The sequence below is a fragment of the Micrasema longulum genome, unplaced genomic scaffold (assembly GCF_059751315.1).
Source record: "Micrasema longulum isolate JH-2025_06_02 unplaced genomic scaffold, ASM5975131v1 h1tg001123l, whole genome shotgun sequence".
Lineage (NCBI taxonomy): Eukaryota > Metazoa > Arthropoda > Insecta > Trichoptera > Brachycentridae > Micrasema > Micrasema longulum.
In genome coordinates, this window is record NW_028278311.1 from 377,318 (window position 1) to 449,406 (window position 72,089).

A 72,089-nucleotide genomic window follows, 5' to 3' on the forward strand; every position below is an offset into this window, starting at 1 on the left:
AAAAAGAAGAAGCACGAGACTGATCAAGATTTTATATGATATGTAAATGATCATAAGTTACACTGCATTTGGTGTACCGATACAGTGCACTATGCACGATGGCAATTATCTACCTAAGAGCCCCATTAATGTCAATAAATAAATAAATTAGTGTAACTATCGCAACAACCGATTATCGTAACGTATTTTCGTCTTTAAATCGAATAAATAATTTGCAGTTAGTTGTCCGCGAGGACCGAAATAAAGTTGGAGGTAGTTTGTAGCTCCGGCCTTCACTTTTTGCCGCGGTTTTTACAGCATAATTAACAGCGAATGATTTACTGTTCTTGACTTTTTTGCTGCCATGAAATAAAGTCCTAAATGGAGAAATAGACTGAACTTGAAAACGGCATAGACAGTATTTAATAATATTTTAGCAACAATATTTTCAGTTTGCCCAAATTTTTGTAGACAAGGACTGGATTCAGCTCCCCGGGGAGCTGTCAATATAAACATATAACAACAGATATGAAGAACATTTAAGAGAAGGTAATACAGAAGTCTAGGCATCTACTCTACAGGGCTTATGACCTGTCAATTAATCGGGTTGTGGTCCTGTGGCTAGTGTCTCGGACTCACGGATTAAAGGTTTGTGGTTCGAATCCCACTCTACCCAAACTTGATTCACATTTTCTAATAGTGAGTTATTTACAACACGTTGAAAATGGCCCTCGAAATTAAATATTTGCTCAAATTATAATGACGAAAATATTTATTTTTATAAAAAAAGGCTTTTACACACTGTAACATTCACCATTCTGTCCATATTTCTACATATCTTTCATCTTTTGATGTTTGTGAAGTTAAAAAGTTGAAACCTCTATTTATGCGGGTGAGATTCATCTAATTGAATTATTTCACCTGCGAGTACATACTAGGCAACGCCTGAAAATGTTTTTTTTTTTTAATTTCCATACTTCTTCATGGACCAGGTGGATTTATCAATAATATTTTGAGTTTTTCCAAATTTTGACAAGGACTGGATTCAATTCCCCGGGGAGCTGTCAATATAAACATATAACAACAATGATAAAGAACATTTACGATTCTTTGAATTCTCTGTTGTTACAATGAATGGTGAATGTTACACAATGTATAAAGTAGGCACTTAAACCGGCCATTGACAGGTCATAAGCCCTGCCTAGACTTCTGTATTACCTTCTCTTAAAGGTTTTTCATCTCTGTTGTTGTATGTTTATAATTTTTAAACTAATGATTTTCGACTTGGCATTGCCTATTACTTCATTAAATATTCAATAATTTCTAAAAAATTAAACAACCATCGCAATGGAAAAAATACTTAGTTTTCAAAACAAATAATTTTTGTAAGTAATTTTTACAAAATAACTTTAAAATTACCAAATGATTACCTACATTCATAATTAATAATAACAGTTAAACCAATAAAAGGTTTTATCGATAAATACAACCGGTTGTTCGCTGTCGAATTGCGAAAACTTTTTTTAAATTAAGTTGTAATTTTTTTAATTTATTAATATTGATTCCATAGATAAAAAAATTCAATTTAAGCTTTTAAATTTGTAACCTAATTAAAACAATTTATTTTGTTATCACCTACTACAGATTTATTCAAATAATTTTTCGAAACATCACTTCACTCTCTCAGCCTCGCACCTCTGCTGGGAGAGCATTCAATGCCATAGGGCCTGCGACCGCAAATGAGCGTTCACTGAATTTAGTGCGCTGTTTGCGTAGGGGTATAATAGCTTTTTCTTTCACCGTAGACGTAGCTGATCTAGGCGTAAGTCGCCTGTCAGCTAGTTCAACTGGAATGCCTAGTTCCCTTAGATACTCTGGAACAGAGTTGTGGAGTGACTTAAAAATAAGCCAACAGAGTTTGTATTTCACCCTCTGTGGAAAACGTAGCCAGTGTAATTCCCGAAATAGTGGAGTAATACGACTGAACTTAGAGATTCCGAAAATAAGTCTTGCTGGAGCATTGGTAGACCTGCGTAGATACCATTACAATAATCGACTCTAGATACTATAAACGCATTTATCAACTGACGGGCGGCATCACACGGTAAATGTTTGCGTATGTAACCATGTACGATAAATGTACAAAGGCCGTGATCTGCATATTTTGTAAGGCAGAGGTACGCATTATAAACAAAATCAAGAAAGGAGCTCTGCGTCGGTTCCGACATGTAGAGCGAATGGCCAGCAAAAGGACAGCTAAGAATATTTACGATGCGAATGTTAATGGATGTAGAAATGGAGGAAGACCAAGAAAATGGTATGACCAAATTCAACACATATGTAATGATGGACATGTCAAAAGTCGAAATAATCGGCGAGCGTGCATGAGAAGAAGCGAGATCTGTATGCAAAGCGAGAGTGATATAGCGTTCTATTCTCTCTGTCTACCCTTACGAAGAAAAGGCGTGATGGTTTGTTCGTTTTTAATATACGCAAAACATCATCGTAATTCCAAAATAAAATTTTGTTGTCTTGAAATATTCAGCTACTTGAAAAAAATAAATTATTTTGCTAACAATTGAAAACCGGTTTTATCACTTCAGCGGTTTCATCAGACAAGTTTAATTTTCCGGAAGTTTAGACTCTTTTTACAGGTGGAGAAAGTTGAATTTTATCTTTTATTGATGGAATCACATTATCGACAGATAATCGATAACATGAGTCTACTTATATTTTTTATGAGTTATAATAAGGCATTTGCAGTATATGTGCCAGCCAACCGAATCCCTTGATGCCAATTGTCAGCGAAAGTTGCTGCGCCCGTTCTTTTATTTGTTCTTTCTTTACAAACTCAAAGCCCAACCATCCAAATTAAGAATATTTTTTAACTAATGAGATTTTCAAAATAAAAAAATTATGATTACACTAGCGGTCCTGACAGACGTCCTGCTCGAACGCGGTACCAAGGTACTTGTTAATGATTGAATTGCAAATCTAAAAATTATTAATTTTCAAATATTGAATTTCAGTAGATATCTAGGTACCTAGGTACTTGTTTATGGTTGAATTCTAAAACATAAAAGAATTCATTTTCAAATTAAGTATTCTTTTTGCAAATGTCAAACTCAGTTCTTCTCACCAACAGGGGTGCATTTTATTCATGAATGCGATTTTCAAAAATATATTAAATGTTAGTCAATATTATTTAAGTATTACCAAAAATCCAGTAAAAATAAATAAATGAGAAGAACTTATAAGGAATATATGGAAATAATCTGCTTGGGATCCATAAAAAGCGAATGTTTTTTATAGCATTCAAAAACAAACTTTTTTAAACACAAAAAAAACATCTTTAATTTTTTTCTCATATGTATTTTTGTCGAATGCAACCCTGGTAGGTCGATGAAAAAAAGATTTATGCTTCTAACTTTAAAAAAAAAAACAGTGCAGTGACATCATACGTACAGAAGAATTATATTATATATAATTATACGATATGAATTGTTTCAACCAGCAAACCGTCTCGACTCTGCTTGATTACAGTTGTCACCGGAAGTTTTAGCGTCCGTTCTCTTAATTTTTACACCAAAAAAAAAACTAAATTACATCAAAGAAAAAATTTGTAAGGGTCATCAAAAAAAAAATGAGAATAATGAAACGCCTATATGCGAATTAAATGATAGAGAATCTTATTTTGCGATGAAAGAAATTGACAATATCATGCCTACTAAAAAAAATATTTTAAAGAAAATTACCCAATAATGGTCAACAACAACCCTTGCGTGAACTTCAGAAACAAAAAGATGACGCGTGTAAAGTTGCTTAGAGAATTCAGTAAAACGAAGAATGGAAAATACAAAAAAAATAGGAAACAAAATGCGTCATAACTTGTAATATAGTAACTGAAATTATTTTTGTACATATTCATTACAATGTATTTTATAACTATCTTAAGTTTTTTACAACTATCTTATTAAATAAATTACATTAAAATTCTTCGTACTTTACAGAGTTAAAGTCATCCAAATCAGGAACACGCATTTTATAAATTAACGCAGGGGTAGGTTTCCACGTAGGGGAAGGCTAAGAAGATAGAACGCCATATCACTCTATATTTCTATACAGATCTCGCCTCGTCTACATTTATTCATCGTCTCATGCACACGCGTCGATATTCCGACTTTTGACATGCCCAAAAATATTTTCCGGTAGTATTTATATTATTTTAGTATTTATTTTCCATTTTTTTATTTATATATGATACATTTTTTATTAGATAATATGTAGGTATATCACTTTATTCATTAAAACATAAAAACTCTCAGAAAGGCAAAGCCTGTGCATGGGTATACCAAATATAAAAGACATTATGCATTCTATGATGTAGATGAGTATACATATAAACAAAAATGTTTGAGTATGTCCAAATGCTTGCAGACTGGCTGGATTTCCTCCCTAGGGAGTTATTCATATTCAAATTTACTTCAACAGAGAGGGAAAACATTTTTGAGAAGGGAATATGGGAGTCTAGGTATTTACAGGGCAAGTGGCCACTAAAACCAGCCAATGACAGGTCATAAGCCCTGTAAATCCCATATTCCCTTCTCTAAAATGTTTTCCCTCTCTGTTGAAATAAATCTAAATACGTATAACATCAAAAAAATATATGAAATTAAAATTAAAAATTACATTCAGTGAAAAATAAGAACTAGAAAAAAGAAAAAATAGGTGGTGTATAGCAAAAAAAATATTTTAAAAAAAGTAGATAATTAAATTAGGAAAAAATGCGAAAGTAAATAAAAAGTAGGCCTGGAAAAAAAAACATTGACATTTATATTTTTGACCCAGTTTATAAACGAATTAGTAGAAGAAGAAAGGCTTAAATCATCATTTTCCGTTGTCTTTAAAGCAGGAGTTATACAGTTTAGGGGTAAGGACATTTTTTGCATGCCTCTGTCCTAGTGTTGATTTACAAAATGGAATCTCCAACACTCCAATATTGATATGCGCACGCACATTAAACGTGTGCTCTCATTAATTAAAACTCAGTGGACAGGTAAGGAAGCGAAACAACGGATAAATATGATTGAGCAAAGAAAAACAGGAAAGAGTGAAGGCGAGAGAAGAATTGATGAAATAAAAAATTTCTTTTAAGGTTATTTTTGGTTTTATTAAATTGAAGCACCCGTTAATCGGCCTTCTTTTATTTATCAAAAAAACGTCACATATTGTTAGTTGAATCTCTTTGCTAATTGTTTTTATTTGTTTTTAAACATTGCGCAATTTTTTTTATCAGAATACATTTATTAACAGTGACGGGCATTTATATAATGGAACTTAGTCTTATTGTTGAATCAAGACCTGAATATTTTAGTACGCAAGAAAAAAGCAACTTTCATCACACCAGAAATAAAAGAAAATTTTAATGACGAAATGATCATTTATACAAAGAGGGCCCATATGCATGTAAGTCAAAATTTAAAACAAGCTAGCCTAAAAATTAAAGAAACAAATTTTGATTAAAAAAATCAAGAGTGTTAAAAATCGTGATAATAAATAAGCGTTTCTTTAGTATGAATAAATATTTGGAAGATGCAATTAAATAAATTAAAATGTATTAAATGTAAATAACGTATTAATTTTAATACATTTTTTTTTGTTTTTGGTCTGACTGTAAGAAATTGTTTTTGGCAATAGGTCCGCCATTAAACCCTGTATAATTTTGTTATATTTAAGAATGCATATGATTTTTTTTCCTATTAATCACATTGTATGTAATAAGGTAATTATGGTAATCTTATTAACCGTAATATAATCATGGTTAATAAAGATTTTTTATTATTATTATTATATTCACAAAAAAGCGATATTTTTTATGAAATTTGTTTTTTTTTGGGAGGGGGGGGTATTCCCGTCGGCGGTCCGACAATTGAAAAAATCAGCCCCAAACAAAATGGATATTGATATGTTTTCTTAACCGCGGTAAAAATTAGAACATTCAATTTTAAAGCGAGGTTTTTTGAAAACGTAGAAAAAAAATAATCAAAATGAACTAATTAGCATGACGTCACTAGTTCTTTCGAATTAACCAATGATAAGCAAAGTTTGCGCATGAAATAAAGTTCCTCTCTCCAATGTTAAAAAAATCATTTTGTTAGTGTTTATGAATAGTTAATATGTCGTTGATTTTTTTTTCGTTTTTAAAATATCACTTAAACTTTAAACTTCATTGTCAAATAAAAAAATAAATGAAGGCTAGTTTTCTTACTGTCCATGCGCTCTGTAGCTGCAGGGCGTGCTAAGATAATTATTTATTGTGGCGCTATATAAACTATCCAAACAGAATAAAAATAAAGAGAGTTGTGGAAGATTTCCGGTTTAAAATAAGTCAACTGACGAAACAACGGAAAATCATAGCGATAATACGATATACAAGAATAAAAAATAAAAAAATGCTTACTTTCATTGTCCATCAACAAACATTTTTTTATAAAAAATCCACTGAACTTCTTTATTATGGTCTGCCCACTCTAGAGCCATAATCTAGGGTGAAAATATGGGACAATGTTTGTATGAAGAAAAGTAAGACGGCAATTTTTTATTTTTTTATTTTTTTATTTATTATAATTTTGTCTTTGCATTTTACAATAGTATACATGAGTTACAAATCCAAAAAAAACTAAATCATAAACACCAAAAAAAATCTCTAAAGTTGTTTCCTCTCAAAGAGTTGAATGGGCTGTACCTAGTTAGACAGAATACACATAATATGGAGAAATCTGTTACCACAAAAATGTAAGAGATTTTAAGAATTGTTATGTTAATAAACCATTATGTATTATTATTGTTATTATTATTATTTATTATACGCCAGTGGTTTAAAGGCCTCTTGATTTCTATTATGAATTTGTTTGGCAAATATTTCAAATGAACGTAAATATTCCGAGCGTTATGAATACTTTTGCTATTTTGTATTTCACAACCAAACTCACCTTGCTAAATGAGTGAGCGGAAGCAAGGACGCTAGAAGGTTAACACTCTAGTAAATGTATGGTGACCATGCCTGTAATATGAAAACAAAGTGTAAAAAAATATATCGAAACGATCAGATAAATTATCACACCACTGTTGCAGAAAACACGCTTTTACGAATTGCCTTTTCTTAGAATGCACATCTCGTTATTGCAGTTTGATCGGTACAGCTGCTTGTATGACGAGTTTGTCAGAGGTCGATTTTGTGAAAAGTCGTAATAGCGCGCAGTAAAAAAGTTTAATTAAAATGATTACATGTTGTTGTTATGCCAATCGATGGAATACTTCTTTTGTAGGCAGAATTGTTTTTGCTTGTTCGACATTGCGTGTCATGTGCTGTGAAATCTTTCATTGTTTTGAGGCGTTTAGAATGAGGAAATTCAGCCCTACGGGAAATTAGGTACAATTAATGTTTTCTTGGGCGCGGTAAAAATTGGAGCATTAAATTATAATGCAAAGTTTCCTGAAAATGTACGAACAAATATTTTAATAAAAAAGAACTACTTTGAACGACGTCCCTGGTTCATACAAATCAACCAATGATAAAAGAGGTATAGAAGATTTCCGGTTTGCTTGCCGTCAATGTACTAATGGGCAGAACTTATCGAGAATAAGCGGAAGAGAACCTGTGACGTCACACACGGAGTTATTTCAGAAATACAAAACTTTATTAATTTTCAAAAGTTTTTTCAGAGGCATGAAAATGATTACGGTGCATCTTTTATTGATTTTAATCAATATTGGTTTCCGTTGTCCTCTTCGCTATATCAGATTAAATTCCCCATTTTATGTACCAACTTGTGAAAACAATTATACCTCAAATTCATTTATTAGACGTACCTGTAAAAATATAATGGACTCAATATTGATGTAGACATTTTTAACTGCACGTTGCATTTATACAGAAAATATCTTCAATGAGTTGATTATTTAGGATAGTTGCTGAATGTACATTTTGAGTGGTTTATGCTTTGTATATGTAGCGCATGTGATGTATATGTTTGTGAATGTTTTATATGTGCGTTCATGTGTGTGTGCGTGGATGGCTCAGGGTGTGCCTTCGGTATTTTTTATTTATTACCATGGAAAACGCAAATGTTACAATTATTCATTTCTCACTTGAGTTTCTTATTTATGTAATATATAATTTAATTTATGAAAACTTAATTGGTCTTTCTTTGTATTTTTTTGTTTGTTTTCAATACTTATTATGCAGGGCTATGTTTTCTGAATAAAATAAAATAAAAATAAATAAAATAGCGCTGATAATACGATATATACAAAAAAGTTATCTCTGTCTATTAACAAACAATTTTTTTTAAATCACTGAACTTCATTATTAGGGAATAAATTAACATTTTTGAAAATGGTCATAGATTAGGGGTGGGCATTTATGAGGTCGACGAGAGCCACATTTTGGATTTTCATATACATAAAGAGTATAGTCACGTTTTCTAGTAGTATCTAATACACTTATTATATTAAAATGGAAAACATTTCAAAGAAGAAAATATAAACGTCGAGGCATTTATAGGGCTTATGACCTGTCATTAGCTTGTTTGGCTTGCCACTTTCAACACTATGTAACAATGGTATATGAACATATTGTAGGTGCATAATAATATTTTCATTATAAAACGAAAAATTGAAATATATACCTACACGCATATATTAAAAATAAACAAAAATTGACTAAATATGTGCACTATACTATGAAGAGAGGAGGGAGTAAAGAAAGAAGGAAAATGTTTAAGAACTGAAACGGTTATTGATGTGGGTTAGATTCGTCTGACTGAGTTATTTCACCCGCTAGGCAACGACTGAAAACATTTTTAATTTGGATACTTCTTTTTAGACCAGTTAGTTAAATTAACTACATTATGAGTTTGTCCAAATTTTTGTTGACAAAAGCTGGATTTTACCCCCGAGTGAATTATTAAGATTTACGTATTACAATGGAGAAAATATGAAAGTCTAGACATTTACAGGGCTTATGACCTGTTATTAGCTAGTTTGACTGGTCACTTTCAACACTGTGTAACATTTACCACATTTTGCCAATCGATATTTTTTCACATATCCTATACAAATCCAAATACTTGTATATATAATTCCTCCGTACGTGTGATGTCACTGAACTCCTCCTAAACGGCTTAACCGATTTACGTGCGGTTTTCAGAGAAATTTAGATCTTTGCGCTGTGCGTGTTCGTAGATATTAAAATCTTCGATCTAATGTGTAAATAAGAAGTATGGAGCATAAACGTTTTAATTATCGATCTACCAGAGTTGCATTCGAGGAGAATGCATTGACAAATAAATGGAAAGATGTTGTTTTTCCCTGTTTTAAAAAAAAAAAGTTTTTGACTGTTTACAAGCAGCATTTGTTTTTGTGGATCTTAATCAGATCATTTCCTTAAATTCCTTTTAATTTCTACCCATTTATTTCTTTTTATTGAGTTTTTGGTTATACTAATGTTATATTAAATTATTAAATTATTTTTGGTTATACTAATGTTATATTATTAAAAAAAATCGTATTCCTACATAAGTATACCTCTCTGTTGGTGAAAAGACCGGAGTGTGACGTTTACAAAAAGAATGCCATATTTATTTATTTTTTTATATTTTTTAATTCAACCATAAACAAGTACCTACGTACTATCTACCTAATATTATCAATTTTTAGTTTTGGAATTTAATCACAAACAAGTACCTAGGTAAGTACCTACTTATCAAAGAAAAGTATTTTTCCAAGCTAATATCAGGCAAGCCAATGTTCTGGCAGGACAACGTCTGTCGGGTCCGCTAGTAACTATATATAAAGTATAAACCATACACATAAAATAAAAAATAAAAATGAGAATACTGTCAACAAGTGCGCAGAATACGGTTTACTTGGTTTGCGCACATAAAGGCCTTAGCACTCGAGAGTTTTCCACTGGCGGATATCTTTGGGTGGTTCTATAAACATTATCTAAAAATATCTGTTTATTTGTTTCAAACAGTATATGAAAAATATACTTTATAACAACATTCAGAAATAAAAACTTGCGAAAATACCTATATATTGGCGAATGAAAGTGGATTTATTTATTCAGCTGGCGTTTATTATAAAGAACTTCGTATTATAATTTTAAAATTAGAATCAAACTCTGATTTAGAATCAAAAACAGTTGTCGACGAATTTTTTTTATTTTTTAAACTCGATAACTGTTTACAATAATGGATTTTCAAACGAATGTATATGCATTAGGGTTTGGCATATAATATATCGCTAGCCCAAAGCAACAGCGAGATATCTTTGAAGAAAATATTTTGCGGTAATCGGACTTTGAGGCGTGCAAAGGATCTGACTAAATCAAATTATTAAGTTAATTATCTAACTTCAATATCTTATAATTTAAAAACATCCACAAATACAACACTTTTGCACGCAGTAACTTAGAGTTAGCATCCGTTGTGTGGAGCCCACAATACATAACAATCATTGAAAGGATTGAAAATTTTCAACGAAAATGTTTAAAATACTAAGATTATAAAAACAATAAAACGCTTTATATTTAATTATTTTAATTGTTAATCAATTTTTTTTAAAATTGTTTTTAATATCGCTTTTATAAACACCTCTCTCCCGCTTCTACCCCCACCAAGTATATTATATACCACTGTGTCCCTTTACTTTATTTTATAATAATTTTCTATGTATACATATATGTCCCTAAAAATGTCCATTGGGTGTATATTTATTTATTTATACTTTTACAATTTTTGTATTTTTTTTCATACATAATACTGTTCCCTCACTGGGGTGGAGTGTCCTGTGCGAAAGAAAATTTTTACAATAAGTCAAATGAAACATTCCTTAAATTAGTTATTTCACATAATAGGAAAATAAAAACATAATTAATCTAATTAACCTAATTATGATCGTAAACAAAATAAGCAATATAAACTCAAATAATTATAAAAAAACATAATAAATTCATATAGACTAAATTTCATAATCAGGACACAAATTTTTACCGATTTGGCTGGATCCACTCATCGATCCGTGCGCAACCCACCTACACTATCCATTTCTTAATCAATATCAAATTTAAATACTGTTTGATAAATATTTAATAAAATGTTTTTTTTCCTACCGGCTAGTATATCTTGAAATCCGTTTTAGATTTAGATGTATAAAAATCTGAACGTTTTAATAACAGACGTGCTACTAAACATTTGTAAAAGAATTCCCAATTTTCTATTTCAATAACATATTTTTATTTGACAAGCAACTAAGACCTTATTTTATTGATTTTTAAATAACTTAAGTCTGACATGATGTGAAACAGATATACGAAATAAATATGTGTTCGATCACATTCCATGTCTTTTAAAAGTGATATAAAAACGGCATTAAGATCTAATACAGTTATGTTGTTTGATGTTGGTTTTATGTGCGTGGGTACCACGTTTTATTTTAAGTATTTACTTAATTTGAAAAATACGAAAGGCAGATTTTTATAATCTGACTAGTCCAAAAATTAGTTTTCCAAAGAAAAAAATACAAATAATTTATTTAGAGATCATTTGTTTACTTATTAATAGAATACAACAGAGTTGAAGAACATTTTAGAGAATGTAATATAGAAGTTTAGGCATTTACAGGGGTTGTGCTTTGTCATTGGCTGGTTTACCTGGCCACTTTACACACTGTGTAATATTCACCATAATATTTGAAAATCTATATTCTATTAAATTCTTTCACCTGTTGATGTTTGTTAAAGAGTTAAGTTGAAACCTTTATTTATGCAGGTGAGATTCATCTAATTAAATTATTTCACCTACATACTAGGCAAGTTTGCTTAACCGAAAACCATTTTATACATTTTGTTTTTTTAAATTAAAACACATAAAAAAAATGAGAACCCCGATTAGAATGGAAAGTTCTACAATTTAATTAGGAAGATACTTCAAATTTTTAAACAAAGTTACAAAGTTTGTAAACCAAATAAATAAATTATAACATTGTCTGTTTAAAATACGAGTTTATTTGTGAGAATCTGAATTTCAAATTATTGAGTTTTGTTGCAAATTTGGCAACCTCTATTTGAGTCTTGCAAGGTTGGCAATCTACAAAATTTAATAAATTATCTCAATATTGTTTCATATATTATTTCATCACAAGTTATATGCAAAATACTAACTGGTTATAAAAAAATTAAAAATACAAAAACTTTGTTAAAGCAATTATTCTTTGAGTTTTTTGTGATTTTTTCAAAATAAAGAATGATCTGAGATTTCGCCAGGTTTGCAAATAATATCAATTGAAGATAAATTTGTTACCATCCCATCGGATTGGAACTCAGGGTAGGTATTCTGATAGGGAGCTAAAATTTAATAATTTATCTTCTATTTTATCTACAGAGTAAAATTAAGTTTTCTGTATGAAAAAAAGAATATGTTTAAATTTTTTTTTCTAAACATGTTCAATTACCGGATACCGACGAAGGTACTTCGATATTTGATACAAATATACACACCTTCATACATAAATATCAATATTAGTTTATACCGTCTCAGCATATACCGATAGATAGCCGTTCATAATCGCGGCCCAGGGCATACTATTGGACTTATAAATTATTTAAACATTGGCTCGTATTACAATGAGGAAGTTTAGTTGTTTTTTATTTGTTTATCAAACGAAGTCAATGTTTGTTTTATTTTGTTTTTATCTGACATATTATCATAACTACGATTTTTTAAACTTTTGTAATTTTTTAATTACTCCGCGCGCGACCTCACTAATTGATTTTGGTGAGTTGTCCTGATTTGTGAGCTGGCTTCCCGGAAACCTGAAATCGATCACAAAATTCTATTGATGATAGGTAATAAAGAACTCACACGAGAGGTAGTATCATACATGGCCAAAATAGTGCAGGCAATTGGTAAAATAAACCAAAGTAGGGAACAAAATGCCGAACCCTCCTCTATGGAACGAAAGGCTGGCTTCTCATGAAGAGTTTTAAGTGGTTTCCTTTCTACATGAGTAAATGCTGAGAAGTTCCTGATTGGCCCACATTTGTTTATCCCTCCTGATCCCTAAAGTTTAGATATTTTTTTTTTTTAATATTGCAGATAAATCCACTATTTGAAATAAAAACCATGTATATTATAAGCTAGGTAAAAAATAATGCTCCCATATAAAAAGTTCTTGTCTACATAAATTTGGTAAAACTCAAAACATTGAATTACGCTGTTGAAAAATTAAAAATTACACTTAAAATCACTGTAAAAAGGACCAGATGTTATCGCAGAAGGCAAAACTAGCAGTTCACAATGGAGTTCTAGTGCCAACGCCAATGTATCGGAGTGACGTACGGAATCGGAAAAATGTTGATGAAAGTAGGTCAAATCAAAATATGATCCCTCAGGCAAATGTGTGGTAAAACGATGTATGATAGGTGCACAAATGTCGAAATACGTGAATTGTGTAAGGGCTGAGACATGCATTATCGACAGAATCAAGAAAGGGGTGCTGCGTTGGTTTGGACATGAAGAGCAAATGGACAGCGAAAGAATTACGATGCGAATGTTGTTGGATGCAGAAAACTAGGAAGACCGAGAAAGACATGGCACGATCAAGTCCATCAAATACTTGAAGATGGACATGTCAAAAATAGGAATAATCGGCATGCGTACATGAGCGAGGTCTGTATGCAAAGATAGAGTGATATAGCATTCTATCTTCTCTGCCTACCCCTTCAGGGAAAAGGCTTGATGGTTTGTTGTTGTTGTTGTAGAAAAAAAAATTATGCATTGTTCAATGGAATCGCATATTGTTTAGTTTACTACTATCATAAATTTTCAGATTCCTTACTTCTAATGTCGTCAACCAAGTCTAATTTGAATAATAAAATATTCTAATAATTTTTTTTTTTTTTTTTAATACTACTATATTTTACTTTTATTTTGTTGATTTTAATGATACCACTATTTTGTTTATTTGATTATGTGTGATTCTTAATTTGAATAATTTAGATTTTTAAAATTATTTCTGATTATCTTTTTTGCATTGTATTCTTTGGAATTTGATTATTTATTACATTTACCTTTTTTTCTAGATTGTTATTCTATGTCATTATAATTTGATCTAATTAATTTTACTATGTATTTTTATTGTTATTTATTGTGGCTTGACACGGGCATAGCCTAAAAAGCCCTAATAAGTTCATAAATATTTAATTTTGTAATTAATTAATTATGGATAACTTATATAGCGCCATTTTCATAATAAAATACCTCAAGGGCGCTTTACATGGTGATTCTATTGTTAAGTTAGTTTAATTGAAGCTTTTAAATTTGTAATTTAATTAAAATAATTTATTTTGTTGTCACGTGCTACGGATTTATTCAAATGATTTAGAGAACAAGTGGGTTTTAAGTTTTTTCCGAAACATCACTTCACTTTCACAGCCTCGCACCTCTGCTGGGAGAGCATTTCATGCCATAGGGCCTGCGACCGCAAATGCGCGTTCACCAAATTTAGTGCGCTGTTTGCGTAGAGGTATAATAACTTTTCCTCTCGCCGTAGACGTAGCTGATCTAAGCGTGAGACGCCTGTCAGCTAGTTTATCTAGAATGCATAGTTCCCTTAGATATTCCGGAGCCGAGTTGTGCAGTGACTTATACATAAGCCAACAGTGTAATTTTGAATGAATAAATAAATAAATAAATAAATGTGCCTATTGCCTACTAACACAAACGAAATTTGTATGTTTACTTGGTTCACCGACATGCACACACACAAACATAGCCTGACTAGACACTCGTACGCACTTACACGTACTTCCCTTTAAAGTTTTTATTTAATTATGTTTGTATTTCACCAATTGAGTGGAGATTCCGTTATGAATCTGAAATAAATTGCCTGTTATATTCACAATTCACAATGCATTAAAAGAAATTTCACTTCCATAAAACTCGATACAGACTTCCATTCGTTATTCCGCTTCGTTGGGTTTCATTTTCTTTTTTCCACAGTTAATAATTTCATAATGCACTCATTCCGCACATACCTACAGTTTTCTCACCCGATTGGATCAAATATCCATCTAAAATCGATACATAAATTGTATTTTTTATTACAACATAAATATCAAAGTAATAATTATCTTAGATCGATATAAGATACTTATCTATGAGAAAAAATTAGAAAATCGAATGATAGAATACGAATTAAATGATTAAATTGATGAAGAAAAATATCATATGTTAAAAATGCTTTTTTTCGTAAGACTTTTTCAGTGTACGATCGAAAATTTAAAATTTACACTAAAATGCATTATGTTACTTAAGCTAGGGTTTCCTAGGACAGCGGCGCCCGTATTTTAACGGCCGTAGTGAACGGTGATGCGGTGGACAGCCGTCGTACCGTTATTAACCAACGATATAATTTCTAATTTGTATTTATGCTTCAATTTTTATTATTATCGGTATGTTTTCGAATTTATATTTTTGTTTAATTTCTTAATTACGAATGTTATATTTTATTATGTGTATTTGTGGTTCAATTTTTATTATTATCAGTATGTTTTCTAATTTATAATAATCATGTCTCATTTATTTACTATTAGTGGCATGTTTTCTAATTTATTTTTATGATCCAATTTTTATAATTATTAATTACATGTTTTCTAATTTATATTTATATTATTTTTTCTAATGCTATCATTATTCTTTGAATTTATTAAGCATCATTTCATGAAATTAAAAATTTAAAAAACACATGTAAAAAATAATGTCCTGCCTAAACACAGGAATATCCTAGCGAGTCGGGACCTGAAACAAATAAACCCTGTACATTTTAAAACTATGAATACATAAATAAATAAATAAAATTATAACAAATGTTATCAACATCGTTTTCTAGGAAACCACTCTCTAGTCACCGTTACGACGGCTGTCCACCGCATCACCGTTCACTACGGCCGTTAGGACACGGACACCGCCGTCCTAGGAAACCCTAGCTTAAGTAGAAATTATAACAATAAATAAGTACATCTCCCTTCTCCTGCTTGATATTAGCAAAAATTTACAAATCTGCTTTCCTTCCATAATTTTACTTTTATTTGCTTTTTATATATCTTGATAATTTTATGTTTTTTTTATTATGTATTTTTGTATAATTTAATTTAGTACGTACTATTATTTGGCAAATGATTTATTGCTCCTAATTCTTATATTTCTTACTATAGTATTACGTAAGTTTCTAGAAAACATATCTCAATTATCATTTCAATTATGTTTATATATATATATATTCATATATTCTCTTTCTGTTGATTTCATTGATACTCTTATTTAGTTTTTTTTTAATACAACTATATTTTGCTATTATTTTGTTGATTTTAATGAAACCATTATTTTGTATATTTGATTATGTGTGATTCTTAATTTGTATAATTAATTTATGGAACTGGCAGAGGAAGGATGAAAGCCGAGTGAACGCGGTTGAAATGCGATCTCTTAGACGAATGTGTGGGAAATCAATGTATGACAGGGACAATGATGAAATCAGGCGAGAGTGTAAATCTGAGTCAAGTATAATTGATAAGATTAAGAAAGGGTCTCTGAGATGGTTTGGTCACGTAGAACGAATGGACGACGAAAGAATGGTAAAACAAGTATATACGGCGAAAATTAACGGCAACGTTAGACGAGGACGACCAAGGAAGACGTGGCATGATCAGATAAACCAAAATCTTAAGTCTGGTCATGTCAAAAGCAGACAGAACCGAAGGGCATGTATGACAAGATGTATGAATGTGGAAGAGGCTAGGATTGTATGCTAGGATAGACGTGTGTGGCGGTCCATTCTCTCTGCCTATCCCTACGGGGAAATGGCGTGATGGTAGTTGTAGTAGTAGTAATAGTATATTTAAAAAAATATTTCTGATTATCTTTTTAGCATTGTATTCTTTGGAATTTTATTATTTATTATATTTATCTTTTTTTTCTAGATTGTTATTCTATGTCATTATAATTTGATTTAATTAGTTTTACTATGTATTTTTATTGTTATTTATTGTGGCTTGACACGGGCATAGCCTAAAAAGCCATAATAAGTTCATTAATATTTAAACTAGTGTAATTTTGAATGAATAAATAAATGAATTCTCTCTTCATGCCTCTTTTTCCTAATCCCACCCAATTTAAAATAGCTTACTGTTCTTAAAAAAAAAAAAATTGATTAATAAAAACTACCTACATAAAAATAACATTGTTAAATGTATAAACTTATTTGTGTATTTTCTTTACTAACTTTGTATACTTTGTGGAAGTCTGTTATTGGTTTTGGGTTTATACACTATATCTGTTTGTTTATTATAAATATGTATGTAAAGCTGTTGGTTTCTCAAAAAAAATCAAATAAATAAATAAAAAGTTTTTCAATATTCTGAGTTTGTCCTAATGTTTGTAGACAATAGACTGGATTTTACCTCCCAGGGAGTCATTAAGATTAGAAAATTTAATTGTAATTATGTTTTATTAAAAATTCTGACTTTTCAAAGATTTCAACAGTGTATTATATTATTGTAAAAATGATTTGTTTTTTGGACTGTCCATTGTTTCAAATGGGATCAACATTCGCATACCAAATTGCAACACTAGAAACACCCAATGATTTAGACCTCATTTAAAAAGTATCAATATCGCATTTTTTTATAATCTGGAACGCATAAAAAACCGGTTATTTAATATGCAATTATGTTAACCTGTTATCTGATCATTTATCTAGCCGCACCAAGCGGTGTATAGGGCACTGAATTGGTACGCCAATTGCAGCGCATCTTGATATTTAAAAAATATTTTGATATATATCAAGTGAGGGTTATCACTAGAACCCTTACAGGGCACTGCAGATTAAACAAACATCTTGCTAGAATGAACCTTTCCGAAACTTCTAGATGTTCTGCAGTGCAGATGAGGAAACACCTTTTGTAAATGTGATGCTTTGCACCTTAAAAGGAGCCTCATCCTCTTTATTTAAGAGCTCGCCCCTTACCTAATAGTCCAAAACTTTACGAATCCTGTCTTGGAGGGGGAGATTTAGCAAAATGTAAACTCTTGCCTCCCAGACAGTACCCAGGCTCTTTTTAGATCTGGGCTTAGAGGGAGAGATTTGGCAAAATTTAAACTCTCGCCTTCCACACAGTAGCCAGGCTCTTTATAGACCTGGGCTTAGGGGGCGAAAACTATTCACGGGGACCCGTCACATTAGATCTTCACGGGTCGCAGGAGCTTGAATAGCACTGACCCCACCTCTAAGAATAAGAATAAGCACACACACACCCCACCATCATTTTCACATACACACACAAACTCTTATTCTATACCTAATTACTACTACTACTACTACCATCACGCCAATTGATTATGCATAATGTATTATTGGTTTCATTTTCCGAATAAATAAAATAAAATAATTTTGAAAAAATTCCCACATCTTCCAGCTACAGCGCGCATCCAAAAAATGTGCACTGGGTCTATGTACCTAAGACATTGCCGGTACAGTTTCGAGTACAATGTGTATCACCGACGGTCACAGACCTCTAGCGGTGTTCGTCGGGAGAAAGTGTTCGTCATCAACTATTATTCTATAAAAGAGGATTTCTGATTCCAACGAAAGTGAATTTTCGCTTCATTCAACTGTTTATGTAAATTTTAACATTTCTCGCGGCTTCCCGCTGTCGAAAATTTTACCTCATTTTGTAAGAAAATCGGGGACAATTATTTCTTGTAAATGGAAACTTTGAAATTTTACCAAGGCAATAGACACCTGCTTGAAATATATCTAAAACCGTGGCAGATTTTGCGAGAAAATCACGTTTTCAAACCTAAATAATGTTGTATAAGATTATATTTTTAAACGTATTTTTAAAGCGGCTGCCTGTTTTCAAAACTAAAGAAAATAAAATCTGAAATTTTTCGCATTTATAAACATTTGGTAACGTGATATCAAGGTAAAATGTTTTTTATTATTATCTACTTTTTACTAACGGCTTTTGGACCAGATGGAATGGAGTGCTAAAGTCTTATGATTCGTTTGAACCTACAGTTACGTCTACGTACTTGTACGGGCGTTTTTTTTGTCGTCATAGATCTTTTATTGGTACTACGATAATAGTTTACTCAGGGTTCGAAAGATTTATTATATCGACGATGTTTAAATGTCTAGTCATCAAAGATTCCCCGGACACCATAAAGCCGCGTTTGTTGCGTGTCGTAAACCGGAAGGGAGATCCACCTTGAGCAAGGAAATAATATGCAGCAACAGTGGCTCTAGAAAATTACTGTTCATCCTTTAGTTTGGTTCAGTGTAGACCTTAGAGTATAAAGAAGGTATAAATATTGAAATTGGTTGGGTAATGAAAATGGCGCCAAACTGTTCTTCTTTAAATATTTCAACCAACACCCTGAAGCCAGACATACGGATTTAAATTGGGTTTGAGAGGCATTGGTCACAGATGCTTATAAAAATCGTCAGGTGATATTCCAACAGTTAACTTGATAAGATATTATTACTACGATGTTTGCTCGGAGACACTATTTGTATATAGCTCCAAGAGTGTTTAACGTCTACGATGAACATATTTAGTTCTCCAAAACAATGTCCATTTTTAAAATGAAGACCCATAACTTGATTTTGTCAAAGGGAAAAGACCGTTGTATAAGATTTCTCAGGAAATAAATTAATAGTATCACTATTGTCTACATTATTACCCAGATAAGTTTATTATATTTTAATAAACTCAAAAGCGACCCTTAAGAATTTGTAAATAATAGTTTTGACTACTGCTATTGAAATATGAAATTATTTTTTAATCTGTTAACTAAGTTATTACATCACCATTTTACTATAATTATTCTATTTTTATTTTTACTGTACAGTTTAATTACCGATTTGAATTACGAAAATATTAAAGAATTGAATTAAAAATTAAGATCCATCTTAATTTAGCTACATTCTTCTTCTTCCAAGTAGGTCCCTCAATGCTGAGGATCGTGATCACCATGAACACTTCTGATTAGTCTGTTCCACTCCAGTCTGTCGTCAGCCCGACGTACTGACTCATCAAATTTTAGCCCTGTAGCCACCTTTATTTGGTCAGTCCATCTATGGGATTCTACCCCGGCTTCTCCTACCTTCAACTCGGCCAGACATTATTGCCTTTTCTAGATTGTCTGGCTCACGTCTTGCAATATGTCCAAAGAAAGACAGTATCCTTCTCAAACACACCACTGATAGACGAGTTGTAATATGGAGCTCTTCCAGTATCAATGCATTCGTCCTTCTGACTATCCAAGGCACTCGCAGCAGCCTTTTCCAACACCACATCTCGAATGCATCGATCCTTTTCCTCTCGTAGGCACGCATTGTCCACGTTTCAGCCCTATATAGGAAAACGGAGAATATCAGGGCTTCCATCAACCGCTTTTTTGTGTTTATTGATATACCTCGATCTCACCAAATCTTCTCCAAACGGTTCATTGCTTCTTTGGCCATTTGAATCCTTCGACCAATCTCAGGTCTGCAACTGCCGTTGTTGGAGATAAGCGAGCCGAGGTACACAAAGTCATCTATCAGTTCAAGGTCTTGCTAAGTTATCCATAATAATAATTATTATTATTATCTGTCATGTCCTTAGGAGATTGCCAGCTCTGTCTACAATCATTAGCTTTGTCTTACTTTTGTTTATTTTTAGCTACATAATGTATTATTAAATAACTTACATGTATTATATTTATTGAAATCTACAAATTTTAATTATGTTTATATTAATGTGTCAATATGAAACTAATACAAAACTAATAAATGAACAGATAGACACATTCTTAAAAAAATAAAAAATATGCTTACTGCAAATAAATCATGTTTTCGTAATATCAGCATATATTTATTGGGTTTTTTTTTCATGGTTATGTTATATCATATTTATATGATATAAACTTTTTAATAATTAAAAAAGGAATGGCCCACGCTCAGACAATGAAGTCTTTGTGGGCATTTTTTTCAATTTATGTTATGGCTTAATTTAAAGATGGATTTTTCTAAAGTGTATTATTGTTATTATATTTCTATGTAAATAATATATGTATGAAAAAATAAACAAATAAAAAAATAATAATTCAAAGATGGCGCTTTTTAAATTTATTATTAAAAAATGCCATTTTTACGTTTATTTTCAATAGAATTTTTACAAAACTTGCTTTTGGGAAACTTTACACAATATAAATTGTAACAAATACCACAACAATATAATTTTGGTCCTTTTCATAAAATGGTGTACAAAACAAAAAATAAGACTTTTTTTTTGGAAAAAAATATTTTATAGTTTAATAGTCTTTAAACAAGATAAAATAAAACAATTAAACTTCCTCACTGTGCTCTAATGAAATTTTGGGTATTTTTTATGCTGTTTAATTTCCTTGCTTAAAAAGATACTTAATTTAAAAGGGATAAACAAATTAAACAAATTTAATTTGGCTCGTTCTGCTGGCAAGAAAACACGTAAACAAGATGACGTGGTACTTGTTGCTCCGATCTACTCGTCTTCCTTGATCTACTGTCAAAATGGCGGACTATTATCCAAAATGAGTCTATTGTGGATTGTGGACGTCGCTGTATTACGACTTACGGCTAGTACGAGGTCAATATTGTTCTATGTCCGCGGTACTCGTACTGTACGTAGGTACGCAAACGCAACACGCACTCGGCACGTGACGGGGGGCACGGTAAACGCGACCTTCTGCGGAAGGTAAACGGTGAAGGCTTAGGAGGTTATTCGCGTGGCGAGTCGACGGGTAAAGGACCTAACGAAAAAAACATGGCGACCCCGAATTCAATCTGCCGAAATGAGGTTAAAAAAAGACATTAACCCATAATTAATTTTCTAGCTAATGAGGAAGTCCACTAGTTAAAAAAAAAAACTTTAAATATTTGTAAATAACCACTTACCGACTTTTTTATGTCTACCGGTTTCGAGACGTACCCGTCTCTTCATCAGGACACCAATTAAATCAACATTCAAAACCCACTATACACCTTTACCATAGTTGTTGCACAAAAATATAAGACCAACACGACATGCATTTTAATAAGCATAGTATGCACTGATTAGGACAAACATGTACTGATTAAATTATGGAAATATTCTGTTGTTTGAGAATTAATGAAAAAAGTACAGGGGATGGAGAGAGGGGGTAAGCTTAACGGGTTTAATAGGGTAACCATTACAGTAGAACATTGTATGAAGGACTATATTGGAAGTTTGTTTGATTATTGATCAAAGGAACATAATTTTTTAAAGCTTTCCTTATGTGAAATATTTTCATATTATTTACTGTTAACCCTTTATTATTTGTATGTTAGATTTTAACTCCTGTATTTTTATTAAAGTCACGATTTTAATTGATTAGGTGATCTGCGAATTCAGAGAAACTATTATTGTGAAGACACCTCATATGATCTTTAACACGAATATCAAAATTTCTTTATGTTCTTCCAACGTAAACTGAAGGACAAGAATTGCATTTTAATTGGTAAACACCTAAATTATTTAATAAACTATTTTTATCTTATATTTTATTTTAATTTACTAATATTGTTATTTGTATACAACAACAACATATACAACAACTATGGCGAAGGTGTATAGTGGGTTTTACATGTTGGTTTTGCATGTTGGTTTAATTGGTGTCCTGACGAAGAGACGGTTACGTCTCGAAACCGGCAGACATAGAAAAGTCGGTAAGTGGTTATATACAAATATTTAATAACATTTAGTAAAATGTTTGACCACAGAATTCATGCTTTAAATATTAATACAAAATTACTTGTTAATAGTCTTCTTGGGTTATACCCGATCACTTGACTACGCAGTTTTAATCAGGTCATGGTAAATTTAATAAAAAAATATTTGTTTTTAATATTGTTGACTCCCCTTCGTGCTGCTGCGGATATCCTAACTAATATTATGAATACATCGTGTGGTCTTGTCCCTTTCCCCTTCTCTATGATTACCGAATGGAGCTTCTTGCTACTATCCGTGGCCCTGTTACAGGTCCTGTCGGATATACAGATCTGGTGGCTTCCAAAAAGAATTTCAAGGCTTTCAAAAAGTTTTGTAATCATTTCGGAGAATTGATCATGTCCAATCAATTTAATCCCAGCCAGTGAAGAATTCACTTCACTTTTTTCTCAATCTAATGAAGTACATATTATGTATTTCTGTATTACTTTCTTTCAGCACAAAGATGCTAAGGCTAACAGATTTTATAGAGTTCCTTCGGGCAGCTTTTCTCGTTTGACGATCGAATTTTCCGTGTATGTGGGCACTGCCAAGGAGACTTATGTCCTCAGATGCGGTGTGGGGTATGTGGTGGGCAAGCTGTTAAAAGTCAATAAAACTAAGCTAATTTTTTATTTATTTATTTATATATACGCTCAATTGGCATTATAAAGGCCATTTGTATATATATAAAATTATTATAAAATAAAGTAATACGACACCATGGTACATAGTAGATTTGGTGGGATTGGAAGCGGAAGAGAGGTGTTTATAATTGAATTTGATTCAGTAATTCCATGAAAGAAGACAACTTGTTATCAAAGAAATCAAAACTGGTATGTTTGTTGGCAGGCCTAAGAGTTCTGGGCATAGGGGAATAAAAACCACAGTTAATTCTATGGTTATCGGTATGTAAAAGTAAGTTTTGTCTGAGGTTTTTAGTTGGGATATTGAATTTTATTGAACTCAGTAGTTCAGGCGCATCAAAGAGTGAGTTGAGAATTTTAAACAGGACTAGAAGGTCAAATTTATTTCGACTTTCTTGAATGGAAGATATATGCTAGTTTCTAACTCATTATACGTATATTGGTCTCTGGATCCGTCATCCGCGCGTTACGGTGTCGTGTAGTCATTACACATGCCAAAAAATGAGAGATTTTAACAAAAAAATGTAATATTAAAATGTTATTGATTCAATTATTTATAGGTGAAGTCAAAAGTGCTAATATATCCAATCTAATTAAAAACATTAAAACACTATTCGTTCATGCTCCCAGCGTGGCCGGCAAGATCACCCGATTTAACCGTTCCTGACTTTATTCGCCATTTGTCAAGGGTTTCTTGAAGTCAATAATCTATGTTAACAAACCTCAGACTCTTGAAGCCCTCAAAGAGAATGTCCGTCAAGAATGCAAGAAGTTCTGGAAAGAGTGAAGGAAAATGCCATAAATCGGGCCCGTGTGGTCATCAATTCTGGCGGCGGCCCCTTGGCTGATATCATTTTCTCGACTTAATTGAAAAAATGAAGATATCAAACACAATCCAATGCAGAATCAAACTTTTTCATTCAAAAAAAAAATATCAGTCAAAGAACATCGGGTGACTTAGCAAAAAAAAATTAATCGACAGTATTTCATAGACCTTTATTACTTTAAAAACGCAAAAAAAACCTGACGTTTCCCTATTGCGATGTATTTTTTGTTTTTATTTACCAGTTTATGACGTCACAGAGGCGAGCCTTCTAGAAATCGAACTAACAAATGTTTTGTTTACAATATGGGTAATGTATGTGTGTATATACTCTAAGGGTAATGTATTCCTTTTAAAAACATACGTAGTACTGAAGTGTCTTTTTTATTTTATTTATTTAACTTTTGTACATAATGTTATTTGTACATTGGCTGGCTTATTGCCAAATGGAAATTTCTTCCAACCAACCAATAAAATAAAAGTTTTATTTTTATAAATCAAGTTACAGAACATATTCAATAGAAAAAAAAAGATTAAAAAGCTAAAGGTATATAAAAATAGAAATAAACGTATTTGTTTATAAATTACCTTAAATTAAAACTATAACTCAATGGGAAAAAGTAAAAAAGAGGAAAGAGGAAAAAAGAAAGGAGGAGAGATTAAGTAAGAGAAAGAAAATGTTTTTTCAGACGTGATTTAAACAGTCTTTGCTGTAGCAAAGATTGTAGCTTTCTATTGTAGCTTTTTACTAAGTGACGCAGTTATTGACAATTTACTTACTAATCTGCTCCAATGAATTAAAGCATACTTTGTTATAAAACGTTTGTGGAATAGCGACATAAGTTCACAGTAATAATTCCTTAGAGAAGACCCTTTGCTCTTTCGCACATAACAAAAGCTTTCCAAATTTTGGTTTGGTTTTTAGTTTAACAACAAACGTGTAACGGACGGTTTTGGTCTGCGTTTTATATTTTTGACACAAGTACCAACGGTTCGTTGTATAAAAAAAATTGCACACATATATTTACATAGAATTTTCATTACAAAAATATACTTTAAAAATACATCGTAAAATTGAGCTTTACCATAATTTGAAAAAAAAATGCCCACAAAGACTCCAGCGTCTGAGCGTGGGTCATTATTTAAAAAAATAATTACAAGTTCATTGTAGATAAATATGGTATGACATAACCATTAAAGGAAAAGAAATGAAAAACAAGATTAATATGTCGCACCTCCGGAAGAACAAAGGTGTAATTGCAAATAACAACATTTTCTAGAAAACGCATTTAAAGATAAAAAATCAAATACTTTGCGAATTTCGCACTAATGCTACAATGACACTACGGCTTCAGCGCGGTAATAAATGGAACTAGCAACTCAGTCTTTGTTCTACTGGTAGTAAACAACTTTTAGGATCTTCGGCAATACTTAACTCTGTTCACGAAAAATTTGCACTTGCACCTTTGTTCTTCCGGAAGTGCGACATGCTGTTATTACAAAAACAAGATTTATTTGCAGTAAATATATATTTTTTATAAATATTTTTTTTAAATGTGTCTCTCTGTCCTTTCCATGCTTATCCAAGACCTCAAACATACTTTGAACTGTATCAGAGATTTAATGTTTTGTGATTCCTTAGGTAGAAGATTGATGGATCTTGGACCAAGGTGTAAAGATTGCTTCTGTGCGAACTTAGTTCTGCATGCTGGAACTGACAGTACACTATCGGATCTATTGCTAATCCAATTTAAATTATTCCTAATTTATATGAACATTTTTCAGGCACTATTGCTATAATCAGTAACTAACTACTTAGGTAATGATCATTGAAAGGTTTTTCTCCAAATGGGTGGCTCCAGCCAGTGCCAGGGTGGTCCCTCCGTAGGTCACAGCCCTCTAATATTGATGTCTGAATTATGATGTGTCACTGCAGGTAATTAGTGAATAATAACCATATTAACTGAAAGTATAAAAACTACCTACGATTCCTAAAGGGTTCATTTGTATTTCGGCATCGAAAGTGAGTTCATCCAAAAAAGTGCTAATTACTATATTCAGTGAGCTTATTAGTCACCGTGTTAACTGTTCTATATTTCTCAAAATTGAAAACTGATGTGTGTTTTTTGTGATAGAAATTCAAGTTAAAGATACGTTTGATAATTTTTATATACTTTGAAGCGTAAATGAATAGTTGTTTTTAAATGGTGTCCCAGCTACATAATGCACAAATTTTGTTTAAATTTTATATTTGTTTCCATAAACTTTTAACTATATTGTCCCTCTCTGCCCCCAATCTTATTTACTACGTAATGTTCATAGGAATATTTTATTCATAAAATATACATTTTTATGGTAAATTACAGAGCAGAACACCCAGGCTTGATGAGAACCAAATGGAAATTTTGAGTTCTCACTGGGAATCGAACCGGAACCTTCCGTGCATGAGACAAGCGTTTTGACCACTTTACCACGGAGGCCACACATATAATAAATCGTCTGTATTAATAATAAATAAGAAAAAATACAGCATTGTTAGAAAAGCAGTGATGAAAATTGGTCTTAAATGATACTTCAATTTTAAAACAATAATATAAAGGTTGATGCACCTTTAGTCACTCGTCGAGCGAGTGCAAATGAAATTTATTTAGGACTCTCATCTGATGATGCCAAGAAATTCTTACGTCCGAAAGACATGGAATAATCTTTAAGAAGAGTGTTTACCTGTTTCTGCCAAAAGTCATTGTCTTAAATTCTCCTGGCCATCTTCCAAGTACACATGCATTTACTGATCGCAGAAGAATTAGGTCCGCGTCCGAACAACTTAATCTTATTAGGTAGATATAAATTAAAATGCTACACGAAAGTAAAACTAGAAAAATGCTTGTAGCTTAAGCCAACTTAGAGTTCACTTAAAGAAATGAAATCGGTAGAAAAAAAAGCATTATACATAAATCCAAATAATACAAAACAAAGCTATTAAGATAATACTAAGATGTGAGAGATGCACGAAAGTTAAAATGATTGAACTTCTAAAGATTATGACTATTGATTTAAGAATCAAATTCAATGTTGCCAATGAAATCAACAAAATTATCAAAGGAATAGTTCTAAGATATTTACAAAACAAATTAGAACATAATGAGTTCTTTCATAACTATTCAACAAGAGGATCTAAAAATATGAGACTGGAAAAGAAATCAAAAGCAATGTCCTAGATTTGCCTTATACACAAGGGAATACAGATATTTGAGGAAATGCCAGAAAGCATAAAAAATGAAAAAAGTGCAAATATATTTTTAATTAAATGTAAAGAGTATGGTTGCGAATAACGTGAGTATGCATTGTTAACATTGTTAACTTGTCACAAATTTAACATCCTGTTTACCCACAACCACTGTTCACTTTCCAGCTAAGTATTCTTTGATCATCCTCCACAATAAGTTCTCGTGTAGTAAATCTCCCGTTTATTTTGTTGAACGTGTGCCGCATCATATACTTTGTGTCCACCATCGGGGGCCTGTCTTAGTGTTGGTACCGCTCGCAATTGATCAGTCGGACTACCTCGATTCCTTCAAGAAAGAACCAGGTTAGTGGAACATCCATTCCTAATCCATCTCATTCGTTGGGGTTGTGACCGATTGATACTGCATACGGGATATTGAGGATATTAACTTATTTCATTCAAATTAAAATAGAGTCCACTTCGCTAAATAATATTGTTGAAACCCTAAGGCCCTCCGCAATTTCTCGCCCCGTATCAGTGCGGAAATCGTTTTCCTTTCATTAGAGTATACTCATATATGTATATAAATAAATAAAGAAAGAAATATGTAAAAAATGCTAGGTCAAGCACCAGTAAATGACCACCCCCCAGTAAATGATCATTGGTCAATAAAACTCAATATAATAAGAATTGCTAGATGTGTCCAGTCAAAAAACTTTTAACCCTAGAAACAATGACAAAAGGAGTAGGCGGACACACCTTTTGGTAAGAAACAAATCTATCAGTTTGTTGTCAAAAGGTAATAGTGCGTCTTCCCGTTATTGTTCTGAGATTGATAGTATTTTTATAAGGAAAGGTGTGGTAAGTGTTTTATTTGATGCTATTTCTTATGCAATTCTTTGAATATATCCATATTCTAATGTAAAGGGGTGTTTTATAATGTTTTTATGTAACTAAATCTGAGTATTATTTTTATGTGATGTGGAAATCTGTTATTAGTTCTGAGTTTATACACTATATCTGTTTGTTTACTAAAAATATGTATGTAGAACTGTTGATTTTCCAAATAAAAATAAAATAAAATAAAATACTCATTAAAATTTAATGTTGGTTTAATGGAGTTTTAATGGAGTTCAAAAGATTTCTTTAGATTAACTTTTAATTTATTTATTGATATATTAAAATTAAATTAGTTAAATTATTATTATTATTTTAAAAAGGAATTGCTTTTAAATTCATTTAAATTGGTAAATAAAAAAAAAATTAAATAAAAAAGAAATATTTGCGTTCTAATAATATACCCAAATATTTTAATTTTGGGGCATTTTTAAATAGTCAAAAATAATTTTTCTAGAAAATGGGCATTAAGTTGTAATAGTGTAAAAGTATTTTTTATTTGTGTTCTAAAACAAACCCTATTTTATTCAAAAGCGATTTTATAACATCGTCATAAGCCGCTCAACGTTTGAGATCTGCTAAAAGTTTCTTGACGTTTGTTATATTATTTAAAAGTCGAAAATGTTTTTTAAAATTCCCACAGCTTGAGGCTATCCTTATCATAGTATTGCTCACATATATGTAAATAAATAAATATGTTCATATACCACTGATTTTTTCCAAATTGAACGATTTGGGTATGTGGGAAAAAATTGCTTTAAGGCAATATGCCCGCCCTTATGTATATGTATGTAAGCTGATATGTTTATAAAGTGTTTTAATAAATAAATAAATAACACCGGTAACTCATAGTCAGTTGTATAATTGTCAAACATGGACGCACATAACCATTATAGCGGTTATTTTTTGTTACACCCAGTTATAGACAGTAAGAAATTTTCTCTTTTAAGTGAGCGAGTGAAATGTACTAAATATATCGTTTGATTGTGTAGGTAATGATGTTTACTACTTACTTTTTACTACACGCATACATGTAGTGAGCTAACATTGTAAAGTACGGCAAAACTCGACTATAATAAAAGATATTTACTGTCAATGTTTTGAGTATGTCCAAATGTTTGTTTGTCTCTAAGGAGTTATTAAAATCAAAATTTATCGCAATTGGAAGGAAAAATGGAAGTCTAGGCATTTACAGGGCTCATTATCTGTCGCTGGCCTTATCATTCACCATTCTGCCTATATTTTTTTATATATTTTTTTTATATAGAAGTTGCTTTATTATTTACCTTGCTTATAATATACAAGGTTTATATTTCAAAAGTGGATTTTTCTGCCATTAAATTTCCTTAAATTTATCTAACTTGTTGGGATCAGGAGGGATATACTAATGTAGGCCAATCAGGAACTTCTCAGCGTTTGCTCATGTGGAGAGGAAACCACTTAAAACTCTTCAGAAGAAGCCGGCCTATCGACAGTTGTCAACCGGCCTTCCGTTCCACTAGAAGAGTGTTCGGCATTTTGTTCCCTACTTTGGTTTATTTTACCAATTGCCTGCACTATATTTATGCATGTAGTATCCTACATCTTGTGTAGGTTCTTTATTACCTATCACCAATGGGATGTCGCATAGATCTTCCCCCAAGCTTCTGCTTCGCGCTTCCAGCTGCTGTCTTTGAAAGCTGAAAAAGGAGCAATGCATCAACAGGCGAGGGACATCTTCAGGGAGTTTCATCGTCGCATGGGCAGCTGTCGATCTCGGAGAGCTTGAAGCGATGCAGGTCATGAACCCACCGTGACCCTTGAGAATCTGGGTGAGCCATGGAAAATTGTAGGGAAAAATTGAAAATTCAAACATTCACAATTTCTCTGCTTTTCAGCCAGATGAATATCACCCGCATCAATGAAAGCTTCTGGGCCCCGATACAATGGAAATTCAACAGAGTTATCTTCGATTGTCTATAAAGAAAAATCGGTACGTGTGTACAAAAATGAGTATATTTGCATGAAAATTTAAAGTATTTTCATTGGTAACCTATAATTTATTTAACATGTTTGAAGGAAAAAAATGTACGCTTATTCTTCTTTTCATAAATAAAACATTTTTTTTGTAGATAAAATTGAGGATAAATGTTTAATTCCCATTGGAATCGGGGCCCTGCTCTTTTACTTCACAAGAATCAACAGATGGATGAGAAGAGGGAATGTGGATGTTTAAATATATACAGAATAGTGAATGTTACACATTACAGGCCGAAGGCTCTCCGAAATCGACAGCTGCCCATGCGATGATGAAACTCCTCAAGATGTCCTCACCTGTTGATGCATTGCCCCTTTTTTGGATATCAAAGACAACAGCTGGATGCGCGATGCAGAAGTCTGGGTGCAGATCTATGCGACATCCCATCGGTGATAGGTAGTAAAGAACTCACACGAGAGGTAGTATCATACATGGTCAATATAGTGCAGGCAATTGGTAAAATAAACCAAAGTAGGGAACAAAATATCGAACGCTCTCCTAGTGGAATGGAAGGCCTGTTGACAACTGTCAGCAGGCTGGCTTCTCCCGAAGAGTTTTAAGTGGTTTTTTCTCCACATGAGCAAATGTTGAGAGGTACCTGATTGGCACACATTAGAAAATCCTTCCTGATCCCAGTAGTTTAACTAAAATAAAAGTAATATAATAGCAGAAAAATCCTCTTTTTGATATATAGCGCCCTTGAGGTATTATATTACGAACATGACGCCACATAAGTTATCCATAATAATATTATCCTTGTATATTATAAGCAAGGTAAAAAAAAATGCAACTCTCGTATAAAAAAAAACATGAAAAAAAAAGGACGGAAGGCCTGTAAATGCCTAGACTTTCCTATAAGTTTCACATAATGGTTTCCCTATTTGTTGAAATAAATTTAGATGAAACAAAGGTGGTTCGCCGCAATATTTCACTGTCCCTGTACTGGCACCTGAAGCGTAAGACTAATTACCTTACTGTTATGAAACAGATGATCGAAAAAACGCTTCAATTGGTGAGTTTAAAAAACACGTATTTTAAAAATTTGTACACACTGCAATTTTGAATATTAGTTTTTATTGAGAAATCAAATGAAATTTAAATTAATCGATCATTTTCATATCAAATCTCTGCTGAAACCTTGATAGAGGCTTTAGTGGGTTTGTTCACAAAATCAAACGGTGCATTTATTTACCAGGCACCGAGTTGATGTGCGAGTATGGTTGTTTATTATTCACTTGGGATTGCAGTAAGGTCGGTCACCTGACAAAATGGAGGCATACATGATATATTATTGCACTTACAAATGGTAAATAATATCAGACCTCGAGTAAAATGAGACGATAAGAGATTCATCGACGTTTGTCGGTATACTCATTGAGTATTATTAAATCAAAATTTCTGTTAAATTAAAAATAGATATATGCTTGCTGACCATGCAAGAAGTCTCGGGTCCGATTTCCGGCATGGTTATCAAGAAATATTTAATTGAATATGTGTTTTAACCGATTGATCACTAAAATATAAAAAAAATGGAAAAAAAGGTTTTTTTATCGATTCATTTTATCAACTGAACACATATATCCTTCGTAAAAGCTATTTTGAACCAAAAATGGGACATCAAGTCAAGTCAAGGGTTGCATTCGACAACAATGCATATACGAAAAAAATGGAAGGATATTTTTTTGTGTTTAAAAAAAGTTTGTTTTTGAATGTTAACAATGTCATCGATCCATATTTTTTATAGCTTTCCAATACTTTTTTTGTTTGTCCATCGTCTTCACTATATCTCCACCTCGCCAAGTGTTCTGCCCACTGCCATTTTAATTTTGCTGTACGATCCATGATATCTACGAATCCGGTTCAGCGCCTTATTTGTGGCTTTTAGGTGTAAAATGTCATTTTTTCCAAACAATTATCTAATTCGCTACCATCAAACATTAAACCTGAATTCTCTCCAACTAATAATATGGGAACATTGTTAAAAAATCACGAAAACAACGTCCATAAATACAATAAATCTGGCATATACCAATTAAATTGTAATGATTGCAATTCAATCTACATTAAAATAACTAAAAGAAACTTAAATATAAGAGAAAAAGAACGCTTACGGTGCTTAGATAATAATATTTTTTCTGAATCTGCAAACCACCTGATAGAAAATAATGATAATTTCAATAAAAACACTGGATTAAAAGTACTTCATTTTAGAAATTAATAAAGAAATTCAGAATGAGACAAAAAAATAATAACCAAATAGACAATATTTCTTTTAGTCCACTCCTGTCTAGCTTGGAAAACATATATTTCAAATATCCACCCTTTTAGGAAAAAAGACTTGATTTATTGACTCCACGTATAGTTTATAGTAAACATGAAAAAAATAAAATAGAAAAGAATTCATTAGTTACGTAAACCTTGACGAAGAAGCTTGTTCGCATTGAAACCGGTTGGTAGAAAAAAAAATGGTTTAAAACTAAGGTGTTTGTGTTTTTTTTATGGTGAATAACCACAAAGTTAGTGCTTTCAATATAAAATTAACCTTATTTCTTCATTTCTTATTCTGCCTCTAAGACACACGAAAGATGATCTGTCTTTCCATGGATCGTTGCGTGCATTTTAGTTTCTGGCTACTTTTCTGTGTCACTTGTACGTGTGTTCGTGATTTCTAGTACGTAAGTCATCACCAGCAATGTACACGATTTATAGACTTGTCTTTTAGCGTACTGGAACTAATTTATTTTTAAAAATATACTTTGTTCATGGAATTTATGTGTAAACATTAAAAAAAATATATATTCGTGTTCACCGTATCGACAAGTATCGGAAAATCTTAAATCGTGGTATTGAAATACGGTGGTTCGACATCCGATAATAATGCACGCGATTTGTGTAGCTGTGAAATCAAATGTATTTTTATTCCACAAACCTTTGAATAGGAGATTTTTTAAAGTAAAACGAAGTCAATAATTGAAATATATGTAGCTGTAAACTTCATCATGAAAAAATATTGCATATTATAAATGTAAAAAAACCGCCCTTGAACCTGTAGCAATTGCACAGAAATCTTTAATCCGAGTCATTAAAAAAAAAAAAATTCGTTATCCAAGTGACTTGTTCTTCAAAGAATTCAGAGTACTGAATATTATTCAACAGTATATATTGAGAACGGTAGTGGTTACACACATCAATAGAGACATTTACCCAAGCGTCAACCACAACCATAATACAAGATACTCTAATAGGGATCTGATACTAAGTGAAGGGGTCAACACTGTTCTGGCATCGAGACAACACTATTACGTAGGCAAAAAGGTCCATAATCTTTTGCCAGAATCGTGGAAAGACGGGAGTGTTGTCAAGTTACGGAAGGTGTTGATCTCGCTCTTTCGTGACATTGGTCGTAGGGAGTCAGAAAAGTTGATGCATGCCACGGGTTGGAGAACGTTACTGGATGTCAAAAATAAAATATAAAAAATAAGGAATAATTAAAAAAAAAAATATTTATAGATGACAACCATGAAGTTTCGCATAAATAAATTGTCTATATTTTTATGAATGTATGTATGTGTATGCGCATAGGTATATGTACGTGTGTGTGTATGTACATGTGTATATATGTGTATATTTATATATATGTGTGTATATATGTGTATGTCTATATGTATATGAATCAAAATGTGTATCCGAATCAGTTTATATTTTGTTTGTCTGTGCTCTATATTAATTTGTTAACTATTATAATATATTAAAATGTAATTGCCTAGCTTGGAACGGGGTATGTACCCTTGTTAGCTGGGCAAAGTGAACATGGAATTGTATTTTGATAAAGAGTGTGAATAAATAAATATATAAATAAAAAGTATTGTTATAATTTGTCCGCCTTGTGGTCTTAAGTACCATTCAAGAGGTTTAATTCCCGTCGTGGTTGGCATGAAATATTTTTTCAAAATGTGTTTTTACACTCGAGAACTTCATATTCCCTCGACTTCCAGCTGAAGGCGTCTAGTTATTCCGTGCGCAACCCACCTCCACTATCCACTTCTTGATAGCATGTTTTTAGTGCGAATAATTACTTACTAATTATTATTGTCCTTATGAACAATGGAAGTAGGTTCTACCCTCTGATCGAGAAATAGATCAATTCTCTTTGTTTGATACCATATGCTCCAACTAGGAAGCGGATATGAAATGATGACATTTACTTTTCTGCCCATGTAAGAACATCCATATTTTTTAAATTGGATCAAAAGACTAACAAACCATCACGACATTTCTTCTTAAAGGTAGGTAGAGAAGATAGAACGCCACACCACTTTATCTTTGCACGTATACCTCGTATACACGTATACATGCACGATTATTACGCCTTTAACGTGTATTAACGATAAGCGTACTGTACAATGTAAAAACGAATATCATTCAATTTCGTACAAAGTTGGAGTATTTTAAAAGGAAAGGAGCACAGGAATGGACCTACCTTTGATACGATGAGGATGTTCTTGAATATTAGTGAACTGAATGATGAAAGTTCAGTATACTACAACAACAACAAACCATCACACCGTTTCTTTGTAAGGGTAGGCAGAGAGGATAGTCCGCCACGTCACTCTTTACATACATACATATCTCGCTTTCTCTACATTTATACATCTTCTATGCACGCGTGCCGATTTTTCCGACTTTTGACATGTCCGTCTTTAAGTATTTGTTGAATTTCGTCATGCCATGTCCTCCTCTATTTCTGCATCCATTAAAATTCGCATCGTAAATATTTTTATCCGTTCTTTCGCTGTCCATTCGTTCTACATGTTCAAACCAACGCAGAGCTCCTTTCTTGTTTTATCGATAATGCCCATCTCAGCCTAACATATTTATTTATTTATTGTATGTTTGTTGGCAGACCTAAGAAATCTGGGCATAGGGGAATGAAAACAATAGTTAGTTCTATGGTTATCGGTATGAAAGAGTAAGTTTTGTATGAGGTTTCTAGTTGGGATATTTAATTTTACTGAGCTCAGTAATTCAGGCGCATCAAAGTTTGAGTTGAGAATTTTAAATAGGACTGTAAGGTCGGATTTATTTTGACGGTCTTGAAGAGAAGATATATTAAGGGTAGTTTCTAACTCATTATACGTATATAAGTCTCTGGATAAGCCCAACCTCCAGCTTATCTTTCTCAAAAATCGATGTTGAACTGATTTAATATTCTTGAAGTGAACATCATAATATGGAGACCAGATAACAGAGGAATATTCTAGGTGCGGGCAAACTAGGGAACAGAAGAGAGTTTTAAGGGTATTGATATTTTTGAAGTCAGCTGTGCTTTTGTTAATAAATCCAAGAAGTTTTAAGGATTTATTGATAACATGTTCAATATGAATTGTAAAAAAAAGTTGAGTGTCAAGTAAGGCGGCCTCCGTGGTGTAGCGGTCAAGACGCTTGACTCACGCACGGAAGGTTCCGGGTTCGATTCCCGGTGAGAACACAAAAATAAAAATGTGATTTTTCTCAAGCCTGGGTGTTCTGTGATATGTAATTCGCCACTGTAATTGGGCCTCCTGGCCTGTTGTGGTGCAAAAATAAATGTAAAAATGTAAAAAAAAAATGTAAATACCTAAATCTCGTATACTAGACACAGATGATAATATTTCATCGTTCAGTGAGTAGTCGTATATGATTGGATTTTCCAGACGAAAAAATCTCATAACCTTGCACTTACTTAAGTTGAGATGTAGATTATTGGATGAGCACCAGTTGCTAAAAGACAATAAGTCAGATTGTAATAGTGAACAATCGGAAGGGCTCTCGGCATGTGTGCATCTATCATACATAGTTTTATCACACATTTGCCAGAGAGATCGCATTTCCAAAGCATTCAGCCTACTTTCATCCCTGTTTTTCCAAGTGCATACTTTGCTCCTATACATCAGGGTCGGGACCAGGACTCCATTGTGAACTGCTAATTTTGCCTCTTGCGACAAGCATTTATTTGCCAAGGTTGATTTTAGTGCACCGTTCACTCTGTTCCCGGCACTCACCTTCTTTTCAATATCTTTCTCAGTCATTTTATTCCTAGTGAATATACTTCCCAGATATACTAATTCCTCTACCTGTTTTAGTATAACCCCATTCACAGTGATTTCATATACTTTAATTTCTTTCCAAATCCATGATAACAACTTTCACAACGACGCGAGACGATTCCAAGAATTCTTATCAATGTGATGTTATGACGAAATATCGTTCCGAATCCAAATGCTTTGTTTTTATAGTAGGTACCATAAGAATGAGTCAAGGGAAAGATGGGAAACATAGATGATCGGCCAGGAATAATATCGATAAATGCAGTTTTATACTAAACAACATGTCTATCTTCAAGTATTTTTTGGATTTACCGAAATTAATACATATATTTTTCAATTATCTTTTAAATGCTGATGATGTCGTGCTTCTTGCTTACAACAAAGAGGAACTGCAATTTTTGGTAACAAAGGTCCACGATTTATGCAAGGGAAGCGATTTGCTGATGAATGTCGATAAATCGAATGTGATGGTTTTTGAAAAAAATGAAAGTTTGACTAAATATGAAATCACTGTGAGTAGGGCTATACTAAAACAGGTAGAGGAATTTGTGTACTTTGGAAGTATGTTTACTAGGGCTGGAATGACAGAAAAATATTGAAAGGAGGGTGAGTGCCGGGAACAGAATGAACGGGGCACTAAAATCAACCTTAGCAAATAAATGTTTGTCGCAAGAGGCAAAATTAGCAGTTTACAATAGAGTCCTGGTCCCGGCCTGATGAATGGGAGCGAAGTATAGACTTGAAGAAACAGGGATGAAAGTAGGCTGAATGTTGTCGAAATGCGATCTCTCGGGTGAATGTGAAGTAAAACTATGTACGATAGGTGCAAATGTTGAGATTCGTACATTATGCAAGGCTGAGATAAGCATTATCGACAAAATCAAAAAAGGAGCTCTGCGTTGGTTTGGACATGTAGAGCATATGGACAGCAAAAGAACGGCTGAAAATATTTGCGATGCGAATGTTGATGGATGCAAAAATAGAGGAAGACCTAGGAAGACATGGAATGACTAAATCCAACAAATACTTGAAGATGGACATGTTAAAAGTCGGAATAATCGGCGCGCGTGCATGAGAAATTGTATAAATGTAGAGGAAGCGAGATCTGTATTCAAAGATAGAGTGATGTGGGGTTCTATCCTCTCTGTCTACCCTAACGGGGAAACGGCGTGGTGGTTTGTTGTTGTTGTATTATATTTTTTTCAAAATCCAAAATACAACATTGACGAGGTTGTCAATTTTTTTAAAGTACGAAAATAGCAAAAATTTACAAATCTGCTTTCCTTCCATAATCTTTTACTTTTATTTGCTTTTTATATATATTGATAATTTTTATGTTTTTATTATTATGTATTTTTGTATAATTTAATTTAGTACGTACTATTATTTGGCATATGATTTATTGCTCCTATTCCTTATATTTCTTACTATAATTGAGTGAATTTCTAGAAACATAACTCAATTATCATTTCAATTATGCTTTAATATATTTCAATTTTTCAATTATGCTTATTTTGTGTTATTTTTTTTTAATACTACTACATTTTACTATTATTTTGTTGATTTTAATGATACCACTATTTTGTTTATTTGATTATGTGTGATTCTTAATTTGTATAATTTATATTTTACAAATTATTTCTGATTATCTTTTTTGCATTGTATTCTTTGGAATTTGATTATTTAATACATCTACCTTTTTTTCTAGATTGTGATTCTATGTCATTATAATTTGATTTAATTAATTTAACTATGTATTTTTATTGTTATTTATTGTGGCTTGACACGGGCATAGCCTAAAAAGCCTTAATAAGTTCATAAATATTTAATTTTGTAATTTTAAATAAATAAATAAACAGTCCGGTGTTGATTTTTTTCAGGTACCAATGGTTTCTTTTTTGTAAGGCCAGGTTTAGTGATTCTCGCATCCCTACTTCTTTCTAGGATTCCCCTTGACCTGAAATAAAATAGAACCTCTTTCAATATCGATAACAATATCAAAAACACACGATACGCACATCAACCTTCTGTGGATTTAAACAAATTTAGAAGCAGCAGATGTTTGGATTGTATGCTGCAGAGATCAGAAACCTTTAGATTGTTAAAAAAAAAGTGAACTGAAAATCGTTCATTTTTTTAAAAGTATTTAAGGCACTAACTTACAGTCATCTAATATACAATTACAATAAAACTTAAAACACTTAATTTTTAACCAATTATTATTTACTTACTAACAGACCAGTTACGAAGCTACACAAGTTTCCTAAAGGTATAATTGAACGTAGTCATGCAGAAAGCAGCAGTCCACAATTTTGAAAAAAATAGTAATTGGTGTTCTCGAGTGCAGTAAGGTCAATTCAATGTTCTTCTAAAAACATTTAGTTCGCTTTCATACAAAGAACTGCAATAACCATAAAATTATCTGAATATTGTACTTATCAGAAAAACGGGATTATCAATTTGCAGAAAACACCCACAGAACTAGAAAAATCTTACGGTAGGTATAGATGCTGATGGAAAGATGAATGCCTCCAGAAATCTACTCTTAAATAAATTAAATAAATGCACAGGTGTTTTAATTTTATAAATTCGTTAATTTAAAAATACCAGTAATAAAATAATATGTTTTAACACATAATGTCACCTCATTTAATAATAAATCTGGCTGTTTTCTGCAAATTGCATATTGTAGGTTGTGTGGTCAGCCAGACTTAAAAAAATCATTACAATTTCATAAACACGTAAACTATTTTTAAAGTTATTATAATTAATCAATTGAGTAATTTTTAAAAATAAGGTATTTTAATAAAATTATAAAACAATATATTCAATACATAATTACACAACATATATCAGACGTACATACATACAGGTAGAGCTGGCTGTTTTCTGCGAAATGCAAATCTTGTTTGTGTGAATGGTTGTGTGGTCAGCCAGACTTTGAAAATCATCACAAATGGTCAAATACATGGAAAAATTATTTTCTGCATTATAAAAAAAATGTATGCATTACTTATCATTTGTCAATGTAAAAAACCGTCGGTTGGGTAGATTAGAGTTTTCACTGTTTTCATAAAAGTGCTATTTTCTCAGTTTCAAGTTTCTACAGCTGGCTGCTTTATATATATATATATATATAAATATCCCAGTACGTCTTGCAGCTACAGAGCGCATGGACGGTTGGGATTCTAGTTCCTCGTTTTCAATTAAGATCAATCAAAAATTATAACAGATAGGAGCTAGATTACAGGACGTCTTGCAGCTACAGAGCGCAAAGACAGTTAGAAATTTAGCTTTAACACATTTTAAAATTGACAAATAAATTTAGTGTATTAAAAAATAATAATAATATGAATAATAAAAAAGAGTAAGATTACAACACGCCTTGCAGCTACTAAGCGCATAGACGATTGGAATTCTAGACCCCGTTTACAAAATTTAGGTATTTTAAAGTTGATGTATGAAAGCTAGATAACCAATCATCGTGCAGCTACAAAGCGCATGGACGAGAGGAATTCCAGCAAACTTAAAACAATATCTATAAATTTATAAAAAATAGAGTATAGTAGTAAATTGGTCAAGTGTTCATGCCAAGAAGTAAGCAATAAAAAACTAAATAAATCAAACACTGTTTCAACTCCATGGTTAACAAAGGGAGATAGATGTCCAAAGAGAAGATTTTGTGGACAGTAGGTAGATATCGTCGCCATGTGGCCCGCTTGCTGGTAGATAGTTTCTGAAACGCACGTGTGTGCTTTCTGCATAACAAAGTACAAATTAAAAATGTTTATTATTGTATTTCGTAACAAGTAAATTATCTATCTCTAGTTGCATTTTGTATTTCTGAAAGTATGGAATGAGGGGTGAAGGGGGGTTAAAATTCAATCATTTGCACTTATTCTAAAATTAGACAGGTAATAAATAAGTGGTTAAAAACAAACCAAAGTGTTTTAGTTTTTCATTTTATTATAAAAAGTCCAGTTATGTTCCAATATAAGTTATGGGTCCTGCGAATATAACCGTTTTTTTACAATGCATTTTTAATAAATATTAATTAGGTTGATTCAGATTCAAGATAAAACAAATATTTGTACATTTTAAATAATTTTACCAGTGAGTTTTAAATGTGTGGAAGAAATAATATTTTAAACAGTTTCATTTACATTCTGTTTTCGTTCGAGTTTTCAAAAAAAAATAAGCATTAAAACAGTCTTAGGCAAAAAATTAAATTTCACAGTTAGTAGGTATTATTTTTTGTAGGTAAGCAAAATATAAAAAGTCAGAGTGATTTTTACAGCAAACGAATAATAATAATTATTTAGATTCTATCACCGTTAGAATTTTTACCCTGAAAACTTATCTTGGAAAAATAAATAAATCAATTTCTCCATAATCGTTTCCGAGCCGGAGTAGTCTGACAATTGGAGAATCCACAAAATAATTCAGTCTACCAGATACCACAACGAAGGTAGACTACAGTTTAGCGGTTTTATTTATTTTACAGAAACAAACAGTCGACACTGATTTGATAACATAAAAAAGATACTGTTTAAAGACAGACTAGCGAAGTTTCTAAAGTAAAAACATACAAATTAAATTGTGGTACAAGATAAGTGTGTGTTTGGGTGTATTTGTGTGAGAGTAAGTGTACAGGTGTGTGTAAGCGTGAGCATCATTTAATAGTAAGTGGGAGCGTATCGCAGCCAGAAAGAATGAGTTTTAATTTATTATTAAATAAATTAAGGGACATGTTAAATATATCAATAGATGAAAAAAAAGCATTTTAGTTTGAGAAATAACAATAAAGGAAAGAGTGTTGTGCATAGTTAGTGCTACAGACTGGCAGATGGAATAAATACTTATTTCTTGTCACGCGAAAGGAGGCATTAATATTTATTTTGGAGAGTAGGTTAAAAGAGTCTACAATGTTTGAGTATGTCTAAATGCTTGCAGACTGGCTGGATTTCCTCCCTAGGGAGTTGTTCATATTTAAATTTATTTCAACAGGTTCCCTTCTCAAAAATGTTTTCCCTCTCTGTTGAAATAAATTTAAATATAAAAGAGTCTACTTTATTATTTAATAATTTATATTGTTAGCATGATTTGTTAAGTAAATAACAGCATTTATCGATACTATTCCTGACCGATTACCTTTCGTTCCCATCTTTCCTTTGACTCATCCTTATGGTACCTACCTAACATCAAGATAGAAGATATTCAAAATTAGAAGATTCGGATTAAGAACAAAAACCAAACAACATTTTTGACTTCACATAAAATCGGATAAAAAGTGGTTGAAATCGTCGCGCGTCGTGGAAAACATTGTTACATTTTGCAGTTCATTTTGTCATCCAGTCCCAGAAATTGAAGAACATTCAGATCATATTAAAGGTAGGAATCCATTCCATGTTCCTATCCTTTCTCAAATATTTCCCAATCACAAAACTGAATGAAATTCGTTTTTCACTTACAGTCCGCCTTTTCGTTAACATAATTCTATTTTCGTTTTTTGGCACTTACGTCGCCGGTTCGCCATCTCTGAAGACTGCACACTGGTGCATCGGGGGTATTGCTGCAACGAGTCGAGGGAACATACTAGGAGAAGATTTCAGCTCCGAGCATATCGTGTGGTTTGTAGCGCAGTGTGAGTAGGCGGAGCGGGGGTCAAACGAGGTCAATGTTTTATACGACATTACCGCACAATTTAAAGATAACGAGACTTGGTAATAGGAACACATTTCGGTAACTTACTTAAAAATATACACACACATTCTGTTACTAATTATTTTCGTAAAGTCATTCGAACGAGAGCGAAATATGGTTTAGATTGCGTTAGAATGAGATGTATATCGTGGTAATACAAGTAAAAGTGACCATTTGCAAAAATGTCGAAATTTAGATTATTTACTTTTTGACATCGTATTAGCCATAGAATTAAGAATAGTCCAGAAGGAGCGTAGAATCATATTTGAATACATTGGACTGTGTCCAATAATTCCCCCACTCCGGACTCCTTTCGCCGCGCGTATTCGTGAAGTCGCCGGGTAATGTTGCTTGATGGGAAAAAAAATCATAACACAAATGTAAGGTAAAAAAAAGTAATCCGTTAATTTCTCTAAAATTTTATTGTGCACGCGGAAATATTGATTGACACAACAGAGTAGATAAGTGAAGGGTCATTTAATAAGAGTAATTGAATTAATGAACTTTGAACTTAAAATATAAAACAAATTTCATTTGACATAAAACGGATATTTTTATATCATGTTAAATAATATTTGATGTTTTAAAGATAATGTCGTTCAAATGTCCCCCACGGCGTTGTTTAATCCGGGGTCTAATTTTCATTAGTTCTTTTATTAGATGAGCAAAGTAGGGTAAAAAAAATTCTACCCTGGCAACATTAACGAAAATCTCCATTTTGTTTCTTCGACAATCTGACATATGGAAAAATAATTCAATTTTTAAGTAATGCAATTGTTATATACACATTCATTTGCAAATTACAGATGAAATGTGATTGCATCCTGTTTCTTTAAAATCCTAGCAGTATTTCTAAACTTTAAAAGTACACAACACGGCATAGTTGAATTCAAATCAGGAGTTGCGTACTGAGCGACGTCTACAATGAAACTAATTGGTCAAAACGTAAACCTACTTATTTATAAGTAGTTTAGTCGCCTTCTATTTGATGTGCGTATGCGGCTTCTGGACTATTCCTAATTCTATGGTATTAGCATAATGCTTGACTGGTAAAAATGGCAAGTCGATCCGGCACTCTAAAAATAATTTAATTTGTAAAATATGTGACTATTTGAAAGAAGCTCACAGATTTTTGACAAGTAAAACTAGCCAACACACATAGTCACTTTTATTAGTAAATTTAAAATCCAAAGAACTGACCAAGTAACAGTTAGTCAATTTGACTTGTAGGTGATGTCACCAGTGAAGAGTTAGTTAAAGTTAGTAGTCAGTAGTTAGTAAGTTAGAAAACGTTTTGTATTTGAGAGATACGGTTTTTTTTATAAAAAGTTCATTAATAAAATTTATTCTTTAGATTATTACGTAACACTTCTTAATTATTTGTTCATTTTCATTTATTTTGTATTTCTGTGTTTATTTGACCTTTATAAATATACAAAAATGGATTATTGAAAAAAAAATCCAAAAACATAATTTATAGTTTTACAATAAAATAAAATACTACCTCTCTATATGAACGAAACAAAAAATATTATCTGCCAAATTTCATGTCAAATTTTACATGTAAAATTGACTAAGTTTTTAAATTATTTTTTTTTGTAAAAGTGATAATGTTTTTTAAATATATTTATACTTTACATTAAAGTTGAAAGTACCGTACATATAAAGTAAAATTACCAACCACCTACTTGAAAAATCTGATCTTTGAGAAGCAATTGAACTCTAGAAAAACACTAAAATGGCTCCTCTGAACACTATTGATTTTGTCACTTGGTCAATTTCTCTTCTATGCCCACGATATATGAACGCAGTTATGCAAAAAGCATAGAAATAGAAAAGTGAAACTGAAAAAATAGCACTTTTGGGAAAAGAGTGAAAAATCAAATCTACACATCAGTTGGAACAGTTTTAACTGTGACATATGATAAATAATGCACGCATTCGTTTATTTTTAATACAAAAATAATTTATTATTGTTATCAAAAACATTTTTCACTTTGTGGTATGACATTTTGTACTGATTTGTTTATAAATTTGTATAAACCACTTAATTTTTTTAATTACACTTCGACCGGTTTCGAGGTTACTACCTCATCGACAGGAATTTAACTTAAAACTAAATTTAACTTAAACTTTAAGTTATATTCCTGACGATGAGGTAGTAACCTTAAAACCGGTTGAAGTGTAATTAAAACAATTAAGTGGTTTATACAAATTTATAAACAAATAAGTGCAAAAATAATTTAATTATGAGTATGGTAAGGTTTAATGATTTTTAAAGTCAGGCTTAACACACAACTTCAGATGTGCATTTTGCAGAAAACAGCCAGCGCTGGTAAAATTCTGATGTGTGTTATGTCATTATGTATTTATCATATTATATTACGGTAGTTTATTGTAAAGAATCACTTGATTGATTTTTTATGATAAATTCTAAAATCATTTCATCATTTTTTAAAAGAATTGACGTGATTTCTGACGTGAAGTCTGGCTAGCTACAAAACCTAAAATATGCATTTTGCAGAAAACAGCAAGATCTAATATTGAATCAAACCGAATACAAACTCTAAATGTATGAGGTGACATTAATTTTCATGACATTTCGACATCATGGAATTTTCAGAAGGTGATTATTACAGTTTTTTGTACGACATCAGCCTGGCTGTTTTAATCAGAACATTGGATTGACCTTCCTGAACGCGATGACACCAAAATAGCATTTTTTCAAAATTGTGGACTGGCTGCTTTCCGCATAAATATGTTCATATGACGGACGAATGAACTTAGGAAACGAAATTGTAACAGAATAACTACAAACGTGCGTTTCCAGAAATTCTCCAGCAGCCTAGTGGGCCACATGGTGACGATATCTACCTACTGTCTACAAAAGATTCTCTTCGGACATCTATCTCCCTTTGTTAACCACGGAGTTGATACAGTGCTTTATTTATTTAGTTTTTTATTGCTTAGTTCTTGGCATGAACACTTGACAAACTTACTACTTTGCTCTATTTTTTATAAATTTATTGATATCATTCTAACTTTGCTAGAATTCTACTCGTCCATGCGCTTTGTAGCTGCACGATGATTGGTTATCTAGCTTTCATATACCAATTTAAAAATACCTAAATTTTATAAATGGGGTCTAGAATTCCAATCGTCTATGCGCTTAGTAGCTGCAAGACGTGTTGTAATCTTACTCCTTTTTATTATTCATATTATTTTTTATTTTTTTTTAGTATCATTAATACACTAAATTCATTTGTCAATTTTTAAAATGTGTAAATGGGGGCTAAATTTCTAACTGTCTATGCGCTCTGTAGCTGCAAGACGTCCTGTAATCTAGCTCCTATCTGTTATAATTTTTTATTGATCTTAATTGAAAACGAGGAACTAGAATCCCAACCGTCCATACGTCCATAGCTGCAAGACGTACTGGGATATTTATTAATTGTACAGCGCCCTTGAGGTGATTTTCACAAAAATGGCGGTATATAAATTATCCAACTATATAATAAGCCTGCAGTTTAATTTTCCATGATACCGTGGGTATTCTGCGAAAAAGCACTAAGTTAAAATTACTACTGAGATAATTAAAGTTCAAAATTTTAGTATATAGTTTTTGATACACGGGTGGTGGAGAAATTTCGTGGACACTGAACACCATATGTGCACCGCCTACGGGGTGGCCATCGAACCGGCAAATCATCCAGAGAACATCGCAACAGAACCTTAGAGATATGTTTTTGTACTAAATCCCACTCATTCAGGGTTGTAACGGAACTCCGCATCCGCATCCGCTGATCACCCGCTTATTTTAGAATACGAAACTTTTTATTTTTCTCTTCAATATGAACACATCGCTAGGAATTCGTGATGGGCATTAATTTACATTATTTTTACATAACTTTCTGGTTACAGTCAGTGGTATCAAATTTAAAAAAAAGCAATACTGTCGTTTTTATGATTTACCAAAATATTTCATTTTGAGGGCCATTTTCAACGACTTGTAAATAACTCACTATTAAGAAATGGGAGTCAAGTTGGGGTAGAGTGGGATTTGAACCACGGATTTTTGAGTTGTGAGTCCGAAACACTAGCCACGGGACCAAAACCCGCCTACCTATACATTTTCAATTTGTAAATATAGTGAAAGTCATGAACCGAAAATCATATTATTTTAATAATTGAAATCGTTATTATAGTGATATGCTGATATGATAGTAATATTATATGTTCCTACTAACAAAAATATGAATCTGGAAAAAAATATAACCATCTTTGCCGGTAAGTAATTGATTTATTTGTAAATTAAGTACGCCGAGCGGCGTCGTATCCACTTTATTTATTTTATTTGGCATTATAGATATAATATACCTATGTAACAATTGTTTATAAATTAATACAAACGCCTTAACATAATTTTGAAATTTTAAATTCCTTTTTTCTTTTCACACGTTTTTTTCCCGTTTCGTTAAAAAAATACCGCATTGTACACATTGAAAAGTGTGAATTCGGCTTATTTTATTAAAAATAAAAACTTTGCAAAAATAAGCGTAGATGCCATTTTTATACTACAACTTACCTTTGACATATTTTGTTTGTAAAATTTTTTTTTTTTTTTTGCAAAAATTGTTCAGGGTTTTTTTTTTATTGTTTTTTAAAACATCCGCATCGGCTTCCGCGGATGTCAATACCTAAAATCCGCATCCGCGCATCTCAAAAAAGTAGTATCCGTTACATCCTTAATAACTACGTACATAACAAACACGTCAAGAAAATAATTATTTTAAATCTATTCTATGGCGTAAATTCAAGTCGGGTGACCTCGCGTTAGGCAGGTTGTAACTGCTCGTAGAATCAAGGTAGCGTATGCAATAGGTTCTACCAACACTATCCGATTTATATTTGAATCGATCCATGTTAAGGGGGCACAAGTCCGTAGACTCAAAATTTGAGAAAATCGGTAAAAACTATTTCTTATTTTTTTTAAAAAGGATCTTGATGTAAATAAATAAAAATAAAACATCGTGATCACATTTGATGGTCTAGGTTAGCAGAATTTCGTCTCCGCTTTCTCGTCGAATTCTCCTCTTCATCCTATTTTGACCGTTGAAATTTATCTCTTAAGCTTCACAAACATCAACAGATGGAAGTATTGAAGTAATATTGTTTGTACGTATAATTTTTTCAATAGATAAATCAAATATCGATGTCCAAATATAGGCAGAAAGGTAAATGTTACACAGTGTGCAAAGTGGCCACTTAAACCAGCCAATGACATGTCAAAAGCCCCGTAGATGCCTAGACTTCTATGTTCACCTTCTTTAATGTTCTTCATCTCTGCTGTAATATGTTAATCCACCCTATGTTTTTTTTACCCGAGTAAGAGAAGTGCTGTCTAGTTCTAATAACCCCGTATCGCCAAAATGCCTCGAAAATCATTAAGAAACAGTAATCAAAAGCTAATTACGATAACAGTAAGTACACGTTGTAATTATATGGTGCATTATTCGGATGTTATTATACACGCTTGTCAGGTGCCTTTGTTAAAGTTTTTAAAATGAATTTTTTGACGTTTTAAAAATCTAAAGGTCTTTGTATTTTTGACACTTATTTTTATTGGAATAATAAATATCCTGTAAGGAACCAATAATTATAGCTCAATTTCTGTGTAAAATTCACTTCCTTTGGTAAGAATAATATTATCGTATTTTAATGATTTACTGAAATAATCATTATATTCCGAATGGAGGCCGGAAGTCTGTATATAGAGAAACCGTATGAGGGCCAGTTGTATAAAAATGTATACATTTAAATAATGATAGCGTTTTTGTCAAAACGTACAGAATGAATGGTTTTATCTTATATTTTTCGTGCAACATACTTTGTTCATTTTGATAAAAACGCATCAATTTTCCAACATTAAACTTAATTTAACTAGGTACTTAAATGTAAGTTATTTTATTTTATTTTATTAACATAAACGGCAAATCTGCCTTTTACAAATATTTATAATATTAAGATATTTGGCTTTATATATTTTTTTTTCAAAAACATAAATATTAAAAACAAGATTAATAAAAATAAAAAAAAATCACATCAAAAATTATACAAGATTTATATTTTGAAAAATAAACTTAAAATTATACAGCATATTCAGTAGAAAGTTTAAATAATAAAACATTCTACAGTAAAACAACAAGAACATCATAAGTACTGTTTCACACAGCTAGGCAAAGTGAAGAAAAAATTGTATATGAAATGCATGAATAAATAAATATAATTACCATTCACCATCTTTGAAAAAGTTCAAAAGGTTTGTTCTATAGGAACAGTACCCTACACTAAATATATCAGATACGTGGGAATAACTATTGCCGAGTTCATGAAGTCCATTTAATACTGCATTACAAGTATACACTGTCCGTGAATTGTTGCTACAAAACTGTGGCACCTGTCTAGTCATTCTTTCAGGCACCCTGAAGTTGATGAGAGATAACAGTTCAGAGCAATCCCATATTGAATTTACAATTTTGAATAAATTTAAAAGGTCTATAATTTTTCTTCTATCGTTAAATTTATCATTGATTTATAACCACATAATGACTTTTACATGTCTACCGGTTTTGAGACGTACATATCTCTTCGTCAGGACAGTAATCACATGCATATACAAATCTCACAATACATTTTTACTATTATTCTAATTTTTACGGGGGGCGGGGGGGGTAACTGCGACCCGTGAAGATCTGTTGACTGATCTGTGACGGGTCCCCGTTAATAGTTCTCCATAGTAGTCGCACAAAAATATAAAACGAACATACTGATATGACACTTGCTATTAGAAGTAAACGCCAACGTGCGATGATTATTTTTGTGCAAACCACTCGAAGGCTTTAAATGTTATTGAAGAATTTATTCGTTCATTCGCATAAAATATTTTTTTTAAATTTTGTTAAATAGGTATAAATCATCATCATCATCATTCCCTTTTCTCACCCAATGGTGCACAAGACACTGCATTGATATACCAATCGCATCGTATCTTGATTGTTTTTGTTACATGAAGATAAAATTATTAGAACTTACGATTCAGGAATCAGTCCAGAGACGACAAAATATTATTGTGTAAAAACACCCTTTAAAGGGTATATAAGTCATAGTAATAAATAATTGAGATGAATCGGAAAACAAAAAAATCAACAACAACAACAAGCAACAAACCATCACGCTGTTTCCCAGTAGGGGTAGGCAGAGAGGATAGAACGCCATAACACTCTATCTTGGCATACAGACCTAGCTTCCTCGACATTCATACATCTTCTCATGCACGCACGCCGATTATTCCTACTTTTGACATGTCCATCTTCAAGTATTTGATGGACTTGATCGTGCCATGTCTTTCTCGGTCTTCCTCGTTTTCTGCATCTATCAACATTTGCATCGTAGATTCTTTTAGCCGTTCTTTCGCTGTCCATTCGCTCTACATGTCCAAACCAACGCAGCACCCCTTTCTTGATTCTGTCAATAATGCATTTGTGCACCTATCATACATCGTTTTACCACACATTGAAAAAAATCAGATGAAGTTTTAATTAATAATACTTTTGTTCCAAATTCTTCGCTCCTGCGTTTTACACACCCAATACATAAATAAAATCACCGTGCCTTACCCTCTTCATCCAGTATCAGCGCCTAAGTAATATTACGTATAATTATTTTGGTGTAGTTTATATTTACATCCGATGATGGGTTAGTCTGAATACCCCGAAACTTGTGTTTTAACTAATATAAACTCGTATGAGGCGTTAAAATACAAGGCGTTTTATTTATAGTCTATTCGAAATGTTATTCCACAAAGTAAATGTTGAAACAATAAATAATATGACAATAACGAAAGTTCAGTGCTACGGGTAATTGTTTTTTTAATTATTAAAAAAATATATATATTAGCATTCTTATAATTTTCCAAAATATTCAAATTCTGATGGCCATTTTTAACGAGTTGTAAATAACTCACTATTAGAAAATCGAAATCAAGTTGGGGTAGAAGTAAAAATCAGAATTACAAAGATTCAATGTACGAAAAAAATAATAAAAAAGAACTACCTCAAAACGTCATAAGTGCTAGTGTTTTGAATAGCCCGTTAATTGTCTTTTTATACATACGGGTTCACTTTTTAAATGTCAGGACAACTCACCGATGACAACTAGTGACATCACGGGCGTAGTAATTTCAAAATTACGAAACTTTAAAAAATCATGGCGATGATACCCATTTTTATTTTTTTTTTAACATTTTGGATATAATGTTGATTGAACATTGGCGGGCTTAATGACCAAAAGCAATTTATTCCAACCAACCAATAAAATAAAAGTTTCGTTTTTCTAATTCAAGTCACAAAACATATTCAATAGAAAATAAAAGCTAAAGGTATACAAAAATATAAATAATTGTATTTGTATATAAATTACCTTAATACTATTACTCAACGGGAAAAAGGAATAAAGAGGAAAAGAGGAGAGATTAAGGAAGAGAAAGGAGATGTTTCTTCAGACGTGATTTAAACTGAGATACTGTAGTATCATCTTTGATAGTGAATGAAAGATAATTCCAAAGTTGAGCTGGATAGACGTATGTGAGTTTGAGAAGAAAAAGGAATTGTGAATGGGTATTAAGAGGATATTTTAAGATTTAGATAGAAGAGGTAAACCATGAACTGAAGGTATATGGGAGCGTTAGGACTATGAACTACATTGAACAGAAGTGAGAAGGAGTGATAGTCTCTCCGCTGTTTAATTTTGAGCCATTTCACTTGCCAACGATAATCAGAAATCTGACCATATTTCTCAAGACCAAAAATATATCTTATACATGTAGTCTGAAGTCGTTCTAGTTTATTGAGTTGCTTACAGCTTAAACAGTTAATACGATATATGCAAAAAATGACTATTAACAAATATTTTTAAAATTAGAATACAGTTATCATGAAAAATCGCCTCCAAAAACGTAAAGCATCCGTATTTATAGAGATATCACTCTGATTTTCGTTCACATAACATTGTCGTAAACGAAACGAAGTTTAAATTCTATTCTAATTTTGAAATTCAAACCTTCTAAACGACGTGCGACCAGTAACAATCCAGATACACTTTCCATCGTCCTCACGGAAGCAAAACACGACGCTCAAACGACATGCATTCGTAAAAAGAATTTTGGAAACGTGCTTAATACAAAGTTAGGTTCTTAAATTGACGTTTCCCCTTTTTATTACGTGTCTACTGCTTTTAAATATCTTGTGATTTAACGGGATTTAAAGTACCAATGGTATTGCGTTCTCTGACCCAAAAAAGGTTGTAGGAAGCTATGGAGTTGCGCAACTGAAGATGCGCAACAAACGAAGTTCTAAACAATTATTTTATTTATTGTATATATGTACTGCGCATTTAACAATAAAAATCACACTTAGTAAATACAACACGTGTACAAATATGTGTTAAATAGCTAAGAATACATTTGTTTATTTATTTATTTAAAACTTTAAGTACAAATAACAAATTCGATTGTATACTGAAGAAAAATATTAAGGTCGATAACAGCACGGTAGATCTAGAATTAATGTTTGAAATGTTAGTTCTTAATTTCAGGTAGCTATGATTTAACGTTAGTGGGTGTAATTTTATGCTGAGGAAAGCCGAGAAACAAAATCCCTTTCCGAACCTATTGCTGCATAGGGCACTTCATCGTTACGGAAAGAAAGATGATTAGTCTTAGGCTTCAGGTACCAGTCCAGGAACTATGAAATATTCTAGTGTGAAAACACCTTTAAAATAAATATTTCAATCAACCATGTCGGGAATCGAACCGGGGCAGGCAAACACGCTGACCATTACACCACAATGCCGCCGTTGAGAAAATATGGATCTTTAAACATAGGCTGTTACACAGTGTGTAATGTGGCCACTTAAACCAGCCATTGACAGGTCATAAGCCCTGTAGATGCCTAGATTTCTATATTACCTTCTCTTAAATGTTCTTCATCTCTGTTGTAATATATTAATAAGTACATAATATAATTATTTAAATTTTAAAAACCTTTACAAATTGGATACATAGATCCAACACTTTTAGCAATAAATACCTTATCAATAACATTATTTGTTTCAAACACGAAAAACGAAATAGTTAAATAAAACTGAAAATACCATTGCGTACTTTTTTCTTTGTTTGAACGTCAAAAAAACTTCTCCAAAACGGTAGTCGTAGCGAAGTGCAATTTGGACACGTCATTTAAGATGCAATTTCTAGGTCAACTGTGCTATTTCCGACCAATTTTTTTTTCGTCAGTATACAGTCGAACTCTTTAACGGTAAGTCGTAGCCACATTAATTTAAGAAATAACATTTAAAATCCCATGCTATCCGTGTTATTTTTAAGATATTTTTTACTCGGCTTTCCTCATCATAAAATTACACCCACTAACGTTAAATCGTAGCTACCTGAAATTAAGAACTAACATTTCAAACATAATTTCTTGATCTACCGTGCTGTTTTCGACCTAAATATTTTTCTTCAGTATACAATCGAACTTTTAACGGTGAGACGCAGCAACGTAAATATGAGAAACAACATTTAAAATGCCGTTTTCCGATTTACGGTGGAATATTTATTTTACCTACATTTTTATCCGGCTTCCTTCTCATAAAATTACACACTCGGTAAATAGCGACGTGAAATAAAGAAACAATGTTTAATGCTGTTTTCAAACCAAAGTGTTTAAATGCTGTTTTTTAACTAAATTACTGTCGGGTAGGTTTGAGAAAAAATATAACTTACTAACGGTAAGTCATAGCGACAAGAAATTACAAAAAATAGCAGTGTTCCATTAAGAAATTACATAGCTAGTTTGGTACACAAGGTAGACATGACAAATGACAGGAAAATATATTTTTATTACCAATAAAAGTTCATTTTAAGTATATGCTTTATCCCGTTATTTGATAAATACATAAAAATGGTTATATTATGTTTAAAATACAATTTATCGGTAATTTTTTTTTATATGATTTCAATGAAATATAACTTTACTCAAATTTTGTTGTAATGGCTGCCCTTGACTGTTCATAGCATAAAATGCAATTAATTACTTTTTAATTATTTAAAATATAAGTGTAAATAATGACATAAGGTTAGGTACCGCTAATTATTTTTTCACAACACATAATTTCCTCAACACTTAGATATGCCAAGGCCTCCTCATTTGTGAATTAAGTAATAATTTAAAGTACTCATTAAATTGTACTATAAATATATTTTATTTAAAAAAATATATTGAACTGTTTAAAAAAATATTCATAAATAATCTTTCAAGAAGCAAAGGGATTTAAACTAAGAACGTCTATTGACTTAAATACTTTTGTAAGAACGAGTGTAAGACTGTAATTGGTTTAAAACACATTTGAAATAATGAAACTGCTTTTTCCAGATTTGTGGTTTGGAGCCTTTGACCAGAACACGGTCGATATTTAGGCGTCAACATTTTATAATAAAATAGTAATTTGAAGTACCTACTTATTCAATTATGTTAGGAAATTTGTATTATAAAAGCTGAAGCTGGAAAAAGGAAAGCGATTCGATGGAGCAAGGAGACGCCCTGGTTCTCTGGTTTGAGATACAGACACAGCTTACCAGGGAGTTGCCGCGTTTTCGTCGCTCAGAATAATAGAATTTTTCCAGGAACATGTCTTTATAAGTTCTAGACTTATGTTTATCAGATCCCAGGTTGGATTGAGAGGGGTAATAATATTAATACGTTCAAGAATGGAAGCAAACATGAGTGATTTATCTGTCAATTATCTTTTGTATGCTGATGATGTCGAGCTTCTTGCTAACAACAAAGAGGACCTGCAATTCTTGGTAACAAAAGTCTACGATGTATGCAAGGGAGGCGATTTTTCGATGAATGTCGATACATCGTATGTGATGGTTTTTGAAAGAAATGAAAATATGACTAAATGTGAGACAACTGAAAATGGGGTTAGACTGAAACAGGTAGAGGAATTTGTATATCAGGGAAGTATTTTATTTTATTTTATTCAGGAAACATACAGTACAGTTACATAGTTTTATATTTTACACAGTTAGACTTAACTCTAATGGACCAGTCAAGTTTCCATATTTTATAATAATTATATGTAAGGTTATCAATGAAAGTAAAAAAAGAGAAGGAAAAAAAAAACATAAATGGAAGATGTTTAAAAATTAAAATTAAAATAAAAAAAGTTATCTAAAAGTTTGTTGTTAGTATTTACACATGGAAATAATATTAGTTATAAAGAAATTTTTTTGTTGAAGTAATTAAAAGGTGAGAATTAAAATAAAGAATGAAAAACATACTCAGATGTAAAAAAAAAAAAAAACATTTTCAAAAAGGAAAAACATAAATATGCACATACATATTTTATGGGATTAAAAAAAAACGATGAGAAGAATCTTTAAATAAAATATAAGAGAATAAATTTATATCAATTTAAAAACAACTTCAAAATTAATGACACATTATAGTAAGAGTAGCAATATATTGATTTTATATACATTTACAATATAAGTAATTAAAAATAGTTTAAACGTACAAAAACATGTCAATGCAGCAGAGAAAAAAGAAAGAATAACAGTTGTAGCAAATAATCTTTAAAAATTCGAAAAAACAATACGAGAAGATTTTAAACCAGAGGTAGTTGATAAAATTTCATTAAATGGATGTATATGTAAACTATGTTAACTAGGGATGAAATAACTAAGAAAATATTGAAGGGGGGTGAGTGCCAGGAACCAACCTTGGCAAATAGTAAATGTTTGTTGCAAGTGGCAAAATTAGCAGTTCTAATAGTAAAACTGATTATTACGATGAGGTAAGCATACGCATTTTTTTTAAAGCTCTGTCGATTAATTCTTAGCAGCGGATTATTTAAACTTCCCGAATCGATAAGTTAAGAGCCTTATCGATGAGACTCGACGGGGCGCTATACAAACTATACATATTATGTACATTCTGAATCGTTCACCTCAAGAAACGGTTTTCCGAATATAATAAAAAAAATGATTTAGATTAAATTGTAATTCTCAGATCGAATTATGGCATTGACCTTAGTGACTAATGAACACAATTACTTAATATTATTCAGAAAAGAAGCAAAAACAATACAATAAGCGAACACAAAGATCTTATTATTAACATTTTCTACAAATAAGCGCACGGTTAGAATGCTAATAATTATAATTGTTCTAGCAAGAAATAAATTCACCAACACAGAGAAATAAGTGCGAATGGCACAATCTCTACAGCATGTTTGTAAATTAATAAAGTATATTTTAAAGCTTACGATGGTGAATTGCTTTTTATAATCTCAAGCGAATCCAATAGTCTAATGGCAAAAATGCTTGTCTCACGAACAGTGAGTTTCGGGCTCAAATCTTAGAATCGTCGCGCGTCGTGGTTGTCATCATAAATCGTTAAAATAATTTCCATTTGTTGCCATTAATTGCCATTCCCCGTAGGTGTGCCTACACTGCCAAGAGCGGATAAAACGCCACATCATTCTGTCTTTGCACACAGACCTCGCTTCCTCTACATTCATACATCTTCTCATGCACGCGCGCCGATTATTCCTACTCTTGACATGTCCATCTTCAAGTATTTGATGGACTTGATCGTGCCATGACTTCCTCGGTCTTCCTCGTTTTCTGAATACATCAACATTCGCATCGTAGATCCTTTTAGCGTACTTTCGCTGTCCTTCAGCTCTACATGTCCAAACCAACGCAGCACCCTTTTCTTGATTCTGTGGATAATGCATGTCTCAGCCTTACATAGTTCACGGATCTCGACATTTGTGCACCTATCATACATCGTTTTATCACACATTCACCTTAGGAATCGCATTTCAACAGCATTTAACCTACTTTCATCTTACTTTTATTTAAGTCTATACTAGAACTCCACTGTGAACTGCTAGTTTTGCCTCCTGCGACAAACATTTGTTTGCCAAAGTAGATTTCAGTGCACCGTTTACCCTGTTACCGGCACTCACCCTCCTTTCAATATCTTTCTCAGTCTTCCCCCCCCTTTTGAATATACTTCCCAGATACACAAATTCTTTTATCTAATTCAGAATATCTTTGTTCCTACTGATCTCACATTTAGTTATATTTTTATCCCTTTCAACAACCACCACTTTCGATTTATCAACATCCATTAGCCAATCGCTTTTCTTGCATACATCGAAGACTTTTGTTACCAAGGATTTTAGGTCTGCTTTGCTGCTAGCCAGAAACACGGCATCATCAGCATACAGAAGACAGTTAACAGTTATACCTCTGATTTTTGCTGCCATTCTTAAATCTTTCCGTTTTTTCATACTGCGGTCGATGTATACGTTGAACAACCATGGTCACATCACACATTCCTGTTTGACTCTTTTAAGAATGTTAAACCACTATGTGAATGACTCATTTACCCGGTCCTTGTACAGTGACGCAATAGCACTTTTCAGGTTACCATTCACTCCATACTCCGATAAAACCTTCCCCAATTTTTCCCTGTCATCTCCATCACATGTTTTTTGCAGATCGACAAATGCGCAGAAAAGTTTTTGGTGTTAAGCCAGAATTTTTTCTGTCATATTTTGCAGAGCAAATATTTGATCCACTCATCCTCTTCATATATTCATAATCTAATTTACGTAGAAGAATCGGATTGTGATCTCGTGGCTAGTGTTGCGGACTCAGGGATCAGAGGTCCGAGGTTCAAACCCCACTCTACCCCATAACTTGATTTCTATCTTCTAACGGTGTGTTATTTACAACTCGTTGAAAATGGCCAGCAAAATTGAAATATTTTGGTAAATTATAAGAACGCTCATACTTACTTTTATTTATTTTTTAATGTATACCCACGAACAGGCTATGCCTATGTGAGAATACATACAATACTCACACACCAATATACCAGGGGCGAATCGTCAAAGTAAGCGATTATGCACAGCTTACCATTATATTTGACTTTAAATAATGATAAATTATAGTAACCATGTTTATGGGAAAAAAAATTAAGTAATTGTCATTTATTATAAATCACCGTTTATATCTTTCTACAAAAAAATATCTATGAAGCGCGCCCAGCGCCAGCGCGCCCAGTCCATTCTTACTGAACGATGAAACTAGCCGATTACCTCAGCTTATTCTTCCATACAAAAAAGTACACTGTATTTTTCGTCTTTAACCCAAGTCGGCTTTTTTAGTACTAAAACAAACTTGCAGATTACAAATATTTTAAGAAGATTCGCTATTTGGAAACTAGTATTTCGAACATTATTTCCGAAGGACTATTTTTCTTTGATGGGATACCGTTGACATATTATGTATCACATAGGACAGGTGGCGTTCGCAGTGGCCGTATTAGGCATTATTCATTTTAAAAGAAATCGGCCAGTGCCCAAGTCTTGACAGTACTGTCAATGACAGATCATAATGTAAATATCTGCGGAATGTCATTGTGGTATTTGTTAATAAACTTTTGTGCAAGTATTGTATTAAAATAGTGTAGAATAAAACTACGTTTATCGCGTGCTTAGTAATAATTGTTGTTTGAGTTGATTTTCACAGAATTACAAAAAAATAGTCATTTATTACATTACTTACATGTTATGTAAGTACTTATATGTAGTACAAATTAATGAACATTTTTAATAGATTACCCATAAAATAAATCACGGCTCGCCACTGCATTATACATATAAATACACTCTCACACTATATATATACTCACCCTCACTACATGTACAATGATTTATTTTATTTTATTTGGGATTTCTACAACTATTACATAAACAAATTAGGTAGAAACATCTTAACAATGCTAAAGCCCATTAAAAAAATCCACTGTAAATATAATGACACATAATATATAAGAAAATAAGTTTAGTAATTGTATTTGTGTGACGTTTGTATTTATGTGTATGTGAATGTGTGTATGCGTGAATGAACGAGGGAGAGGATACATATGCGTGTGGGAATGAATGAGGGAGAGGGTGCGTGTGTGTTGGTGCGTAAGTATAATTTTTTTAAAATTTAAATCCTGTAAATTGTATTAAAAATGGTACAATAAAGAGCTTAGTAAAAAGTTAGAAACCTTTTTGTTAAAATTCAAATGACGAAATGATATAAATTGTATTTTTTTTTAAAGTATGTTAAATTTCAAAACCGTATTCGGAAAAAAAAGCGTTTTATTTTTAAATTTAACTGATACACATCGAATGAATAATGTGCGACGAGTCCTATACAATACAGTAGGTAACCACAAAATGCAGTAAATACGAAATAATGACAACAATAAAATAAGGTTTTGATTCAAAACGAACACACTGATAAAACTGATACACTAAAATAAGTAGGTACTTAGAATAAATATTATTGTGTTATAATAAAAGTTATCCACATAATGTAATTGACACATTATACAGGGTGTTCTTTAAACCCTGTCACATCCGAAACCACGATGATCAGTATGGGCAAGAAAACGTATTAGCATATTTAAAAAAATATTTAGAAAGAAGAAAATTTAAAAAAATATATATTTAAAAAAACAAATGGTTGCTTACTTCTGCAGGGGATAAGCGAGGGGGCGTGACCGTGCGGTTGACGGTGTATCAGACTCGCCCTCCCTCCTCCTCGTTTCTCCTCTACAGAAGTAAGCAACCATTTGTTTTTTTTAATATTTATTTTTTAAAGATTTTAGTCATTCTAAAAATTTATTTTAATGTGCTAATTATGTCTTTTTGCTTATACTGATAATCGTGGTTTCGGATGTGACAGGGTTTAAAGAACCCCTGTAAATATATTTCTACTGACACATTGAAACCGTTGTATAAAATCTATGGAAAATAAAATAAAATAAAATATAAAACTTTTCCATTAGATTTGAGCAAACGTTTCGCTCCTGTATTAATTTTACATTTCTTAATACTGTTTGGTAACATGTTGAATAAATATTCGTATCAATATTTTTACTATGAATTCGGCACTTATTTCGATTTTGGCATTTAACCGCAGTTTAATTTCGCATTAATTGGGTATTTTTCAAAAAACCGGATTGATCTAGCTGTTCACTATTTAAAGTACTTATCCACGCGTTAGAGTTTGCGTTCGCGTCCCTGTCTTTCTCGTGCGCGCGTGCGGAAGACGGAACGAGATGGAGAAACGGAATTACAACCGTGTTTGGCCATAACCGGTACTGTCGCTGAGGATAGCGCGTCATTTTTGTTCTGTTGGAGTTGGCCTTCATTACTGCATTTTTTTTAAATCTTAAAATAGTATGCACATAAACAAATAATTATGTGTGTTCTAATAATAGCACTTTATATAGGAATCCTTATTCTTTATTTAACCCTGGAAACCTGAATTAAATCTTAACTGTAGAAAATATTTGACATAAGATAATTTTTTTCCCTTTTAGTTTAGAAGTTGTTGCTAGGGTGCTTAATTAGATGAAGTAAACGAAATAATTTATTCAAATTTATTTCAACAGAGAGGGAAAGAGTTTTCGTGAAGAAATTTGGAAGTCAAGGCATTTACAGGGCTTATGACCTGTCATTGGCTGGTTTAAGTGGCCACTTTACACACTGTGTAACATTCACCATTCTGCCCATGTTTGAACATCCACATTTCCTCAACTCTTCCATCTGTTGACTTTTGTGAAGTGAAAGAGCTGAAACCTTTATCACGTGGGTGAGATTCATCCGGCTGAACCAAATCACCTACTAGGCAACGCCTGGAAACAATTTTCCAATTTTTATACTTCTTCTCTTACCAGGTAGTAATTCAACAATGTTTGATTATGTCCAAATGCTTGCAGACTGGCTGGATTTCCTCCCTAGGGAGTTGTTTATATTTAAATTTATTTCAACAGAGAGGGAAAGAGTTTTCGTGAAGAAATTTGGAAGTCAAGGCATTTACAGGGCTTATGACCTGTCATTGGCTGGTTTAAGTGGCCACTTTACACACTGTGTAACATTCACAAAGTCAACAGATGGAAGAGTTGAGGAAATGTGGATGTTCAAACATGGGCAGAATGGTGAATGTTACACAGTGTGTAAAGTGGCCACTTAAACCAGCCAACGACAGGTCATAAGCCCTGTAAATGCCTTGACTTCCAAATTTCTTCACGAAAACTCTTTCCCTCTCTGTTGAAATAAATTTAAATATGAACAACTCCCTAGGGAGGAAATCCAGCCAGTCTGCAAGCATTTGGACATAATCAAACATTGTTGAAATAATTTATCTCCACCATAGACACTTTTTTTGGGTGTTTTTTCTTAAAGGGAAAGCAATATATTTATTTATTTTTATCCATTAGATTAAGAATGTCCAATAATTGAGCACGCATGGGAAAATCGTCCACATAAGCTTTTATATCTATATATAGTTGGAAAAAAAAATAAATAATAATAGACTCTCTAATAAACTAGACGCATACCAACCGGTAGAACAGGCAGGATTTAGGAGAGGTTACAGCACGAACGATCATATACAGACCCTGAAAAATATCATCCAGAAATAAAATGAATACAATATGTCACTACAACTAGCATTCATTGATTTTGAGAAAGCTTTTGATTCTGTAGAGATATGGGCAGTAATGAAAGGTTTAGATAATTGTAGAGTGGATCACAGGTACTCAGAACTCCTAAAAAACATATACAATAATGCCACCTCTATTGTACAGCTCCATGAACCAAGCGAAAAGTTCCGCATAAGAAGAGGAGTAGGACAGGGTGATACAATATCCCCAAAATTATTTACACTAGCTCTGGAAGATGTCTTCAAAACTTTTGACTGGAACGACAAGGGTATTAACATCAACGGCAAACTCATTAGCAATCTCAAATTCGCAGATGATATAGTCCTATTTGCTAAAGATGAGAAAGAACTCGAAAACATGATAAACGAAGTTAATACAGCATCTCTGAAAATAGGCTTGAAAATGAATGCTTCAAAAACTAAAGTAATGAGTGATGCAAACCAATCATGTAACATCTTAGTAAATGGAGAAATAATTGAAAAGATTGATAGTTAAATATACTTAGAACATGAAATAAAGCTCGGCAAAGATAATCAAGAGGTAGAAATAGAAAGAAGGCGAGGTTTAGCATGGGTAGCCTTTGGTAAGCTCTCATTTATCCTAAAATCTCCGAAGTATTCACATTACTTAAAGAAGAAACTTTTTGATGCTTGTGTTCTCCCTGTACTGACATATGGCTGTGAAACTTTTGTGTTCACGAAAAAAAAATTACACAAATTATCAGTGACACAGAGAGCCATGGAAAGGAGAATGCTGGGTATTTCGTTGAGAGATAGAAACCAATACATGGATTAGAGCGAGAACAAAGATCACTAATGTGGTCCATAGGGCTGCCAGCCAGAAATGGAGCTGGGCTGGTAATATAGCCAGAATCACAGACTCTAGATGGACCAAAAAAGTCCTGGAATGGCGACCCAGAACGGGTAGAAGAAGTGTCGGCAGGCCTCAGACAAGGTGGTCTGATGACATAAGACGAGTTGCAGGAAGTGGTTGGATGCGGTTGGCTCAGGATAGGGAAATATGGAGTCTAAAGGGGGAGGCCTATGTTCAACATTGGACAAGAGACGGCTGATGATGATGATGATGATGATAGTTGGATAATTTATATAACGCCATTTTTGTGAAAATCACCTCAAGGTCGCCGTACAATAAATAAATATCGCAGGACGTCTTGCAGCTACAGAGCGCATGGACGGTTGAGATTCTAGATCCTCGTTTCCAATTAAGATAAATTTAAATTACAACAGATAAGAGCTTGATTACAGCGCGTCTTGCAGCTACAGAGCGCATGGACGATAAGAAATCTTGGCCCCATTTACACATTTGAAAAATTGACAAAGAAATTTTTGTAAAGTAAATAATAATAATAAAACATGCCATGTATTATGTGAAAATATTTCAAAAAAAATCACAAAAATATCTGTAAACAGGATACATAGAACCAAAAAACTAGTACGCAGATTACCAATTTATTTGTCTATCGATAATAATGTTTTATAGTAGTTTTAATTATTTATTTATTTATTTATTTATTAACGGACATTGTCTATCTATCCATGTATTATTGGAAAAGAAATGAAATAATTCATACCTATTATAAATTGACGCCACCGTTTATATCTTCCTCAAAAATAAATATAACCATCTATAAACACGCCCAGCGCTCAGCCTGTTCCCAGTGGGGAAAATAAACTGGCCGATTATTTCAGCTTATTTCTTCATACAAATTGGGTACTGTATTTTTACATCTTAAAACCCAGTTGGTGATTTTTCCTGTTTAAGTGAGCTCGTAGATTACATATATTATTTGAATCTTCTCTATTTGGAGAATAGCATTTCGAACACTCTTTTATAAGGGCCATTTTTCTTTGATAGTATACAGTTGGCATATGACACCAGTTCTTTAGACCGCCCGTCTTAATGTAATGTTAGTGGAGCTCCGCTCGTGCATGTGTAAATTTTTGGCATTATTCATTTTTAGAAGGTATTAAAGTGGACGGACGGTGGCGGTCACGTGGCGGTGCTCATTGGTGACATTTTTGTTGCAATATTATTCGGAACATATCTAATGAATTTCATAAATTTATTTTTTGTAATTTTTGCATATACATATTGTATTAAAATAATGGAAAATATATCCATTATTTATATTACGCGAAGTTATTAATTATTGTTTTAGCTTAATTAGTGGATTATTGGTAAAAATAATTTTAATTAAAAATTAGTAGGTATTCCGTCTTCTGTCGTCAGCAGCTGAAGCGTAGAGATAATGTTGTATTCACACAAAACCACAGAAAAATAAGCTGTGTATATATTTTAGAATTTATATGTACATATAAAAATGATTACGGCGCATCATTGATCAATTTCAATATAGAATCACTAAAAAAAAGGCGCCTTACATATGATTTAATTTTTCTTTTCAAAATTCTCAATAATATAGTTGATTCGCCGTACCTTTTACAAAATATTGGTTTGCGTTGTCCTCTTCGCTATACTAGATTAAATTCCCTTTTTTATGTACCAACTTGTAAAAACAATTATACCTCGAATTCATTCATTAGACGTACCTGTAGAAATTATAACGGACTCAGTATTGATGTAGACATTTTTAACTGCACGTTGCATTTGTACAGAAAATTTCTTCTTGGGGTCGATTATTTGGGATAGTTGCTGAATGTGCATTTTGAGTGGTATATGTGCCGCATGTAATGTATATGTTTGTGTATGTTTTATATGTGCGTTCATGTGTATGCGTGGATGGCTCGGAGTGTACATTCGGTATTTTTATTTATTTTAATTTATTACCTCCATGGAAAACGCAAATGTCAACAATTACTCTTTTCTCACTTAAAATTCTTATTTATTTTTTTGTCACATTTAATGTTTATATCTTTTTAATTTATGAAAACTTAATTGGTCTTTTTATGTTAAAAAAATGTTGTTTTTAATACTTATTTTGTATGACTGTATGTTTTCTGAATAAAATAATCAAAAATAAAATATGTACATGCAGGTACAAATAATGAAAAAAAAACTATGGCTTACCTATAAAAAAATTCACCGTTTGCCACTGGTAGCATGTTCAATTACTATGGCACCCATTTCATGTTAGTTTGAATATTCGTTGGGTATCAAAGAGTGTTATTTAAAAAAAGTATTTGAAATAAACATCAGTTGCGATTACACGCTAAAATCTGTTTTTTTTATTAAGGAATACAATTATAGTGAAAACATTTATATATAAACACATCAAATGACAAGTCAGTTAACATTTGACCTTAAATAATGAAAATAATAACGAAAGTAATCAGGTACTTTAAGGGGAGTCGAACTGTCAAAATGTGAATGCCGTTTTAGGTAAGATTACGGAATGCAACTAAGCTGACAAAAATAAAGGCCACAGATAAAATTGTCAGCAATTATAAAATAAAAACCTGGTATGATTATATGATTTATTATAAGAAAAATAAAATCCCAAAGTAAGTGTTCGTTTGAACCAGTAACGTCCTTACGGTTTACGAGTAAGGCAAGCCCATATATATTTTTTAAATTCACATGTGATGTAATTCCCTGACGGCCTCATAGTATAGTGGTCAGCGCATTTGCCTACCATGCAAAAGGTCTCGGGTTCGATTCCCGACATGGTTGATTTGAAATATTTATTTAAAAAGGTGTTTTTACACTAGAATGTGTCATAGTCCCTGGACTGGCACCTGAAGCGTAAGACTGATCATCTTACCTTCATGAAACAAAAAAAAAATATCAAGATACGCTGCGATTGATAAAGGTTGTTTTCACACCAGAATATTTCAGTCCCTGGACTGGTACCTGAAGCGTAAGACTAATCATCTTATCATTTTGTTACAAAAAAAAAAAAACAAGATACGCTGTGATTGGTGTACCAATGCAGTGCCCTATGCACCATTCGGTGCGGAAAGGGAATGATGATTATGATGATGTAATCGATTATTTTCTAAACTGTCAAATATTTATTGACATTGATTCCAATCAAATTCTCCGTGTTCTTCTCAACACATATTTTCGCTTATCCGTTCTTATCTTCTCGAAAATTGAATCTTTCATTCTTCGCGTGCTCTCTTTGTTATAGAATTGTTTAAGGACCATTCTTTTCGCATGCGACATTTTCAATCTCTGTACGTCTTATGATATTGCTCTACTTTTCTCTTGAGCATTATGAGATAGGGTATTGGATTTCCATCTTGCGGAAAAAGACGGCAAGTCCCTTTCGAGTATTTATTCCTATATGTGATAGGCAAAATCTAGATTGAATCAGTTAAAAGTGATATTTTAACACTTTGTATCCCGGAGCCATGTAAACACGTGATTATATAACCATGCGTTGTGCCCCGGTCCCGTGTTTTCACGTGGTTCACTAGCTGTCTAAAAAAATGCATTTTATTGACACCTAGTGATTTTTATTAATATTTTTTTGCTGCTTGTGAACCACGTGAAAACACGAGACCGGGACACAACGCGTGGTTATTATAATCACGTGTTTACACGGCTCCGAGATACAAAGCACAAAAAAGGAGTGAGACCCTGTATATGTGCGAACATTGCAATGTGCAATGTGGCTCTGCATAAAAGTCAATGTTGGCAAAACTATCATACAAAAATGACTTATTTAACTATTTCGAATTAATATGCGAAGTTTCAATTGATTTAACCTTGTATTTTTCATAATCATGGCACTTTTAACAAAACCTTCACAAAGCATGAAATTTCACAAAAATGGGCCAGGCACAGGGTAAATTCTATGTATATTCGGCCGGTGCTCAAAGTGTTAAATGTTTTTTCATGAATTGTATCTGTGTCTGAGCGGGTTTTTTGCTCATCGAAGCTTGTTTATAATCAACTTTAAAAAAAATGGCACAGGCTAAAAAGTATGAATGCTTTAAACTTATAATGACATCTGACGGCAGTTCACATCATCCACATTTCTCATTAACAAATAAGAACAGAGACCACTTTTAGAGGAATGGATTTTTAGGCATTTACAAGGCTGTGACAAATGACCTGTCATTAGTTGGTTTTAGTGGCAACTTTGCCTATTTTTAAATTATTTTGTTGATTTTAGTGAAGTTGAAGAGCGTAATTCTTTATGGTTGTAAAGAGATTGTGAAGAGCTGTGGATGTTTAAACATGGACAGAATGAGTAATGTTACAGAGTGTGTAAAGTGACCACTTACACCAGCCAAGCCTAAGCCTTGTAAATGCCTAGACTTCCATATTCCCTTCTCAAAAGTATTTTCCCTCACTGTGGCAATAAATTTTGATCGGAGTAACTGCCTAGGGAGGAAATCCAGCCTGTCTGCAAACATTTTGATAAACTCAGTTAATGACAGGTCAAAAGCCCTGTAAATGTCTAGACTTCCATATTCCCTCATTTAAGGTATTCTCTATCCCTGTTGTAATTTGTTAAACTCAAAACATTTTTGAGTAACATTTTCTCTCAGTAGGATGACGTAGTTGCATGTTGCATGGCGTTTGTGTTGTTACCTTTTCTGTGATTGGGTCTAGGTATTATTTGTTTGTTGAAAATCGAGAGATCGTAGAATGGCATTGTGACGTATTTATGACGTAATCATGTCGCAATTAACACTTTATAAATAGGTTTACTGTAGGAAATTCTTGGTGAACGCTTTACTTCATGGATAAAGCATATGTTTCCATTTCAATAAACACGATTTGTTAATCGATGATACGATATGAACTAAGCAAATTTAAATTCAGTTGACCTAATAAACAAAATTTAAGTAAAGGGTTTTGTTGTGGAAATAATAATCATAAAAAATAAGGTGACTTTAATTATTTTAAAAAGGTGCGAAGGTTTTCACGGTCACTGTTATCAATATGTTTCTTTTTTGTGATACCGTGTCTGTTGGATTACATAAAAACACACCTTTTTCTATAAAACACTCAGTTTACCATGAAAATGGCTCCTGCAATGGTAGCCGAAACGTCGGAATAAATCCAACACACACGGTATCACCCAAAAAATAAACATTTTAATTTTTTTAATTCACGCATTGATCATCGATTATGGTAAAAATACTTTTTATTTTATGAGACATATATTTATACGTATAAAATGGTCGGACTTCACGCGGGTATCGAAACCATTTTAAACATGCAGAGACATATGAAAAACTTTAAAAAACATTTGTTCGTCCCCAGCTAGAATACTGGACTCCTATTTGGTCACCTTACTATAATGTTAGTATTAATAGACTAGAAAGGGTCCAACAAAAAATATTCAAACAGGTCGACTACCGGTTAAACCATAACTTCTCTAATTATGCAGAAAGTATTCAGTACCATGAAATAAACTCTCTCAAAAATGGAAGAATAATCTAAGACCAATAATTTTTATACAATTAATAAATAATCAAATTGATTCCCCTAATCTACTTGAAAGACTTCTATTCCGTGTGCCGATGCCGTAGACGGCATCGGCCCACGGTCTTGAGACCGACAAGACTAAATATACTGTTTTACACAGACAACACGTCCACAAACTATTTAAAACAATCTATAATTAACATATTACAACAGAGATGAAGAACATTTAAGAGAAGGAAATATAGAAGTCTACATCTACAGGGCTTAAGACCTGTCAATGTCTGGATTATGTGGCCACTTTACACACTGTATAAAATTCACCATTTTCCCCATATATAAACATCTATATTCCTTGAATTCTTTCATTTGTTGATGTTTGTGAAGTTAAAGAGCTGAAACCTTTATTGATGTGGGTGAGATTCATCTAATTGAATTATTTCACCTACATACTAGGCAACGCCTGAAAATGTTATTTTTTCAATTTCTATCCTTCTTCATGGACCAGGTAATTTATCAACAATATTTTGAGTAAAACGGCTGTCATTTCGTATTTAAGTAAGAAAATCAGTCTAATTAAATATTATAATGTGCATTAAATCTTATTAAAAAGGCATCTAAGGGCGTGAGTTGCACTTTGTTTTGTAATAAATGGGTAGCATTGTTTTAATTCATCTAATTTAATTATTTCTTCATCTATGTTGTAATATGTTAATATAAACAGCTTCCCAGGGAGTTGAATCCAGTCCTTGTCTACAAATATTTGGACAAACTCAAAATATTGTTGACAATCTACAATACCTAGAATATGCGAGCAATATAACAATACTCGTAGATTTTCCGAGGCTGATATTTTTTGTGACAATGTAAGTTAATTTAAGTCAAAAATCATTAAAATATTGAGAGAAGCAGATATTTAATTAATTTTAATATTATATAAATGTTTTTCATTTATTATCTTTTACATTGGTTATATTTAATTTAATTTAAATTATTGTATTTAGTGTAAACAATTTTCTAGCCTGTGAATGAGTGTCCGACATTAATACACAAAGAAATTGTCAATTTATTTATTTATTTATTATGGATAACTTATATAGCGCCATTTTCGTAATAAATACCTCAAGGGCGCTTTACATAGTGATTTTATTGTTAAATTAATTTAATTAAAGCTTTTAAATTTGTAATTTAATTAAAATAATTTATTTTGTTTTCACATGCTACGGATTTATTCAAATGATTTAGAGAACAAGTGGGTTTTTAGTTTTTTCCGAAACATCACTTCACTTTCACAGCCTCGCACCTCTGCTGGGAGAGCATTCCATGCCATAGGGCCTGCGATCGCAAATGCGCGTTCACTAAATTTAGTGCGCTGTTTGCGTAGAGGTATAATAACTTTTCCTCTCGCCGTAGACGTAGCTGATCTAAGCGTGAGACGCCTGTCAGCTAGTTCATCTGGAATGCATAGTTCCCTTAGATATTCCGGAGCAGAGTTGTGCAGTGACTTATACATAAGCCAACAGCGTTTGTTCTCGACCCTCTGTGGAAAACGTAGCCAGTGTAGTTCCCGAAGTAGTGGAGTTATATGACTGAACTTAGAGATTCCGAAAATAAGTCTCGCTGGGGCATTCAATACAGATTGTAGGCGAGTCATTTTGTTCATTGGTAGACCTGCATAGATACCATTACAATAATCGACTCTAGACACTACAAACGCATTTATTAATTGACGGGCGGTATCGACCGGCAAATTTTTGCTTATGCATTTAATTTATCTCAGCTGGTAGAAGCATGAACTTATCGTTCTACTAATTTGAGCGTCAATATTTATCTAGATATCAATATTTACTTACCCAAAAAAAATCTCCATATGTATATTTTATGTAACATACCTATAAAGCTAAGAATTATGAAAAATAATGGATTATGTTTAAAAATGTAAAAGTTAAATAAAAGTGTAACACTTTAACCGGATGTACGTACTTTTATTTGTATGTAATAATATATTTATGTTTGTTTTTTTTTGTTTTCCCAATGTAAAAAAAAAACTTAGAAGTCGATTTAAGTGACCTAAGTATTATAATTACAAGTTCAACATAAATATGAGTAAATGTATTATAATATCAAAACTAAATAAATAAATATGTTTAGAATCGGATCCTGTGGCTAGTGTCGCATATTGACGCATCAAAGGTCTGATGTTCGAATCTCGCTTTACCACAACTTGACTCCCATTTTCTAATAATGAGTTATTTACAACTCGTTGAAAATGGCTTCCAAAGTATAAATATTTGGGTAAATTTTAAGAAAGTAAATTTTTTTTTTTTAAGTGGACAAAATATGTCGCATAAATGTATAATATAAAACGGCTCATTTTGATAAAAATGCGATTATGATGAAATTTCATTTAACTTAACATCTTTCGTGCACTGGGCTTTATCAACGTTCACACGACCAGAAATTTATCTAGATGCATTTTGCAAGTATGTATTTAAGATTACATTGCTTTTATTTATATCTTTTTATGTATTTATACATTATTTTTATCCAAGGTCAATAAAATAGCGTAAATTTGAGTAACGCAGAATTACGGGCATGGATTTTATTAAACACAACATTATAATAATACTTAATATTTATTTGTTTATTTATTTATACTTTTACATTGTTTGTATTCTTTTTTTTTTTATACAGAATGATGTTCCCTCACTGGGGTGTCCCGTGCCGAGGGAAACATTTTATAAAATGTGAAACATGCCTTAAATTAGTTATTTAATAAAGTTAACATAATAATAATCAAACGCTATTAATCTAATTAATCTAATTATCATTAACATACTAAACAATATAAACTAAAATAATCATATTAACATAACTAATTTATATAGACCAATAGACCAAATTTCATAAACAGTACACACATTTTACCTATTTATATATTATTTTATATATTTTGTTACTGGGGCATTTAATTTTAATGCCCTGGGTGATAAGTCCTTGACCTTCGTAAAAAAATTCATGAACGAAGTTGGTTGAGACGATAGTTTGTTTCGATATATTTTTGCCAGAAGAAGATAGTAGATACTATTATTTTGGTTTTGTGAAGTTTCAGCTTTTTTCATCAACAGGTACAAGAATTGAAGGAATATAGACGTTCAAATATGGGCAGAATGGTGAATGTTACACAGTGTGTAAAATGACCACTTAAACCAGCCAATTACAGGTAATAAGCCCTGTAGATGCCTAGACTTTCTATACTACCTTCTCTTAAATGTTCTCAACCTCTGTTGTAATATGTTAGTGATAATTACATCATTTTACCACACATTGGGTTGTGGTCCTGTGGCTAGTGTCTCGGACTCACGTACCAAAGGTCTGTGGTTCGAATCCCACTTTACCCCAACTTGATTCCATTTTCTAATAGTGAGTTATTTACAACTCGTTGAAAATGGCCCTCAAAATGAAATATTTGGGTAAATCATAAGAACGCAAATATTTCTTTTTCCTTTAAAAAAAATAAAATAAAATAAATTCGCCCGAGATATCGCATTTCGACAGCATTCAGCCCACTTTCATCCCTGTTTTTCCAAGCCCATACTTCGCTCCCGTACATCAAGGTCGGGACCAGGACTCCATTGTGAACTGCTAGTTTTGCGTCTTTCGAGAAACATTTATTTTCCATGATAAATAAAATAAAATAAATTAACATTCGTGAATATTTTTTACCAGGCTTATAGAAATAACGAAATCTGTGTGTGGTGTTTTAACCTTACTCTATGCGTTATCTATTATATTATTTATAATTTATGATCCTTATATAGTCGAACAGAAGGTCGCGAGAATCTTGTCGAAAAATGATGATGACGTTATCAGGTGGATCGTTTCCATAAAAAAAAAATACCTAGAAGACGATCGAAGTCACGAATTCACCAAGATGAAAGAATTCGCAAGGATGTGATGTGGGCTGTTAGTTGCTATTATGTCTAAGATGAAAGTTGCAAACGCAATAATTTATTGTAAGATTGTTTTAAAAACTTGACAGTTTCCCCAGCACGCACCTCGCTCCTCATTTGAAGACTAAAGTCTCCTTGGCGGTGCCCTCATGCAAGGCAAAATTTCCCCTTTGACGAATGAAAAAAGGAGCGAAGGATTCTGGTAGTTTTGGCGCCTGTGTGCGGAAAAAAATAAAGCAAAAGTATATTTTGAAATTTTTAAATGGGAGTTGTTTTATTATTTTATTTACCTTGCTAATAATATACAAGGTTTATATTTCAAAAGTGGATTTTTCTGCAATAAAATTTAAGCTTATCACTCGCATTACTATTTATATTATAAAATATTGTAAACAAATAATTGAAAAATGAACATATGAAAGTGTAAAAAGATAATATAAATCGTAACAGAAATATTTAAACAAATCAGTGTAAAATGTACCACCTCAAACTGAAATGGGTTTTGGATATTGAAAATACATGAAATTATATTTATTTTTCTGATAATTTATAAAAAACTACCGGACCCGACAGGCGTTGTCCTGCCCGAACGTTGGCTTGCCTGCTATTTATAACCTAGTTACTTGCTTGTGATTAAATTCCAAAATGAATTTAAGTAGGTACCCAAGTACTTGTTTATGGTTAAATTCCAAAACATAAAATAAATATTTTTTCGAATATGGCATTCTTTTTGCAAACGTCAAATTCCGGTCAAGTCTCCGGTCACCAACAGAGGGGTGTACTTATGTTGGAATACGATTTTTAGAAATGTATTGAATTTAATATTATTTTAGTATTACCAAGAATCCAGTAAAAATAAATAAATGGGTAGAAATCAT